We start from the raw sequence: 71,851 nt of genomic DNA, 5'->3' as shown, positions 1-71,851 counted from the left end.
AGCTGTAAGGTTGAAACGTAAGATAATTCGATTTGACCGTTCGGTTCGATTTGGCCGAGATAGCTGAGCTGCTGTCACCATCTGTGATTTGCAGAATGAATAAAACAGTGTTGGAGGGAGAGACAGACAGAGACAGAGAGACAGACAGACAGTTTCTGGACAACCTTGTTTGTCTCTTTCGTTCCCGATGCGTTCGCTGCTCTGACTTTCACCTCCTGTCCTTTGTTTTTAATTTAGATATCACAGACTCATTATCTCTTATCGTTCTTTTTCCTCAACACAATATTTAATTTTTCAGTGCGTCCATCACATGTGTTATTATTTCTCTCTTTTTCCATCCATATTTGGCCTTCTTAGCTCTCCCTCCTTCGTCTCTCTTCCTTCCCATGTGTCCCCTTTGCTTTATTTTCCACTTTCTTTCCCGCCCGTGTGTCACTTTATCAGCAGTCGTCATCATTGTCTCTATCACCTTTCCTTTGTGTCACTTTATTTCTGTTCTTTCTCTTATTTCCCAGATCAGAGGCCTGACCTGCAGTTTGTCAGAGCGTTTTCTGATCTGTTTCAGCATCATCATGACATCATCCGTCAGTGCAGTCGAGTCAGATTTCCTGTGTCTGCCGGACGGCTTCGTCATGCGAAGGTGGACGTGAGTCGCCAATCGTCACTGGCTATTTTCAGGGATTCAGGGTGCATTTCAGTGTTGCACAATGAAGTGAATGTATGGTGATTACTTTTAAAATAAAACAGAGCAGTATATTTTAACGCCATCTAAAAAAGGGACCGACAGGTGACCTCTGGGCCGTAAGACAAAACACGTCAGCGTTTTGGCCGCTGTGACGTCACTGCTGCTGTTCACCCAGCTGTCGTGTGTCATGATTAATGACTTGTATTGTCCCTGCAGCGCTGTTAGCTACCGAACCTGACGACCCTGAATATCCACACATGACTGCTAATGAAATGTGTGTGTGTGTGTGTGAGTGTGAGTGTGAGCGTAGATAGAGAAGTTCCTTTTTCTATAGGATGACATCAGTTTGTTTTGGATGCTGTTGTGTCTGTACACCCAGTGACCGTTGCTAAGGTCATCTACTGTGTGTGTGTGTGTGTGTGTGTGTGTGAAAGAGACAGGGAGATAATTGGAGAAGCATCAGGACACACATCAGTGTGTGTGTGAAGATACAGCACTGGACACATAAGTTTTTACAATTAGTTTTTGTGTTTTTGAGGCTTTCAGCTGATCCTCCAGCCTCTCTGATGTTCCTCATTCAAACCTGATTATGTAATGCATGTGAAGGTAACCAGAGCAGCTTTGTTCTGCAGTGGCCATGTTCAGACACTGAGACCAGCATAGGAGTTTCTGGGTCCTGTCTGTTGGTCTGCTGAGGGGCGATTTGGATCAACTTATCACATCACATATCACAATTGACTAATTGCTAACTCTGCTAACTGCTAACTCACTAAAACTTACATTTTTGATTGAACATGAAGGTTCCAATGTTTATTATTTTTCTATGGGTTCTGTGTGTGTGTGTGTGTGTGTGTGTGTGTGTGTGTGTGTGTGTGTGTTCACGGGATGTGGGTTGTCTTAGCAAAATGTCATAGTTGGGTGTCAGCGTGATAAAACATCTCTTAGCACAGCAATGAGACTTATAGCACATAGTCAACATCACTAATCCATCTCCTGTCTGTTTCACACACACACATGTACACACACACACACACACACACTGCCTCAGTTTGACATATGTTTTACTCGTTCACTCATTTTACACACAGAACACATTCGAGCACTTACTCGCACAGCGGCACAAGTGTATTCACACTCAGGCTGAAATTCACACACACACACGCACACACACACACACACACACACGCACACACACACACACACACAGCTGGCCCTTTTGTCACTTTAACGCAGCTTGTATTATGCAGAATGCACATTTAAACGCTCACATGTGCACACCCTCTTGCAGACCACAGAATGATAATTTGAAAAATACAAAACCAGAAAAATCTTCTCTGCAAGGGACTGATTTTTTCTGTCTTTAATCCTCCCTCCTTCATTTTTCTTCTCGTTGCCGTTTTCCCTGCAGTCGTAATTAAAAACACCTGGATTGACTTGTCTCTCCGTCTCTCTTCTTCCCGCCCTCGCTGCCATGTCGTCCCTTTGGTCCCTGCACGTCCTGCAGCCGCTCTCAGACCTCCGAACGACATCACTTCTTACTTTCTGAAATGGTGATCATAGGAAAAGAGGCTGTTGAGAAACCGATTGACTTCTCTTACCCATCATGCATCTGAAACCCTCTGCAAGCCACGAGGCAAAAGGCGTAATTAATTGTGTTGTGATTTTCAACCATAACCGTGCCGTGGTTCTCATTTGATTGCATTCCAAATTTACACAAACATTGCGGTCTGACATAAATTTATTTCAGATTGAGTTGCGGGTGATGTGATGATGAAAATGCTGTGGTTAAGTTTTGTGTTTTGACGCTTAATTATCGGTCAGTAATTTAACGAGTTAAAAATGCTCTTCAGAAATGGAACTTCAGTTCAGACTTTGTCACGGAAACAAACATCAGCGTTCCTTGAAGCCCCAGCTTGTACCTCATTGTGTCATTGCTTGTGTTCGGTAGCTGTAGTCTGAATCCACCAGGGGGTCTGGAGGATCAGGTCTACAGGCTGCCGTTGGCCGTTACTCGACAGGGAAACATTTTAACCCAAACCTAAAATCTGATTCCCATTCCGGGACCTCGTGGCTGAACAAATTCCCTTCTGGGTTGCGCAGTTCAAAACTGGACCACTTGTTCGACGTGGTGGATTGAACTAAACTCTCAAGAGCCTGACATTTACACACAGGCTGATGTTAATAATCAGTTACAGGATGTTCTTTGTGTCATGACTGCATGAATAAACTTTGGAGAGTCAGAATCTGAATTTGCATGGTGTTGGTGTGCGCTGACTCATATTTGTTTAACTGTTATATAACTTTGCATTGTGTTATTTAGCATCTGGTAACCTTTGGCTGTCCTTGTGAGTCAAGCGGGGATTCCAAGTCAGTGGAGGCAGAGATGGAAAGTGTGTTTTATATCACCGCTGCAACAGGAACCACCATGTTTACTTCAGGGTTCCCATTAAAACTCGACCTTTTCTGTACATGACAAAAGGTTTTCTCGGGACGCCCGAGCTCGCACGAAGCGTCCAGCGATTGGTTTCGCAATGTGTCGGAGAGCACAGGATGCTCCCATTCTCGCTGTGTGTTTTCCAGACGGTGACAAATGATTTGCTGGTTGAAATCATCAACATCATGGCATCTGGATGAAAGATGATTGGACGTAAGAGAAGGACGGAGGCAGCGAGAGGACGCGAGGTCCAGTCTCTGAAGGACGGCGACGTTTGACGACAAAACACGGAGACGAGGACGGGAAAAAGTGTCAAAGAAGCTTCTCCGTTCTGTAATTCTGTAAGCACATCAGTTTACAGTCCCATAATGGCTCATTTATGTTACCGTCGTCTTGATTTAACGCCGTGATGTGATCAAACTCTCTGACCTCCGAGTGAATCGCCTCTGTTTCTGTGTGTTTGTGCAGCAAGCAAATGAAGGCTCCTGTTTTCACTGTACCATGTCGCAACTGTTTTGCAACTGACCTCAGGCTTCGGCTGAGGAAAAGATGACCTCATGTATCGACCATGCACCCAGTAGTTCAGCGTTCGGTGCCGCCTTTCAACATGATTTAAGGTCGGTCAATTCGGAGTTCAAAGTGGTTTTGTTTGGTTTAATTACGTGAAACAAGATGAGCTTTTGATGCCCAGGGGATTTTGGGTCAAAAAATGCGGATGGAGTTCAAAGAGACGCGAGTGAAAAGTCGATGATGAGGATATAAATTAAAAGTTCATTAAGAGTGGTACACATGGGCACTTGATGGATTCATGGAGTCGTGTTTACTGTTTCTCTGTGCTCATGGAAGTCGGGTTTTTAGAGCTTTTGTTGGCTTCCTCGTTTACCCTTCTTTAATATTCCCTACATTTTACTGTTTTATTACCAACCTGTGGCGACCTCATTATTTTACTGTAGAGATTTTGGGCATTTTCCTGGTCCGTGCAGCCTTGTTGAACGCAGCTCCTGTATGACTGCGTTTGCCATACTTGACAGTGATTGGCTGAGTGGCAGAGCTCAGTGTTCAGGCTCTTTTAGGCCACCTGAAGTCAACTACTTTCCCTTTTGTGTCTCTGACAAAGCACAGCCATCAGCTGCCTGAGTCTGGTTGCTGGGTAAGTGATGAGTCATGAAACCAGGATGAATCTCTCATAATAGAGCTGACTGCTTTTTTAAAGTGGTACTTTAGTTGGAGCCCACCATTGTGGAGCTTTCCATGGGACCAGCCTGGGTTTGGTGCCATCCCGATCACAGAAGCTTTGTGCGCTGAAATGTCAAGCATGTTGTAAAAAGGTCTCTGGCAGCTGGAGCAGACTTGCAGCCTGCCCACACTGTTCCTTTGTGCCATTATAATCCAGTTTGGGCTCTCTGATCTCTCCTGGTCACTGATCCTTCCATCTTTCAGTAACACACTTAGGCATGCAAGCTAAAAGACAAAGTGTGTTGTAAAGGCAAGACATGAAAAGCTGCAATGCTTGATCTTAACTTTTAACTAGAAGGATCTAATTCTCAAAGCATGATGGGATGTTATTGTGCGCTGGACCCATCAGCCTGTTGTTGTTATTCACACGTCTGGCTGTGCTCAAGGACCTCATGGTTTTGTGCTGCCACTGACTGCTCACTCATCCTAGCTGGCCTATGAGGGCACCACAGGTGATGCTTCAGTCTGCTGAATCTGGTTTCTGCTGGGGACGCCATATGTGACAGTCACGCAGGTGTTGGCGGATCCTTTTGTTGGCGTTTTCACTTCAGAGTGGACTTCAAATGGAACCTGCATACTGTCTGCATTTCATGTCTACACACTGGACACACAGCCTGTCCTGCCCTTCCTGTCCCCCATCCACATCCCACCTGACACACTTGATGGAGATCTGCTGTCTACCGTGTGCGCTCTTCTAGTCACATTATGAACTTTATGAGCATTATGAGCTCAGTGTGTGTGTGTGTGTGTGTGAAGACAGAGACAGACTCACTGTCATCAGGTTCAAGTGAAGGTGAAAGAAGTTGTCAAGAGAAACTTTCACAAATCGATCACAGACCAAGTTTTCAAACCACCTTGCTGTGTGTCTATGCGGCGGGTGTAGGCTGAGCTGCAGCCATGACCAGTGGGAGGAGTAAAAACAGTCATCAATCAAAAACTCGTATCAGTTTACTGTGAACACAGCCAGACCCTTTCAGCGAGCTTCGTGGACTCGCCTCCAGCGGCAGAAGAGGCCTGCACCTCCCAGGTGGGATTCTGCCCTGAGAAATACATGCATGGCGAGCATGTACAGGAAGAGGGTCAGTCAGTCACGGCGTAGGGGAAGAGGATGGACAGACCTCATGGAGCGGACTGCTCAGTGGTTAGTGGCGAATGGTTTTCATCAACAGCTTCCCTCTTATCCCTTGCATCCTCTTGTAGCACTTAAGTTTTAAGCAAAGTTTAGTTACGTGCTGTGGTACAGTTCACACACTAAGAGCTGAAAATGGCAGTCAGTAAAGAGCTAGGAGTCTCTAAGCTTTCACACAGTTTTGCAAATTAAGAAGATTGCATGTTGTTGTGGAAAAATGTAGTTTTGTGTGGAACTGCTCGGCGGACTGGATCTCACACACTCGAAACACACTTGACTCCTGAAAACAGCACTCGGTCTGTTTGCTGTGTCTGCAGAGCACAGTGGAAGCATTGTTACTCTAAATGAATTTATCATTTTGTTTGGCTTTAAAGCCGTTAGCCAGCAGCGGGTCTGAGCTGGTTCCTTCTGATACTCGTTTACCTCTGAATGTGAGCATATGCAGTGTGTGTGTGTGTGTGTGTGTGTGTACATTTAACAGCAACCTGCTCTCTGTCTAAAGTGAACCAAGGATAAATATGTCTTTTTGCTGTATGTTTCACTGTTTCCATCACCTGCTTGACACAAATAAACAGGCCTCATGAGGTATTTCAAAATAGCTTGAGAGGAGGCCTGCCCCCCCCCACCCCCCCACCCCCACCCCGGCACCCTCCACCCCGGTCAAAATGGAAACTATACATGTTGGCGAAAGTTCCCGCTTTCATCTGAACATGAAAGCAGAGAAATGCGGGTTTTACACTTCAGGGAGGTTGTAGCAAACATATTTTACAGATCTTTCAGACATTTCCAAAGCCACATCTGATTTGTCTTGCAGTGGAGCATTTGGGTCGATCCTGCGAAGACCACAAATGGTTTTCTATCTCCATTAAGGGTGTAATTTCTTCTCCATTCTCCACACGGCTCTGAGCTAGATGTCCACCAGCTAGGACTCTTCATCACCAGGCGGACTGTTTGTTTAGGAAAGCACAGTGACCATTTTCAAGATGTTTGCTTTTGATTAATAGAAGAGTCTGTCCTCTAATTTAATCTTCTTCAAATCATTTTTCCATATAAATCAGACAGAGAATCGTTTGCGTCAATGAGGGCTGTTGTTTCGAAAATCAGTTTTTGTAATTGGAAGCATCGAAATCGTCATGGAAAGGTTTTGAAGGAAGAATAGTCCCAGTTTTTCTTTTTGATCACGTTTCCGTGTGTTTTGACTGAGTTCTCTGGTCACCAAACAGCTCATCTTCGATCGTTCTCTACGGGCGTATCTCCACTTCATTTTTGGTCTTCTCTCCTTCTTTCCACATAATTACTTCAGTTTTTTCTCAGACTTAAGGCCTCAAAACAAGCCACAAAAAGAGACAAAGTAAAATTCATTATTGTCATTATTATTATATCCAGAGCTGCCACCGAGGGCCCGGCTCTGCTCTGAGGTTTCTGCCTGCTCAAAGGCAGTTTTTCCTCGCCGCTGTGGCCGAGTGTTTGCTCATGGGGGTGGGGGTTTGGTCTCCATATGTGAAAGCGTGTGGTCTAGGCCATAGCTTTAGCTGTGATTTGGCAACATATAAATAAAACTAACTTGACTTTACTGGACATGTTAACTCTGTCGCTTTTGTCAATTTGGTTTTTGGTCAAACTCAGTGTCCACCAAAGCTAAAGCCTGGCCTGCAAGAGACTTGTGACAGTGTGTGTGTGTGTGTGTGTGTGTGTGTATGCTCATGTGCCTTTCTGCCTACATACACACGTGTGTTCACGTATGCGTCTTGTGTGTGTTTTCAGAGTAGTTAGAATAATTGGGAATGGGCTCAGTCTAGGAAAACAGAACGACTCCACTGTGTGTGTGTGTGTGTGTGGATTGGTTTTCCGGACGAGGAGCTGGAAGCCGTCAGGTGGAGGGGATCGAGTATCGGAATGCTGATTGGAGGATTGTGTGTGTTTGTGTGTGTGGAGACAGAGTATAATTAGCTTAATGGTCAAATGGCTCAGCTAAATCCTGTTAGTATCCTTGTGAAAATTCAGGGCACACAAACACACACTGATACAAGCTGGGATGGGGTCTACTGTGTAAATAGCAGCATACTCTTTCCATTGGAAGAAAGAGAAAGAAACAACATAATGAGAAAGAAGCCGGCGGCGTCAACATTCCCAGTGGACATTCAGTTTTCATTGTAATCACCATCATCCTCATCCATCCTCTTATTGATTGTGGGCTTGAGTTACCCGTTTGTTCGTTCAGCTGGTTCTCTCCTGTTCCACTGAAGTCCTGCTTTGTTCAGAAAGACGTGTGTCTGCAGTGTGTTGGCTCAGCACTTCAAGATCATAGTATGTTTCTTTTTCATTTTGTGTAAGCAAATGTGAGACGTTCATTGAAAGATTCGAGCTGCCGTCTTGAACCTCCTTTGCTTTCTGATGGTTTTATACTTCAGGGGGCGCTGAGAACTTCTGCAGAGGTCCTGTATGATCGAAGCACCAAAGAGGAGTCTCACTAGACGCCGCAGTAATGCTAGCAGCTCCGTGAGGCTGTAATTAAGAGCGATGGTCCTTTTAGCTAAATGCTAACATCTGTGCTCTTCTCTTTTGTTTATGACAGTCACCAACTTTCTTTGGGTAGAGCAACTGGAAGGTCAGTCCTCATGTAATCAGTGGGTGAATGATGAAATGATGGCACTCGATGAACAGTTGGGGGATCATCAAACCTCTTGTTATGGCTGTCCATCCTGGCGTGAGCCCTCGCTGGTGGTACGAGATAAAAACTCAAGGGGATCACGAAAGCCACCAGGATACGTCATCTGGGGATGAAAAATGTCTGTACCAAATGGTTTGGTAGACGTTGACATGTTTCCAGATCTCTGTTCTGTTCCAGTTTATCCCAGGCCTCTGCTCTCACAAAGGTGCCATGGGCCTCCTTGGACTTCAGACTTCCCCTGTGTCTCTCACACACAGCCCAGTTCTGAACACACCCCTCTCTCCTCTCGCATCTTGTAATAATTAGCGTAAATTAGAAACTTGCATCGACAGGGTTTGTTCTATCTCACAGCTTCCAACTTTCAGGCCAGACCCTCGCCGGCACTTTAATTTTCTCCGTCTCTGTCATTTTATTCTTCTATCATTTAATTAACTTTAATTTCCAGTGTGCTTTATTGGCACGGAGAACAATAGTACCCGGAGCAAACTCTGCTCAGTCTACAGATTGTAAACAGATTCAGCTGGAAGCCGTGACATTAACGACCAGCGATTCAGTAATGTCACATCCAGGGATGGCAGCATGTTTAGTTTTCAGTTGTGATCTATCTGTCTGTCTCAGGCTCTCAGATGGTTACTAACAGTAAACCATTAGTTTAGTGCTTCAGGCTGTTGCCACCTTATAACGTCTGCATGCACAAAATATCTGGAAGACGGACCTCAAAACGTCCAAAGCCACTTCCAACTCTACATGATCTTTCCCTCAGATGTCTTTCCACTGCTATTTTCTGCATAATTTCTCTTATCAAGCGACCTTGAAAACATTTTAGTGTGCTTGAGCTCGTATCTTGCTGAGGTGTCTCACGATTTGGCCGACCTGCCTCTACTGTTTACACATACAGATCTCCATGGATCCAGATCTCTAGCTTGTTGTTGTTGTTATAATAATCTGTGAAAAGTCAGTCTGGCTCTTCCACCGTGTAGTTACAAAACAAATGTGATGTATGTGTTTCTGTCTTATGCAACTTCTAGATTGTCGTTTGTCACGTTGGTTCACTCTCACGTTGGCTGGAGCCATAGCAACAGGTTGTGGGATAACAGACGTGTTGTAGAGCATCTCCAAATGGCTGACTGGTTCCACATTAAGGCACATCAGTCACAGGGATGTGCGACGGTTCAGAGGAAACTGGAAATGAGCCACTGAATGTGTTGGCGCCTGTTAAAAGCACCTCGTCTGAAGGCACCTCAAGAGTGACGGATCACGCTGGCGTTTGGTCTGTGGAACGCCGGAGCTCACCTCTGCAGAAACGTTTGGTCAGAAGCTGAGTTAGTCAACACCTGGAGCTGGTTTCAAAGAAAGATCTAATGCTCTGGCAGGCTTCAGATAGACAATCAAGTTCATCATTTGCACAAAGCTGTTTAGCTTTGACTGGTCTTTACATTAACATTAGATGAATTAGAGTGCGGGTGCTCGCCGGCGTGTCAAACCCTCATTTTGGTGGATGCCGGGCTGACAGAAAGTGATGCATCATGAAAACAGTTTGCTGTTCTGAGGTCGCCTTTAGGTCACCTTAATGCTGACTCTCCTCGTAGAATTTTGCATGTCATATTGTTTGAAGACACATCTGGACTGATGAGCATCTCACAAGGCTGCGGTCAGTGCAGCAACACTGATTTGGGCCTGGAAGCCAGAAGTCTGCTTTTCTACTGCGAAACATTAAGAGTTCCTGTACAGCGGAGCTCCTCTCCCTCCCTCTCTCTCTATCTGTCTTCCCATTCCATCTTTGATTGCATCTTTGATTATTGTGGAAAACTTCGAGAGGTCTCACACACACACACACACACACACACACACACACACACACACAGTCTCTGGGGAAGGGACCACAGTCTTGTTTGTCTCTATGCAGGCACGGGGAAGTGAACTGGAACGCACATTGTTTGCAAACCAGGCGCTCCCCACAAATATCTCCCCCTCAGAGCTCGATGGGAGGGAGAGGATGTGTTTTACGTGTGTGTGTGTGTGTGTGTGTGTGTGGAGAGGAGGTGGAGGGTAGTGGGAGGATTGCTTGGTTTTGGGCATGTTGGTGTGTTTGCCAGTTTGCCAGCAGCAGAAAGCAAAGCACAGCTGAGCCTGGGATCCCTCCTTATTGGTCTCTTCTTTCTTACGTCCTGTCTTTCTGTTTTTCCCTTCTTTCTTTCAGAACTCCTCCCGTCTCTTTCCATCTTTTTAAACATTTAACTCCGTTATTCGCTTTCTTTCTTGTTCCCGGTGTGTCAGGCCAAGCGCCAAAACGCTTGAGCACGTAATAGTTGAGTGCTTGAACTTTGGTGACAAACTGACACTTAAAATTTGCGACTCAGCTACGATGGCAGAGCTTCCTTTTTCGACATGTTGGTCGTCTGGGTTCCCTTGAAGGTCAGCTCATGGTTTGCTACTGGCTAATGGTGCAAAATCACATCTGCGGGTTCACCAATGTTGAACTCTGTTGGAGAATTGAATGATGGGAATGGTTCCATTGAAATGAACCGATTTCAGTCCAAAATTTTGTAAATTCTGGCAGGACCAAACCCAAAGTCAGGAAGTGTTTCCACATGAAGAGCAGCAGCTTGGTTCTTCATAAAACTTGTAAAACCTTCCTTTACATGCGGCTGATTAGGCATCTTCTCCTCTTCATTTCTTCCTGTGTTATCCTCTCTTCTCCCGCCTTTCTGTTCTTGTTCTACTACTGTAGAATTTTCCATGTATTTATCTATATGCGTGTGTGTGTGTGTGTTCATCATTCGCCAGCTTTCCAGCATCCCAAGCCCCCTCCAGTGTCTTGTGGCATCAAATGAATTTCAGCAGAGGTCTGGGACACAAACCAACAACCCAGTTACAACATTAAAGACCATCATACCCGCTCCTCTGCCTGCAGCCAACAATATGACAACAATGATATTTTACCCCATCGCTTTCTTCTCCAACAATACATGGAGACGAGCTGTGATGTTGGATTTTCAAGGGCAGGCAGGGATTCTTCTGGGAGTCGGCGACAGTAGGAATGAGATTTAAAAGGTTGTTGAAGCTTAGCTGTTACGTGGCATTTTGAGATGAATGCTGGGAAGAATCTGGATGCATCCTCCACTTCTTCCTTTTGTTATTAGTTATTTATTTACTTGCTCGCACCACTAAATGGTGATGTTGCAGTTGAGCAGGTGTGTGTGGTTTCAGGGTTCAGCTGTTAAGTTCACCTGACATTAAAAACTGAAACAAGCCTGAAGTGATGTTTAGTGTGTGTACAAAACCAAACGTTTACACTCAGACAGAGCTCACCTGTATGAAGAACAGCAGTCAGGTGTGTTCTCTCCTCTCCATGTCTGAGGTCGGCAAACGGCAGTGACGTTAAGTTGATGTGCTGGCTTGCAGCGAGTCTCTCTCTCTGTCTGTCTCTCTGTCTGCCTGTCTGTCTGTCTCTCTGTCTGCCTGTCTGTCTGCCTGGTTAAGCTGGCCAGTACTTGTCTCGGTCTGTCTGTGTCTTTCTTGCTTGCTTTCCAGCCGCTTTCAGGACTGCGTTCTGTGACTTTGTGCCTGGCAGACGTGAGAGTGAAATGCAGCTATCTGCTCCATACGACTGCAGCTTGGCTCTGACCAGCGCGGCGAAGGCCCAGTCGAGGAAGATCAGCGTGTTTGAGAACACCCCTGCTACGCTGTCAAATGGATTCAACCTAATGAGGTTTTTTTTTCCGTTTGAGTCTCAACGAAATGAAAAAACAGCCGCTCTGTGTTGTCAACACTGTATGGGAAAAGCCACACTGTAGTCGTACTGTATTAGCTAATGGAAGTGCGACAACATTAGCTAACTACTTCCTCTTCATTACCGGGCCAATACTGAATCGTAGCCAATACTGAGGTTACGACTCAAACTGTCTCTCCGTTCAGTTTATGTTGGCACAGACACAGTGAGAGGCACCGACGCAGTGCAATCATTTATGAGCATGTCGCTCGCTGACAGCCGTTCAGCACTGTCTTGGCAGCACTGAGATCTGCTTGAAACCTGTATTGATGAGAATCATCAGCTTCAGGCATCAAAGAGCCCAAAATGAATTAAAAAAAAAAAACACGCACTTGGCTTCTGTTAATTTACCTGGGCGGGCCGCCCACATATTAGCGCTGCATGGGAAATGCTGGTTTTCTAAATGAACTCTTCAAATGTCACCAAATGACGAGCTCACAGTTACAGGGCTGGGATCCGTTTTGTTTCAGGGTCACGTATAGTTGACGGAGGGAGTATTTTCTCTTCTTCTGTCTCACTTACACCGTCTGTCGGGCTGCCAACAGCCGTGGCAACAGTCAGCCCCAACAATTTCATGTCCAGTATTTCCTGCAAGACGTTTCAGCAGTCAACTGTTACAGCTGTGATGTGAAGTGCTTCTCAGTCAACCTGATATAAAGACAGGGATCATCGCTTTCCCACGTTAAAACTCACTTCTCCGTGTTTATGGCCTCCTCATGTCGTGTGAGTAATGACCTCAAAGCCAGTCAACGGTTATTGGCTTTATGGTCCAGGAGGGTTTCTCAGCAGCTCAGAAGTGTACCCCTGTGTGGTGCTGTTGAAGCAGGCCTGTATCGTTTGGCGACCTAATGAAATGAATTCTGGTCATTCACATGCAGTACGTTGATAGATTCCAGTGTATTACCTGGGAAAGAGCCGCCAGTAGTTTCCCATTTCCAATTTCCTACCACATCCCTTCAACATTATGTTCTTTTAACCATGACCGTGATCATTTCCTAACCTTAACAAAGTACAGTAGTTTTAAGCCACACTCTTATGGCTGGGGGAATGTCTGATGGTTTGCCATTTTCTTCCCACTTTGGCCCAGAGTGATGAACTTGTTGTCCTTCAGCACCACATTTTTGGATTGGCGTTAGATGAATTCTGACTTTCATACAAGTCCAGGTCGCACCGTGATTCTCTGGCTAGCTGCTAAGAGCACCGGGCTACGTGAGTCATTCAGCTCAGTGTTTGTGTTATTACATTCGCTGCCAGAAGGGGGAGACAGAAGTTCTGTATTGCAGGCTTAACCAAGTCGTTTTTGAGCCCAGGCTTAAGATCACTCAGGGTTGGTGTATCTCGGTGGCTGGGACTAATTCCTGACATCTGCCCCTCCCTACACAAAGACACACAAGTCAGGTGGACCAGAAGCGGACACGTTTCCCGGCCTCGTGCCCAGAGCATGCTGGGATGTGCCCTAGATGCCCACCAGCCCTTTAAAGCACATATGAAGTATGAGAAATGAACTCTTCACTTCTGCGTTTCTTTCTTTCTTTGTTTCTTTTTCCCGATCTTTCTTCTGCTAATGAACAACAGTGCTGCTCCTCTCCTCGTCACCCTCTCTGCATCTGTCTCTTTCTCCCCCTCCCGGTTCTCTATCTCTTTTTCCTCCCTCCCTCCGTGTCCTGTTCTCTTTTCCATAATAATTAGCTCCCCTCCAGCCCGGCTTCAAACCCTGTGGTCGGAAATCTGCATTCCGAGGATGGAGAGAGGCTGAGGAAGACGAGGGGAGAAGGAGAGAGAAAGATAGAGTTGGACAGAGAGGGAGGGCAGACGGCTGAAAGAAGCCATTGTTCCCTCATACAAACAGATAAGAACCCAAGCACTGGAGGGCAAGTGTAGTCAAAATAGTCAGAGTGTGTGTGTGTGTGATGGCACTGATAAAGAAATGGAGTTTTCCTCAACTATTTAGATGTTAATGGGCTGATAGGGGAGGTTAGCCGACAGAGCCAAGACACAAATCTGATGCACACCTCCTCCTGCTTTTCTTTCATTCATTTAAATCTCTCTCTCTCTCTTATCTATTCCTGCTTTGCTCTGTCTTTGATTATTCCTTCGTTCTCGTCTTCTATTCATTTCTGATTCTTTCGTCTCATCCTTTCATCCACTTCCTCTCCCTTCCAGTTCCTGAGACAGAAACGTACTCTCTGTCCTCTCACCTCCTCTCCTTCCCTTTCTTTTACCTTCTTCATCGTCTGCCGTCGCGTATGTTCTCATCTGCCGGGTGACATGTGACTGGCATGAGGTTCAGCTTTCCCTTATCAATCAGCTCTATTGATTATGGATGCGCTTGACTCCCCTGGTGATGAAAAAGCATTAGAGTGAAGAGATCAGGTTTCTTTTTTACTGGCATGTCAAGGTGTCAGCATTGATCCCAAGCCCCTGTTTAGCCACCAGGCATTCAGAAGATCCAGTTTTCTGGTTTGGTTCAGTTTTGCGTTGATCTGAATGTGCTGTTTTTGTAATAAATATCAGACGTGAGCCACTCAGTCATCATCTTCACATTGACGAGTTGCCGTCCTTCTTACAGCTGTTTAAGGGTTCTGTGTTCACTTAGGGATGCCTTCCAGGACTGGGACTGATCCTAGTCTCTCAAACCAAACTGCAGTTAAGTTTACACTGAAGGCGGTACCTCCAGCCAGTAAAGCCTGCTGGCTGTGGCGGCTGGTGAGAATCTGTTGAGGGATCGGATTCTCGTCACAGCCCTCGCAGCTCTCTCCACCGGCTGGTGAGGGCACCCACGCTGAGGTCGGGGGATTTGTCGTGGGACGGTTAGCAGACGGAAAATGTCTCTCTTAAAAGAAGCCAGAGCTTGGTGACGTGTTCATATTGTGATATTAGACTGTCATCTGGGGTTACTCCAGTTTTCAGCTTGCTCCAGTAGGAACCAGTATGTTATTGGAGCCTGACTGACACTCTTCATCAAGCTGTAGATCAGCTTTGTCCACGTTAATTATTACAGTAACTGTGTGGACACAGAGGGATTGAACCGCATTTATGTTACCTGGACATGAGTGCAAACACGTGTATTTTGTGAGGGATAACTGCGTCTCTTTGGTGCTGGAATATCAAACTTCTATCTGAAAGCACAGAGCGTCATCACATTAGTCATAATGAGGTGCTGACTGTTTCCGTCGTGTTTTCTCTGTATAAATCATGTTCTGTGGACACACTGAGGTTAAACTGATTTAACCGGAGGGAATCATGTCATGTTCTGAAGAACTGTTCCTTTCGCCAGAAAATAAATTCTTACTCAAAGTGACTCATTGTAAGTTTTGGCATGAAAGCAGTCGAACGGAGAGAATGAATACAGAAGTATCTGTAAATACGGGATACGCGGCCGTGTGGACATGTCGTGGACAGGCAGAAACTGGACACGGCGATCACTAGGGTGATGTCATGGACTTTCTGAACCTGATACCAACTTCATTACCACGTTCATCAATAATTCATGATCGACTTCTCTGGGGGCGAACCGACACACATTTGCTTTTTCGGCTCCAGCTTAAATTTATAAACTGTTATGAAAATCATACCTCCTCATTCTTATTTTGTGTTCCACCACAAACTGCATATTTGGTGATTTGGTGATTTTATTATTTTATGATGGTATAAATACTTTATGTTATGTTCTACTTAAGAATTTGTGCTGTGGTTTCTTCCTCGTACGCTCACATTACATGTTGGCAACTAGGTGGCGCTGTTCGCCACTGCGAGGCGCTCAGGGCCTGCCGTATATGTCAGCGGTGAGAGAACAGCAGTGTTGTAACAGTGAGATGACTGCTCACAGTTTGCCTTTCATGTCAGGTCATGTGTGTTTCACATCAAAGACGAGCTTTTCTTGGACTCCCTTCACACACAAACCCAACGCGTTTTTTCTACGTTGTTCACGCTTCTGTGCTGCATATGTTTTGGAGACTTCAGTGTGTGTGTGTGTGTGTGTGTGTTTGACTCCTGTATGGAAGCACCCGCCCCCTTTTCACGTGGCCGACTGAGGGTCGGGCCGTAGTTTTCGGGGTAAAGGTCTGAGAGTAGACCTGAGGCTCTGATGGTTAGGGGCTTCAGGCTGCATTAGGTCATTGCAGGTCCTCACTAGCATAGAAATGCAACCTCTGGTATGTGTCTTTATGTGTCTGTGCTTGTTCTGCTTGAACTCTGTTTGACTCGCGCACCTGCTCATGATTTCACCTGAAGTTCATGCCCCTCCGCACACACACACACACTCACTCACACACACCTGTGATAATCCCCACAGTTTATCAGTTTATTTCATCTTCCCATCATCACCTACGCCATCTGTCAGTTATTCGTTTCCTTGTTTCGATGTGTCATTAAACGTGGCTTCCTTTTTATTCCTCCTCCCTCCCGTGCTCACTCTGTCTTTTTCTCTTTCTCTTACTCTGTCATTTCATTTTGTTTATCTTTACTCTGCCAGTCACGTCATGAAACAGTTTGTTCTTCTTTCAATTCTCAACGAGACACACCTTTTTTCTCTCCCTTCTCCCTTTGGTTTCTTTCTCTACTGGGAAAGACGGATTAAAATAAACGAGGAAGTTTTGACAAAACACTATTTTAGGATGTGAGAGTCAAAGTGAAAGTAACTTTATAATACATGCTTGAATGACTTGGGGAAAATCCTGGTTTTGATAACTTTCTGCGACTCGAGCAGTATGGCTGTGGGAATTTGCTGATCGCTTGACTTTTCATGCAGCACAATCGTAAGGTCAAAACTAAAATAAATTCTGTGGTTTGTGACCAGATACCTTCAGAAGTAAAGATGCCTCGGCCGTACTTTGTGCTGTATAGCAAAGTTCAGCATGCTAACAAGTTTAACCAGGACGTAAAAGAGTTAAACACTGAAATTACAAACTTTTGCTCAGCAAACACTAAATATACCATAAAATCATACCTAAACATGTATTTCATGTGCTTGACAAACACTGCTAAAGGCTAAAATTGAGACAAATCTTATTATTCTGCTGTGACACTTTGTCAACCTTTACCTGCAGAGCAAATGGATTAAAGGATGAAATGACTCAGCAGGTGTTTGTCCAGAGAGTCTCCAGCTTTGATCAGCAGTGATGGAAACATGACCCTCACACATTTTTGGCCCTTTTCCGGCACGTTCGGGTTCCTGACGTTGGTGTCAATGGTTTTCCGTTGGTCTCCGTTTAGGCAGCACTCGGACATCGTTCAGTCAGGCTTTAATTGCCTGAATGTTTTAAAACCTCACGTGCAGATTACAGTTTCGTTTTTCCCTTTGGTTTGGATCTTTCTTTAAAGGTTTCTCTTGTGATTTCTTCTCATTCGACAGTCGTGAAGGAACTGCCCGTGTCCAGATTTTGTGCGTGAGAAGTGATGTGAAAATCAGCAGAAATGAAGTGCTTTGTTTCGTTTTCTGTGTATCCGGCTGCACACAGACTGCGGAGAGGATGGATGGATGGAGGGATGGGTGGATGGAGGGAGGGAGGGTGCAGCCTTCTCAGATGGGAATTTCTTCACTTTACATGAATCATATCGAAAGTCCTTGACCTGACAAATCCTGGAACGGTCTGTGTTGTTTTGAAGGGACTACTTCCATGTGTGCTCATTTCCTTTGATACTGATTGCAAAAGGAGTTTCAGCTCTGTTGGGAAAAGCGTTGGGTTGTCATTTATATTTTCTTTGGAAGTTCATCATCCCAAAGTGCAGCAGGTTGGGCAGATGTTTTTTTGCTTGCCGACGCTGTCTTCAGTTTTATAATGAAAATACGCACCAGGAGAAGTTCACACATGTTTGACAGGCCATCATGAAGGGAAACCCCGCATTACTGCAATGAGGAAAATCACACACCTCATGCATGCTGCAGTACCAGTTTACCGATAGACGTTTCTGCCCCCGTGAAATATTGACACACCTTAAGGTGAAGTCATATACAGACATGGACAGATCGGAGCAAATAAAGTTCACGTACACACACATCATTTTATTAATCCATGTGAGGCTGACACTTCCTGCTGCAGCCTCACATGCAGCTTCTGGACTCACTTCTGAAAAACCACCAGGTTCCCTTACTGGAAACTGTGTTGCATCGAGGTGGAAAAATGAAACTAAATAACGTCAAAAATCGTCTTCCCTCACTTAGTGTGTCACTTTTTAAACTTTTAACCTCACTTTTGCCCCACATACACAATTAAAACATCTGGCACCTTCTTAAACTGCTATGGAAGTCTTTCCTGTATGAAACTTTATTCAGTAAACCCTCTTTGTGTGTCCCTGTATGAATCGCCAGGAAACCTTTATCAAATCAGGAAATAAGTGTTAATGCAAGACACTCTGAATCATGGCAAGCTGTAAGACAGATTAAATGTCTTAAACAAGAGCAGAGTCTACACCCACGTCAGCCATGTTAGTGACTGCGTAAAGCTTTACTTTGAGCTACAGGGCGGCACTTTGTCCACAAGCTCTCTCTTCGTCTTGTGCAATCCTCTCTATTGTGGATTTAAAAAGTTAGAGAGACACGAGGCGTAGAAGTGTGTGATCATTACTCGGTTCCTCTTCTCTGATTTTTCTCTCTTTTTGCCTTCTCCACATCATCCTGTTAAGAGATGGACCATCACACTTCTGCTCCCACAGCAGTTTGAATCTGTTGACTCAGTCTGCGTGCTGATTGGTTATTATCTGTTCTCAGTGTTTGTCATGATCCCTCGCCTCTGCAGCTGTGCGGTTCAGCTGTGTGCTTCTGCATCCGGTCCTGTGGATAATAACTGTGCTTTTAATCCCTCAGAGGAGGTGAGAGTCACGGTCTGTCAGATTCTCCGCTTTCTCCATGCAGTTCTGCGTCTTCGTCTTTGTCTTCTCATGGACAGGGCAGCTCTGCTCAGAACTGTCAGTGTTCTTCCCCGTCCCTCCCAGAAGTCTGTCATCCCAAAAGTCCAGTCCCGTTCTAGACTTCCTCATTTGGCACTGTGGGCTGATAGACGTCATGGCTGCAGCGTCACCTAAAGCTTTGAAAACTCATAACAAATCAGTCGTATGTGCGATGACTTTGACAATTTTTACGGAAATGTAGGCCGAAGTGAGCACGACGTTCGTGTGTTTTAGTCCATCGCTCTTCTCATTTCTCTGCATTGGGCAAAGATTGCAAGTTCGAGAGCCAGATGATGCAGAAAGAAGAGAAAGATGTGATAACTTAATACGCCTTCCTCCTCTCCTTCTTTTTCCTCTTGGAGAAAGATGCCACTCAATCACAGAACTTCGATGTGTTCACCAAAACACGAGAACCATAAAACACACACACACACACACACACACACACACACACTTGGTTTTTTTTGAGTGCTTCATCTTGCAGTACTTAGTGCATGAAACAGTCTCTCCTGGAGACAAAACTACAAACAAACAGATCTGACCTTCTTGTTCTCCTCACAAGTTCTGTTTGTGTGTGTGCGTGCGCATTAACAAGTACAGTGTGTCCACATTGTTAAGCCAGTGTTTCTTTCGATCATTTTTTATACCTATTTATATTTATTTGTGGGAATTGGCGTGTGTTTATTTGTCCTTTTCCGTGTGTGTGTGTGTGTGTGTGTGTGTTGTCAACCCATGTCTTTGAAGAGTGTGTATTTTTTCCTTTTGTTCACATCACTGTCATAGCTTTCTCTGTCTCTGTTCCCGTCTTCCATCAAGCTGAAGGAGATCTCCCGCTCAACATCACAGCCTGTTTTCCTCCTGATGTTCACAAGCTGCTGTGATCAGCTGGCTGGGAGGTCAAAACAGATACGAAGGCCCTGAGACATCAGTCGGTGTGCCGATCAGACCACCACCTTCTGTCTCTTCCTTACATGAGTCCCATTGTCCCTCCTTCTGAAGAGCTCAATAACAAAATGGTTCAGGTTCAAGACATTACAAAACAGTTTTACCGTTCAGCTTCATTTATAGCTGAGGCCTACTTCCCAATGTCATTTTAATAGACAGAGCAATTTGGCAGATCCAAACGTCAGGAAAGATTAACGTGTAATCAAGCCTGTGGTCTTCTTTGATCCTGTTTTTGTAAATTGCTGTGGATCATGTCATTAGAGTCTAAGTGGCATTTTAGTCAGGCACGTACGTTTAGTCAGGAAATGATCGGTTATAACAAACAGTTGGACAGAAAAAGGAGGATATTGAGGTGTAAGGATGTAAGGATACATCCCTGCCAAAGCAGCTAGCAGTTTGCAAAAGGTCAGGCTGGAAATATCGCCTGTATGAAGGACGTCTAACATGTCGGACATCAGACGCTGGAGTGTGTGCTCCAGACCTGGAAGTGCAGATACTGGAGGACTTAATGTTTCAGCACTGACACCACCTCAGCAGTTGGGTGTGTTATCAAAACTGCAGCTGATGGCGAGTCTCTGCAGTTTACTGCTGTTCACAGTTTGATTCAAACCGACAGAAGGCACCTGGTTCCTGTTGTTTGTTTTGTTCCCCGTCCACAGGATTTCTGACCGTTCTGATTTACATGTTAGTGGATTCGGTGCTCCGAGCTCTTTCCTGCTGCCTGCCATCTGTTTGATTTGCTTCTTGGATGTGCTCGTGCACATCCTTTTGTTTTTGTTGGTATGTTTGTTTCATGTGGTTTTAAACACACACACACACACACACACACACACACACAAAGTTGTTTTCACACTTGAACTTTTCTGCAACTGGTTTGGTTATCTGGTTCTTAATTGTGTTGACTCCGTTAAGGTCCACAGGGGTAATGCTGCTGTTGGTGCTCTTTGAATCTTTTATTGTCAGCCTGTTTTATGTTTGTAGCCGAGTCGGTTCTATTTTCAAATGTTTTATAGATGAAAAACATGCAAATTGCAGTTATTTTCTATTTTTTTACCCATCTGGAATGCAAAATTCACTATTTTTTTTTACTTTATCGTTTATTACAGGAGTACATTTAACAGTCACGGTAACAAAAAAGGAATGGAAGAAAGTAGAACAAGACATTCATATTTAAACTAAATGAACATTGTTTTTTCCTGTAAAAAGAAATACAAATATTATGTACAGATTGACATAAGACAGACAGGTTCAGAGGGAGGGAAAGTGTAGTCGCATGGCACTTAAAAAATAGACATACCTCGCAAGTGCTTTCTGTTTTCCATAATTAATATCAAATAAAATGCAGTGATAATAAGTCTGAATAACAAAACAAATAATAATTATTACAGTAATCAAATCAACAATATTAACATTTTAATCACTGTTTACAATATAACTGAAATACATAACATTCTAAATACATCCAATATTTACCAAAGACCTTCTCATTTAGGCTAAAAACTCTAAATCTGTAATAGAATAAAAAATAGCATTTCAAATATCTTATAACAACAATATTAATCGTACAATAACAATAATATTAGGTTATTAGTAGATGTAAATAGCTGATTTTTCCCCATGGCTTGCTAAAGAAAGGAATATTGTACAAATTAATATACACTATAACCTATTAATGCTCTTTTTGCTTTCACAAAATGCAAATATTTTAATCAGCTAAAAGGTAAAGAAATAGCAAATCTCACCCGATACAAACTGTTGCAATCTAGAACTCTCAATTAGAAAATGTACACAAGAAAAGCAGCAAAAAAATTCTAGTTTTATATTAATATATATATAAAGGAAGAAATCAGTGGTGTGGTTGTTAGAAAGAGTGAACAATGTCTAGCACTGGCAGAATTCATCTGGAATGCTATTGGACAACAGGATCGTCCAGTAAGAGAAGCCCTCTGAGTGTGACCCTGCCCTCCCCTGAAATCTCATTGGTCCGTCTCTCTCAAGCTTCGGTTTGGAACGCCGTTCAAGGATTCAAGAGTTCTGCTGACGAGTCCCAGAGTTCTTTTGCAGAAACTTTCCATGCAGGGGAAATAAGGAAAAAAAACCCTCTTCCTCTACTCGGACTTATGGAACACACAAAGCTTTGAGAGTTCTGATTGTGCAATCACCTCATACAATAAATCTCTTTTAGCTAATAAAGTTGCTTACACCGTGGAATTTGTTTTGCATTCTTAGCGTTGGTTGGAGGAGCAGCAAGACAGAACGTCACCTTCTCCGCAGAACTCAAAATGGCTGCCCCAAGGAGACGGGAAAATAAAAACAGAATACAAATAAACAAACACAAAATGACAAAGCAGCACTCAAGCAGCATGTACGTAGGTCTTCCTCTCATCCTCGTTATCCCCCTCTCTTTTCTTGTCCTCCACATCAGGGAGTTCTTAATCATATCCTCGTGCGGGATAAAGTCACCGTCGGATAGAGTGCGATTTCAATGCAACTTGAAAGCGTAGTTTATGTATCAAAGCACAGGTTGAGAGAGTTTAAAAAGCAGACCTGGACCATATTACTGTTTGACCTTGATTCAGTAACTTTTATCTTGTTTGATGCCAGTAGGGGATTCCTGCTGTTTGATTCTGCTTGCACCACCAAGAATTGCATCCTTGGGGGGGGCTCACAAAATGGTTGCAGAAGGTAATACGTCGAGCGAGAGCAAGCGCCATTGAAAACCCCCGCCGATATCATTTTGTTTATGTGGGCAGAAAGCAAAGCAAAGAGTAACTGGTCCAGCTCTACAACAGTGAGTAAGTGACATTATTTATGTGCAGTCAGTCAGAGTTAAATGACAAAAAGCAAAACACTTAATCATTATTCACCACAATATCTACTCTGCACCTGAGTTCACACCGCCAAGATTACTGGGATACGCTATATATACTGCGTGTGGGCAACATTTTGAGTCTATGCAAGTGGGCAACCTGTGGGTAGCAGAAGAAGAGGCTGATGCAGGGTTTCCACTAGAGATAAAGACAGTAAGACACAGTAAGATAACACAGCCTACAGATCCTTTTTAGGGTTTGTGTTTCGGAACCTGATTCTTCTATAGTGTAATTTTTAATTGCACTCCTTTTATGCGCAAGCATCAAGATTACTAAAAGCCGCTCTTGCCCTTTATATCCTTTCAGTTGTTTTCTTTTTTTAATACTTCTGGCCACGTGAAGGCTGCTCTAATGTAGATCCGTGAATAGAAACAGTATGGGAACTGCTGTGCTAAAAATCAAGGAGGATCACGGCGTGTAGAGACAGGGAGAAAGGGGTCCATAAGAAACCTAGCAAATTGCCCATTTGCATCAATTCAAAATATTATGACTTGTTAAAATATACAGCCAGTATATGTGATTTGAATTAGCAGTATGAATTGAAGCCAGTCAAAGTATATACTGCATCATGATACAGTTGGCTTGAAGAAGTGCTGCAACACCAGTCTGACAAGTTTGGTAACATAGAGTATCTGAGCCACAACCTGCCGCCAAATGTGCTATGATCCTTTTGACTGCATCTGTAAGCTAGTAAACAACTTGAATTTTGATGTCAAACACGAAGCCACTACTTATTTCTGTCAATCTTTCCAATCTTTTGAGTTGAATCTGGGTGGCACCATGAATTCTGGCTCAAAATGGACCAAAGCTGACCATAAAATGTAGATCTTTTTTTTAGTCTATATATCAGTCTCTTTTACCCTGCTAGACAAATGAAATGGTTCACTGCATTTGATTAAGCACAAGCAAAATGCCAAAATATCATATTCGTTCATCCTATACCCTGTTTCATCCACTCGCCTACCTCCCTCAACCATCTTTACTTTTACGCTTCTAATTTCAACACTTCATTTCCCCAAAAGTACCACCATACTTCTCTTTCTCCAATTGTGCACCAACCACATTCTCTTTCTAATTATATTACATAGCTTTTTTGTACATACATTTGTTTGTATATTTCTTTAAAAAAATACACAGAATAGAGCATAATTAAGAACTTTTTGGCAGCTTCTTCCTTTCCCAGAGGAAAGTCCCGATCATCATCAGCTGTAACAAAAGACAAAGACTTCTGCATTTCTTTTAGTCTGAAAGGACCTCCAGCTCGGCAGAGCAAAGGTGGAGAAGAAAAAATAACTCTTAAATTCTTTCTTTCCTTCCATCAATCTTCTACCCAAAGACCTCTTCGATCACTCACCCCCCTGCTCCCCCTCATCAACTCTCTGCCCTTCAAACAGTCGCTCCCAGCAGCTCTTCCGACTTGGCCATGATTTCGTTTTGGTTGGAGTCCAAGCCATAGAACTTGACCTTCAGCCCATCAACCGGGTGGACCACGGGTACCGTGATCACACGGGGGAACTGTCGAGTGGCCAGCTCGAAACGGCTGGTGCTGGCCAACTCGATCGCCAGGATGCGAAGGAAGAGGGTGGCAAGCTGCTTGCCCAGGCAGGACCGGACACCCCCGCCGAAGGGCAGGTAGTGGAAGCGTCCTTCTTTGTCTTCCCCCCTCTCCTGACTGAAGCGGTCAGGATCGAAGGCATCCACATCCTTGAAGACGGCTGAAGTGTCGTGGGTGTCCCGAATGCTGTACATCACGCTCCAACCCTTTGGAATCTGGACTCCCTGGAGTCAGAAAGAGATAGAAATGAAGCAAGTGAGCAGCTTCGTAAGGGTGCAGTCATGGCCGCATGTAGGTTTCCTTGACGTGATATTGCTGGAAGGGTTCTCGGACTACGGCAAGAAATTTTGGTCAGATGGATATTAAAGACATTAAATCTGTGGCTACGGTATTGAGACTACTCACATCAAGTTCGAAGGTCTGCATGGCAGTTCGGTAAGCCCCTGACACGGGCGTAAAGAGTCTCAGCACCTCTTTGATGACACAGTCCAGGTACTTGAGGCTCACAATGGTGTCCAGCCTGAGTTCTCCCTCGGGGCACAGGCAGCCATTGTGGAGGAGACCCCTGGCTCTCAGCTCCTCCCTCAGGCGCTCCAGGACGGGAGGGTGGCGGAGGAGCTGCATGATGAGTGAGGTGCTGGCGCTGGCCGTGGTAGCGAAGGCGGCAAAGATCAGCTCAATGGTTGACTCCTGTGGGATGATCGGCGAGATGGCATGAGCACTAACTTAGTGCAGGGCAGTACTCTGGGCGTATGAGTTAATTTGTCTTTACTTTGTGGGCAAGCCAGCTGCCCACCTTCTGATGGGCTAATTGCTTGTTGCTTGAATAAAAGGTCTGGAGAGTGGAAATGTAGATGGCAGCCAAGTGCCCAACCACAGACATAATTAACCTTGTGTAAATCGTAGTGTCAATACGAAATACGGAATTTCTGATTTAAGAAAACAGTTGTCGGGCATTTTGATTTATTCTTTTCATAATGTGAAATCTTTTTGTTAATAACTGCTCAGCCAAGTTGTCAGCAACTGCAACCTCACTTTGGGCACAAGTCCACTACCCACCACACCTCAAGCTTGCCATTTGTTTCGTAATGACGCAGCACCAAAAGCCAGTACATAATAAAGGCATGTTGTTTTTAATTTCTGAAAAGTAGTGTGTTTGGAAATGTGAAGTTTGTATCCATGTTATTGGAGATAACGACGACGTTTAGTGCCTGTTAGCGCATTGTTAAGGCAGTGGAAAAAATAAACACTGAGGCTGGGCAGCACAACTGTCATTATGAACCTCTCATCTGCTGTCATGTGTGTCAAAACACACATCTCTGGCTCGCCGTACACGAGTGTGTGTGTGTGTTATATATGCATGCGTCAGAAAACTGCAGGAGAGTGCTTCAGCCTGGGCCTCTGCAACAGGGGCTCCCCAGTTCACTTTGAGTGTGTATTTATATATGTGTGTGTGAGAGAGCATGTGCATACAGGAGGCCTCTTTCAGACCCCTAGCAGGGGGAGTGTTGACTTATTTTTGGCCCTGGACTTAACCCAGAAACCACAGAGAGCGAGGCAGGGAGAGTTTAGTTTCCACAGAATTCCTCTGAATTACTTTAATAAGTAAACAGAGGGTGTGTCCGTCCACGAGTGTGTGTATGTGTTACTGTCTGCCTGACGGGCATCAGCTTAGCATCCCTGCAGTCATATTTTACATAGAGATGTGTATCATAAGTCGCTTTAATTGCTTATGATTCCAAGATGATTTGTTAGACAAATTATGATAATGGTTGATTTGTGTGTGTGTGTGTTCGGTCAGCCAAGTCAGGTTCCCCTCGGCAGCACTTTACTAGGTAAACAGTGAGTGTGTGAGCGTGCGTCTGCGGAGGCGGTGTGTTACCTTCAGTTCCTGCATGGTGAGCTCGGTGCCGTTCTCTTTGGCGCTCTCCATCAGGACGTCCAGCGCGTCGCTGTAATCCTTCCCCTGTGAACACAACGGCTTCTCCCTGATGGCCTTCTCTATGCTTTCCTGCAGGGAGTCTCGTGCACGGATGCCCTGCAGACACGTTCAAAGGATGTTCATGTCTTATTTACATATCCACACATTTCCTTGTGCAAGCTATTTATCAGACATGCATAAGATGTACTGGATACCAAAGTTAGACAGTGCTGACGTGTGAAAGAACTCCTGCTTTTCTTAAGTTTCTACATTTATACTCATACTGGACAGGATGTTGTCATAGTTTGCAGCTGTAATCAAGTTGAAAACATCAACACATACCTTCCTGTAGCCGCTGAACGGCAGGTCTATGGGCAGGCTGAATAGGTTGTCAACGAAGTCTTGGAAGGTCGAGAACAGATGCCTCATCTCCTCCTCTGACACCCTGAATCCGAGCAGCACCCTCACTGCCATCGTGAACGACAGCCGCTGGCTCTCCCTGTGGACAGACGACCAGTCGGGACCTCAGTTGCGTTCAGTATTAACACGCGTCGTGCATTTAAATGCGATACTTGGCTAATGAAACCTCACTTTTATTTACACCTTTTCTCAATAAGCGATCCTGCACTAGGACCCCCACTGTACCTGTAGACGTTGATGGGCTCAGGGTTGGAGCTCCATACCCGTAGGCTCTCCTGGATGACCTGCTGGATTTTCGGGAGGTAGGACTCCAGGGCCTCATGGCTGAACACTTTGGCAAACACCTGGGGAGACACAGTGAGGTGTAAATATTATGATTTGGCACACAGAAAGTATAGAGAAATTCATTTGAACCGTAGCAAGTTCAAGCAGAGGACAAAAGCGCTGATTGGTCAAAAAGATGAGTTCAAGTCCCTCTGAGAGTGAGCACAAACACAAGCAGAATATCTTGAGCAAACATCTGAGTGTGGCAAAGCCTGACCAACAGGAATATTATTCAGATATTATTCTGCTGTGATATTTACAGTTATTAACTCCTCAAAGGAGGTTTTTCCAGTGCCATTGGACCCATAATTGTTGTGGGCAACAAAAGCAGATACTTCAACCAAAATTAGTTGACACGTGCTCATTTCATGGACAAGCAGGCCTCTAAAATGTTGTGGGATTTTGTCCATGGATGGCACTACAGCCGTATTAAAAGTGTCTTTGACTCGGTGGTTGTGAGTCTGACTCACTTGACATTTTGCACAGTTGATTCTTGTACAACTTCCATAATATTATCCTTTGTTCAATCAGTCCTGTCATACATCTCTAGAACATTTCTGATCCATTAATCCCCTTCTTCTCTCTCTTGAATTATGCCCCTACAAGACTTTCCAACGTGTGTTCGGTCTTGTTCACTTTCTGCGATGCCCGTTCCTTATTCGTCCTCCGATTCTCTCCCCCCGCCGCCTCTTTACAGAGACTTATACATTGTGGAGGTTTTTCCCTGTAGTCAGCAGAACCCGCGTGACAGGCAGAAAAAGCGAGAGAGAGGACGGAGGAGGAGAGTTAAGTCTTTCCTGGCTGCTTGTAGTATTTCTTCGTATGAATCAGTCACCAGTCGTCAGTGTTGTTTGGACAAATAACATTCCATCTGATTTAACCTCCAAAACTGCCCCTAAAACAGTCCTGGAGATGATTTAGATGGGAGAACATTGGAGAGGAGAGGAGAGAAGTGAGCGGACTGGATTAGAAAAGGGCTTTTATATTAATATGAATCAGTCACTAACACTCAGCTTTGTTTGGATAAATAACTCGTGCACTTAACCTTTCGCGCTAAACGTAGAGGAGAACAGAGGAGAGTGATTAATGCCGCTGCTGGCTGGGGAGGAAAAACTCTCCCAAATGTCAACTTTTCAGCGATGAGCACTTGAGCTTCAATCGCTGACTTTGAATACAGAAGTTAAAAAACTGGATTTTATCCCATCAGCAGTCGCGGGAAGCCAATGCAGCGCGTTGTCACGACCAGCCGCTGGTGCACATGTTTCGCATTTTCTGCCCAGTGAAATGAAACTTAAACATTTGAACAAGCAGATTTCATGTGAGGCGCGACTGCGTCTGTCTAATGATGATTGGCTGGTCAGTCAGGCCCTCAGCTCACTGTGAGAGCCTTGTGATCGTTTTGGAAATGCTGGTTAAGATGTGGGTTGAGCATTTTGCATGTAGATTTGATGCATTTTTCTGTTGTTTTGTTCCTGAGCTCCTTCTTCACTTTCTAACCTGCCCAAACTTGCATGTTGTCTGTGGTTTTCTCAATTTATTTTATTGCTGTGGGTTATTTTTTATGACTTTTCTTCTACCGTTTATAACCCAGCAGATAAACTAAACTGCACTTAACACACTGTTGACTTTACTTATAGTAACTCTGACGGGATGTTGCCAGATGACGTTTCCTTCATCACTTCTCTTTAAAGTGGCATTTGTCCAGCATCAACATTTGGGAAACCAGTACATTATAGCGTGTTTTCATTTATAGCTCTTTAAGCGCAGCATGCACACAGAAAGCGACTTTGTTGTGCATTTGGAATATTTGTTCCATATGTTTACACGCTGAAGTAACACGGCGATAAAGACAAAGTGTTGCTGCTTCTTTTCACTGAGACACGCTGGAGGTCGAGGAGGAAGAAAGGAGCTTCCAGCGGGACTTGAGTCCAGGCCCGTGAGGCTACATGTGGTTCCTGAGGTCCGTGCTTCAGCCACCAAACCGTCACTTGGGCACTCTTATTTCGTCCTCTGCCTCATTTTCTTCTCTGTTGCCCTCTTCCCTGTCTCTCATCATCCCTCTAAGCCCTGCTTCCCCCCCGTCTCCCTCAGAATGAATGAACAATAGTCCACTGAGCTGGTGCTGTGTGCATGTGTGAATTACATGTCTGCACTGTATGGGTATATACATATATAAATACTGTGTGTGTGTTAGGGAGTGGTTAGTGCAGATCACAAGACGTTAGCAGCGCTACATTTCCTCTGCTGCCGCGCCCTGGGGCCGCTGGTCACAGATCAGCTTACGTGACCTGCTCTAGAACCCTGACCACAGGGGATTACACACACTATCTGACCTCAAAGCAGTCTGAGGAACAGCACAGGGCTCTCACGGCCCCTCTTTTCTTAACAAAGCAGTCGGTGTAGTTAGTTTGGAGGTCTACGGGGTCGCTGTTGTTTTAGGCGGATGAGGATCAGGGTTTCTGTGGAGACTGGAATCTGGATGAAACGTGATGGGGTGACGCTCGTGAATGTCTTTGGGCTTGTTGCACGTTGTCTGCTTTTCTTTGTTCTTTATGCGTGCATTTATGTCCAATAATGTCGTTTCATGACTGCTTACTTAGTCCGTCAGACATTCATTTATTTAGTCAATTACTCACGTGATTAAGTGGACAGTTTTTCACTCATTTGTTAAGTGAGCGGTGTTTTAATGTCTGCTGGAGAGTCAGTCAGTCAGTGTTGTCATTCATTCATTTCACGTGTTTTTCATTCAGAAATTGGAAGGAAATTGGTTGGTTAATTTGCCATTGATGATTTAATTGGTTTCTGCTCAATCAGCTGCACACTTCAGTGGTTTCTACGTCTTTGAATCCATGACTAAACTACTCATCCGTGACTCAGACAGCAGTTTGCCGCTTTGTTGATCAACGCTCAGCACAAGCTCCGAAGAAAAAGGTGATCAGGTGAAATATTTGTTAGGCCAAAGGAGGTTGTGTAACGCTGTGAATTTAGCTCTTTAACCATCTGCATGGGATTATGCATAATTGGTCAATTTGGTTGAGTCCTCTTCCTACGCCCGCACACACACACACACACACACACACACACACACACACACACACACAGCAGGGTTGAGCTACTGTAGGACCAGTGAGTCAGGCTGTTATTGTGTGTGTGCAGGCAGACAGGAGGCCAAGACTGAAAGGTAACTACAGGTCAGACACACACACACACACACACACACACACACAGTGTGGTATCTCCCTCCTCGGCGTTGCTGCCAGTCAAACACAGTTTTTTATGCAGCGTCACTCTGGGCCTGTCCAAGTTCCACACAGGACGGGGGTGGTGGTGTTCAGCACAACAGTCATTTTGCTGCACCACAAAAACGTGACTGTCTTCTGTAGCCTGCAGCGCAAAGACACAGGCTTAAAGACACACACGCTGTCGCGCACACACACACACTTCCAGACTCTTGCACACACACACTGATATAGTCTCTCACACACACACACAGACACGGTCGTCCTAATAACGTCCATATGTCTTAAATTATGTGAAAGTGCTGCGAGCTGCTGGTTCCACAGACATGTAAAGACCCCTTTATTCTTCTCTCTGCCCTCCTTTTCCCTCCCTCCCTCCCTCCCTCTCACTCTCTCTCTCTCTCTCTCTTTACTCCCACCTCTTCCCGTCTCTCCCTGCCCCTTCATCCATCTTTTTTATTTTTTTTTTTAGATACTTCTTATTCCTTCTCTGTTTTCCTCTTAGTCAAACAAGCAATCCATACGTCTTGCCCCGCTTCTATCATCACGTTGAGTCAGAGAAGGTTTGCTGTGTTGCTGTAAATGTCAGAGCAGCCAGCTAACGCTAAGCTAACGTCACGCAGGAGGCTGAACATCCATTTCTTTGCTTTAAAGTATTTGAATATTCCTGTCTTATTTAATATTTTGTGTATTAGAGGGAAATTTTGTGCTTTTTACTCCACTAAATGTCCCTACAGTGAAAGAAATAAAATCTCATAAATTTTTTATAGATTAAATGACCCGGTGGTGTTTTAGTGTATTATAATCTGCCCCATGTTGAACATAACATTCAAGAGCCTTCACTCTGCATAATGAGTACATTTTCATATATCTTATCTTTTTACTTAAGTACAATTTAAAATACCTGACTTTTTAAGTACAGAATTGCAGTGCTCCCTCCACCACTGCAGTGTTTTAACATTCTTTTACTGAATTACTTTACTGATTCTGTACCTAACTTTTCCTCCTACCACTGTGGACTCTGTGGATTTTGATAATTCACCATCTTAAATAACTCCTAAAACCCATCATACGTGTACCTTTTCTTTATTTTAGACCTTAGAGGCGTGCAGGACTGAGTATAGCAAAGAGAGGACAGACAGAACTGACCTCAGCTCAGTTATAATTGGCAGTGCCCTCTACTGGTGATGAGCGGAAGCGCAGGAAACACCCTCACCACCACACACAGAGAGACAAGAGGGCCGCATGCAGAGCAGCACACCGACACAAGACAAAAAGGAAAGTTGCTTTGCACTGAAAGCATCCAGGAAAGAAAACAAGTAAAAGGTGACAGTTCAGTCTCTTTTATTCCTGTCCGGTCCCTCTGTTTTCCCTGCTTGTGCTTCTCCCTTTTCCCTAAATTTAGGGATGGAGGGATGGTTCCAAAGACAAGAAAAACAAGGGGAAGGAAAATGTGGAGAGAGAAGGAAAGAGAGAGGTGGAATTTAAATAGTGGAGGAACAGAAAATAGGAGTGAGAGGTATGTCAGGAGGGTGAAAATAAAGAGCTGGCTGCCACGGTCAACATCGCTGTGTATTTGCATGTGTGTGTACGTGCCTGACTTGGATTCATCCAGTGTTATTTCAGTATGCAGGGACGTTTTTCCGCTGCACGTCAGGTATGGCTTGCGGAGGCCATCTCAGCATGTTTACTGCAGCTCAGCGAGCATGTAGTTTGTCAGGTGATGTTCACAGGCAGGCCAAAGAAAGGGTCTAGAGGTCTCATGTACCCTTTCAGATCCCTCATTGAATCTATTCTCAAACTTCAAGCCAAGTGGTTCCCACACTGCTTCCACCTTGAGCCCATTGGAACAAACCCAGCCTTGATATGGTAATGAGAGCGATAAAGTGTGTCTGTTTGCTGCTGAAATGCATATGTTTGATGTTGCTTTCAGACAGCGACGGTGTGCAAGTCCTGGCTGGCCCCGTTTGGCCCTGATCGGCCTGTAGTGGAAAACCAGGCCGCTGTGGCTCTTTGAGGGAGTTAGTTTCCTAGCTTAACACGGGGTTATATGGAAACTGGCTGGCTCTGTTGATCCACCAAAGGCTAATGTGCTGTGTGAAGATTGTTTTTCCGTACGAAAACCACAAGGAGGGCCGACCGACACACACACACACACACACACACGCACACACGAGCAGTTCTGGTCCAGTAGGTCAGACAGTAAGCCAGTCGCTCATTCTTTCTCTCAGTCGATGTTGTTTCACTTCTGTCTGTTGACTTAGTTTTATTACCCAGAAAACAGGAGGGAGTGCTGCCAACCCACACACACACACACACACAAGCCTTGAAAACTGCCCAGCTGACCTTTCTGCCCTCCTTGCTGTTCCCTCTCTCTGTTTCTGTCTGTCTGTCTGTTGACCCTCCTGTGATAAAAGTGACTTGATGACTGCCAGGACAAACCTGGAGCCAAATGCTTTGCTGTAGGTGGGCGGGCTCACGCCTACCTTCTGTTCATGTTCTCTAACGTTCTTTCTTCTTCTTCTGTTTCTTATTTAACAGTACAGGACGTATGTACTGGCTGTAAAGGCCGTGTTTTTGAATGGAAAGAGCCGGCGTAAGTGGAAAAGCTTACGTTTTTAACTGCTTACAGGTTGAAATATGTTTATGCAAATTCAACCTTTAGACATTCATTTATACAAAAACATCAGATTTCATAACTCTTTCAGTCTGAATATTAGACTGTACAGAGACTGGTGCATTATGGGTTGTCTGTAGCCTTAATGTTGCTCTGCTAGCGAGCGGATTCAGGTCTCTTTGTAGCATCTGTTGGGTCAGTTTGACCTGCAGGAGTTTCCGATGTGTGTTGTGGCTGCCGCAGGCAAGCAAATTCATTAGGGAAGCTGGACTGGAAACAAAATCATCCGTCAACCAGCCAGGAATTAATGCTGTCACAGATGATGAGGAGCTCAAGAAGACAAATGCTGTCTGCAGGAGGAAGTAATTCAGGAGAAAAGGCTTCAAGGAACCTTTGGGGACAAAACTAGCGTCCTGCGTCTTCAGGATGTCTTTTCGCAGAAGCAGGTGCTGGAGATGTTTCATCACTTGGTCCCTGCAGGGGAAACCTCCTACTGTTTGTCCTTTGCCTCCTCATGAAGGTCAAAGGTCAGAAGGGCAGCAGATTGAGATTGCTAGTCTTGCTCAGTGGCACTTCAGCAAAACCTGCCACTGTAAGCAACATTACTGACCCCGTCTGTGTGTCTGGCTGTTTGGGTTGAGAGCGGGGAATGTTCAGGTGTGTGTGCACATACGCTTTTGTGTGTGTGTGTGTGTGTGTTGGGCCCCCACAGAAAGCCCCTCTTTGTGCTGTGTTGGAGGCAGCCTTCCTAATCAGGGGTCATTACATGAGGTTAGTGCTGGGGTCTCCGGGGAGAGGAGAGGGGATCAGAGCCCAGATTAGACCCAGCCGACCCCTTGCTGTCCCCGGGCACCACGGTAACGAAACCTGACCCCACCTGCAAACCCTTCCACATAACATAAAAAAAATATCTCCCTTCTTCTTCTTCTTTTCTCCTCCACGGAGGATCCAGACAGAGAAAACTAGAGACTGATTTACAGGAAAGCACAGCAGATTCAGCTTCTTCTAATTCTGCTCCTCTGTGTGTGTGCGTGTGCCTATGTGTGTGTTTATGTGTATGTGTGCGTGAGGGAAGGTATGCGCCTCAGGGATAACGGGATAATAGGAGGGAAAGGTAAGTGGCTGATTACCTGAAATGGTCCTGGCACAGAAAGGGAGAGAAGAGGAGGAAGTAAAGAGAGATGGAATGTGAAAACAAAACAGACTGAGAAAAAGAGGAAGAGAGAGGAGAGAAATTAGCAGAATTAAGCAGAGAGCATGAGAATAAAAAGACAAACAGGTAGTGGAAGGTGGGTGGGTGTAGATGGGTGGAGGAGGCTGATGCAGGGCTCGTTCTCACGCTTCAGCAGCCAGGACGCTGCTGATAAGACGGAGAGGAGGAGGGGATAGCTTTACACTGATACTGTGTGTGTGTGTGTGTGTGTGTGTGTGTCCTACCTGCCTCTTTGTGCAGCAGATGACTCCAGTGCTTTTGGAAAGTGTGTGTTGTCTCTGATACTCTGGTATCGATGTGTGTGCTGTGACAGTCTGTACTGCATGTAGTGCACATATTTAATGTTTTTCTGTCCATCTGTGTGTTTCTGTGTTTCTGCATCCGTCTGATCTGCTGGAATCTGCAGCACTTCTGCTGAAATGTTCCAAAATGGTGTTTGTGTGCAGTCTGGTGCAGATAACAGCTGTGATCGGTGCAGCGTTCGGCATCTGGTACGCAGTGTGAGGAGGCGAAAGGAGCAACCCGGCTGCCAGAATGAATGCTGGCGCTGCAGGTTTCTGCAAACCACAGGTGTGACTGAAATGTTTCTGACGGTGCTGTGCTGAAGGTGTGGTTATGTTCAGGTACAAAACCCACTTGAGTTATGTGAAGGTCGTGTTGTACCTTAACACACCTGGTATTGCTACCAAAGAGACAGCTGCAAAATGTCCCAGTGGTTGATAACGTTATCGGTTTATGTCAGCTGAAGTGGTCTCTCACATGGAGTCCAACACCACCGTCTCCTCCCGTCACCGTTTGAATCGCTTTCGCATGTGTGTTGGTCGTGTGTGTGTCCTGACCTTCCTCCTCTTGCGGTGGATGTCTCCGATGCTGTTGGCCAGCGAGTTGGGTCCCAGCAGCGTGGCGGTGCTCTGAGGCCAGTCCACCGTCACCAGCGTGTGCTCGCCCATCAGCACCTTGCGCACGTTCTCGGCGCCCGTCACCCGGATCACAGGGCGGCCCAGCAGGTGTGTCTTGAAGACGTTGCCGTACTTCTGCCTCCGTGATGCGTGGAAGCCCGAACCCTAGACAGACAGACAGACAAACAGAGGAGGGTGAGGAGGATGAAGATCGGTCTGAAAAGCTCGATGGAGTCAAACAAGGACACTGTGACTGACTCGCTAAGAGTTGATTTCAGCTTTTCAGATCTCAGTTTTTTGTTTGTTTGTTTTTTTAGCCCAGCAAACATCAGCGAAACTCTGAAACCTGAAGGAAGCGGGAGAAAAGGCGGTTTCACAGGACGCTCGGGGCAGAGACACCCTGTTGAGGAAATGAGGTGAATTTTACTGAAATTTGGAATTTCCCTTTACCAGCAGAAGGTGTGAAGGAGACATCCTTCTGAGGAAATCCCCAAACACTCCACCCTGTTAAACCGAAAACTGCTTTTCCTGTACCTTCAGTTGATGGAGATCCCCCCCGTCTTCTGCCTCAGACTTTATGATTTCTCTTCTTCATGCTCGCTTTGACTTTGGGAAAAAGAAAACCAGGTTGATAATGAGCCCTCTAAGTGGTTTTCGTCCGGCCGAGGTTGAAAAGCTGATGTTTTGACCATATGATGTCACATCACAAGGATACGGTTGCGACGGATATCGTCGCCTTTCCCCTCGTCCTCGCCGCCGTCAGCATTAACTCGCAGCCCAAAGATGCAGACAGACAGAAAAGCGTATGACTCTAAGCTCTGCCGCGACTCTTACAACTGATTTTTACGCTTGCTATTAATTTGAAACAGCCTTTTAGGACCCGACCTTCGCTGCAGCTTTGATGTTCACCTCTAAAAGCTCTGACTAAGTACTTTTTCTCTCTGCGGTTTGGGGCCCAAACAGACCATTTCGCCTGAGCCCCCACATGCTAAAAGTTACTGATGTTTCCATCGTCTTGGCTCCCGGAGCAAAAGTAAGCGGCAGATGTTTAGGAAGCCTGTATACTCCAGGTTAATTCAATGAAAACTGATTTAGGGTGCCTTTAGGACGTGATCTGAGTTCAGCTTTAACATTGGCTGGTGAATAGTTGAGGTTAAAGGTTCTCAAAACATTTTCATCTCAGGCTTTCAGTACAGTAAATGAAATTTCTCATCCAGGAGGTCCAGAGCGAAGGAATTGGGAGAACTGGAGCACATCAGCACCACAGCAGAGAGCTTCCATACTCGCTGCAGATGATACAGAAAACGGCCACCAGAAGAGGCCACACAGCCCACGGCCGGGCCCCCGCCCCTCAGTTTGAGCCGTCCGGCTGTCAGCGGAACCCCAGAGAACCGGAGCTGGAGTCAGTTAGCGAGCTGACCTGGGTTCAGCTTTGACGCTGACCTCGAAACGGTCGGGGTCACGGCAGAGCGAGAGGGAGCCGACCCCAGAACTGTAAATGGGCTGTTTGGGTGAAAAGAATATATATCAGCCCGCGGGCAGATAGACACGTCATTCACACACTTCCACACACACACACGTACAGTGAAAACACACATGCATGTATACACACACGCACACACACTGCAAACAAACATGCAGAGGCCTGACTGCAAATTGCTGTGACAACACTAACTGGTTTGACCCCAGTTTACTCCTGGGGAAAGAGATATGTATGACTGTGAGACACACACACACACACACACACACACACACACACACACACGGGTAACGTATGTAAACATACGCGGCCCAGAAGCAGCAGCACTACGAGCTGCTGTGAAACACTCAGGTTCCACATTCAGATCACAGAGTCTCTCATTTCTGCAGAAGAGCAGACGTTTCTTTCTTTTCCCCTTTAGCTCTGATGTGAATTCACACCAAGAGCTTCAGTTAGCGTTCACACTGCAAGAGAAGCCACAGGATGTGTGTGTGTGTGTGTGTGTGTGTGTGTGTGTGTGTGTGTGTCAGAGTCCCTGAGTGTACGAAGCATACGTTCATCTGTGTGTGTTTGTGTGCGTTCAGGGACTAATTTTAGCAGGTTGTGTGTTTCCTGTTTGAGACACACCTCTCACTGCAGTGTGTGTGTGTGTGTGTGTGTGTGTGAGAAGCAGCTAATTTATCCTCTCAGTGACTCTGGTTTACGGTGTAATTTGTGGCTCAGAGTCCTGCAGCGAAGCCTTAATACATTTAATACAATCAAATCAGAAACCGCTTCAGTAGCCAAGAACTGTTAACATGGAGGAAACTCAAAACTACCTGCTAAGTTGCTGCGAGTCTCAGAGTGAAACGCAAGAACAGAAACTGTAGCTTTTGGCGCTCGAACGATTGGCCGTTCACGTTTGGTCACGACTGTTCATCTTTTATCATTTTCGCCTTCACTTCTGATCGTTTTCTTTTAGTTTGTGTGTATTTCTGCCATATTCGTGTTCTACTCAAGAATTAGGAATCGCGAATGGCGCACAATGCCAACGGCCTTGATGTGGAGGGCGTGGCGGACGTGGAGGACATGGAGGATGTGGAGGGCGTGGAGGGCGTGGAGGACGTGGAGGCACACAGCTGACTTCCATGCAGATGAACATTTGTCTTTTTATGAACCGTGACCACGATGTTTACCCGACTTTAATTGTACCGCCGTTGCTATGGAATTGAGAATTTTAGAGACGCCGGTGCTGACTGCGATCCTTCCCACATCGACCTGCTTCCTGTTTGTCGGCGTGTCTTGTTCTTCGGTTCTTGCACTCAGACAAATCGCTTTGCGCCTGCACGTTTCAACAGACGGACGCGACTGCACTGCGTTTCTCTCTCTGTCGCTGAGGGTGAAGCGAACGTTTGCTCATGCGGCGTCAGAATACCCGTCACGCGGCTTCAGCGTTTCGGCTCATCCCTCTTTCTCCCCGGCTCGCGACGCACCTCACATGTCAGCGTTTCCCTGCGTGAACTCGGCCTAAATTGAGCACAGATGCTTCAGCTTCTTTGCAGCTCTGCTAGCCGTTTCATGTTGCTTTGAAAACTCTGATTGCCAGACTGCTTTTATAGATGAAAAGTGCTGCTAATTAGCATTCGGCCCGACACGCCCCGCCTCTGTGGCTGTGTGTATGTGTGTGTGTGTGTGTCGCTGCACTTAAGCTGCTTCAGATGTTAAGTTTATCCACACAGTGTGCATGCGTTTTGGAGGTTTGCTCTTTTCTCGGCCAGTTTCACGAGAAGCTTTCCTCAGTACGCGTCTTTCCTCCCGGCTGCGCTGCATGCCGGTCGACTTCCTGCTGCGTTTCCTGGTGTGACTGGTTTTGGAATTCACTTGGATGTGCAAAGTGACAACTAGAAAGCGACTTCTCTTTGATTTCGAGGGGCTGATGTCAGTACTGGAACATTTTCCTGCTTTATTTTTGATAAGTGTAGCCTGTCTGGTCGATTTCTTTACTCTCCTAATGTGTTTTTAAAGGAATATTCAGTCTTTTATCTCCCTTTGCAGATTTCGGTTTCTTTTTCTCTCTCTGTTCGGGTACAAACTGTTGACCCGAACTGTTTTCACAGCTCCTGTACACTTCCTCTTTCTACTGTGGCATGCACACACACACACACACACACACACACACACACCAGGTCGCCGGCTGGCCTCTGGCCCTCAGGGTGTGTGTGTGTGTGTAAGAGTGGGGTTGTTTTCCAAGCTACATTTTGCTGCCACATGGATGTAGAGTGGTTTAGTATGTCTGCCTGGCAGGCCTGCACACACACACACACACACACACACACACACACACACACACACACACACACACACAGCCCAGTTCGAAGGGAGTTCCTCAGGCAGCCAGACAAGGCTCCCTTTCACACTCCAAGATACAGCATCAGATTGGGCCGATTGTGTACTTTTTGTGGTGTGTGTGCAAGTGTGTGTGAGTGCAGCTATGTGCATTATGTGTGTGTATCTCTTCATACGTTTTCTCTTTCCATTTCTCCATATTTTGACTTCACACACACACACACACACACACACACACACACACACACACACACATTTTGGCTGCATACTGGAGGTTTTCATCTGTCTTGTTCACCACAAGAAAACGAAAAAAAAAATGTGTGTAAAACAAGAAAAGTTACATTAAAGTAATGAGTGTGTGTGAGTGTGTGAGTGTGTGTGCCAGGGGTGTGGTCTGGATGACATTTAGCATAAAAGGTGAGAAGTGTACACCCCCCTCTCCCTCCCAAATCTGGCAAAACACACACACAGAGCAAGCATGGAAAAGTTGTGATGTAATGACGCCACACTTCTCTTGCAGAGGAACACGTACATAACCGCACACAGGATCACGACACACACACACACACACACACACACAGCGAGAGTCGCAGACTTTGCCGCGGCGACGCAGGCGTCACAGCCTCACACTGATTGCGCAGGCTGAACACACACTTTCCCCCCCAAACGTCAGCGACGCGAAGGACCCTTCACTGTAAACACTCGCTCAGTTTCGCAAAAAAACCCAGAAACCAAAATTGCTACCACAACATTACGGCTGATTTTACCGCCGAGGTCACAGGCAACAAACTCTGATGTGAGCTGAAAACCATAAAGAGGTTTCTCTTAATGATGGCGGGCATAAAGTTTTAAAGCTTTTTTTTCTTTCCTCCCTCTTGTGGATGTGTTGCCTAGCGACTGCGAGAGGGACAAGCCGGCTGTGGAGGCGCACATCATGATGTGTGGAAGTCAGGAGGAACGCGCTCGCTCGGCGAACAACAAAGGCAGACATCAGGGAGTTTATGGCGAATTTTTCTGGCTGTTTTCGCGTTCAGCTGCTTCGCTCGTTGTTTGTGAAGGTGGTGTGAATCGCTTCGACGTACTGCGTAGCTGGACTTCACTGCAACAAATGACTGCGATGCCTCACGAAACGGTTGGAGGTTTTTACGACGGCCGAACGCGATGCTGACGCCATCAAAACAGGATGCAGAACATTTAGTGGGCGTAAACATGGTCCACAAAACAAAACAAAACAAAAAAGATTTGTCACATAAACACGCACTTTAATCACGCTGTGTTATTTAACTCTGTGTCACATGATTTCTGTACGTTCACGAGTTGTCAGAGGTCATTTTGTGGGATAATCGTGACAGTTGCTGCTTTCGTTAAGTGTCTTTCAGATATTTTGTTAAAGTAAAGTTTTGTGACCGTTATGTTATCAAGTTTTATTTATTAAAGTTGGGTAATTTGCAGCTTGACAGTCCAACTACAGCCTCCGTTTAACTGATGGCTCACAGATTTTTGACTCGCACGTTTTATAGCAATTTTAACTGAAATCTGGGATCTCAAGGTGGCACGACTTTTTACTTTGAATCTCCTCTACTCAGCAAGATATGCAATAAAGGTTCAGTTTGCTCTTTTCTCTGCTGCGACCAAACACAAAGCAGCGTGCAAATCTAAACTCAGACGTGTCCCGTCCTCCTACTTTCTGTCCGTCTCGCACAAAACCCCCATTCACTTTGAGGTAAAACTAAAAGCGGCGCTGGTGCACATCAGGTTCAAGCAAACGGCAGGTACAAACTGCAGCCCGAGCTGTCAGAGGCTGCACAGAGCGGCAGGTCCAGATGAAGGTCAGAGTCAGCGTTAAAGCTTAAACACAGCAGCGAAGGTCAGGAATAGTGTTCAGTAACAAAGTCAGGGAATAGCCCTGAAGTGTGTGTGTGTGTGTGTGTGTGTGTGTGTGTACAGTCTGGACAGGGTCGTTCTTGTAACCAGCGATGTCAGCTTCTACAGAGTCCCTTTTATATTTTTTGAACAGAGATTTATCAGATATTTTACAAGAACCTCAATAAAGGATGGGGGAGGGGTGTGTGTGTGTGTGTGTGTGTGTGTGTGTGTGTGTTTGATGAGGATTTTCCACACACGCCATCCAAATGCACACACAAAAACCTTTCATTGCAAACATACGCTCAAAGTTTCTGATAAACGCCACCGCGATCACAGAAAATGAAATCTCCCCGTCTCTGTTGTTCTCTCTCTCTGCAAACACACACTCCTCTCTCTCTCTCACACACACACACACACACACACACACTCTGTCCGAGCAGGGCTAGCTAGCGCGCCGGCCGTGCTAAAAATACCCCCGTCTGTTCTGTTGGGGTTGGCCTGGGGGCGAACCGGGGCCCGGGCTTATAAATGTCCTCTTTGTAGCGCAGTGGAAATGTCCAACAAATGACTCTTTTATTAGGGCAAGACAAAAAAACACAGCTAATTATGTTTACTCAGATCAACGCCGCGGCTCAACCAGCACACACACACACACACACTCCGGCTAGCTCGGTGTGTGTGTGCAGAGAAGGTGTACATTTGCAGCAGTTATTAAACAGAAACATTAGAGTGGCTGCTGAGGGGGAGCAGAGAGGCTGATGGGAAAACAGTAGCAGGAAATGAGCGACAGCACGCCTGAACGCAGCAAAGCGGGAGGCAGAGAGTCGCTCACCGCCACAAGTTTGAGAGCAAAGAGAGAAGAAGACGTCGAGTGCGTTTGAAGTCAGTTTGTTTCGGTGCCGCTGATGAAATCACTTTGCGTTGTTCTTCCCGCCTGCTCAGCCTGACTCTCACCTTCTGCTTTGTGTGGATTTCATTGTTTCATTGACTTAACTTGCAAATTGTCCTTCAGTTTAGCCTGCATGTTAGAAAACCTAATGTCTTCATGTTTTTACTACCCTGCACGGGTCGCATCCATGCTGACCTCCGTATCTGCTGGAAGCGAGCTGACTGCTGATTGGTTATTTCCTCTCTCTGCAGGCCCCGACGGCACAACTGAAGCCGTTGGTTCGAGTGCAGCTTCTCACAAGGCCGCGAAGTGAAAGAGGAAACTGCTTCATCGGAAAAGTCAAAGCTTTGGCTGCTCTACTTGACTACTATTTTTTGTGGAGTGGAGGGGAAATGCAGCGCACAAACATCAAGACCAAAATTTGCCCAGAAGGTGAATCTCTAACGTAAAGGTTAAAAATGAAAAGCGAGAGAGCGGCAGCAGCAGGACGGGAGGGAGAGGAAACGAGGTCAAAGGCTGTGAGGGAATTCCTTCTTTCTTTTCAGCTGCCAATCATTCAGCCTGTGCCAGATACACCAAGGAACCAGTGTGTGTGTGTGTGTGTGTGTGTGTTTGAATGGTGTGATCGGTCCTCGACTCGACAATGAACCCTGTCCCTTTGCGGTCACGCCACCACATCAGAGCGACGGAGAGCGAAGACGAAAGGGAGGGAATAAGAAAGTAGGATGAGAGAAAGGAAAGGAAAGAAGGAAGGAAAGAGAAGACGGGGAGGAAGAGGGATGAAGAATGGAGGTGGGGGAGTGAGAAAGAGCGGAAAGTGCAAAAGAGGGCGAGCGCCAAAAGCCGAGCGAGAGAAAGCGAGCGCAGAGCGTGGCAGAGGAGGCGGAGAGATGGGAAGGGTGCTCGCCTCAAAAAGGACGGATTAACGAGAAAGGGCTTCGGATGGTTCAGCCAAAAAACCAGGAGAATGGAGATGGAGAGCGAGAGAGAGAGCAGGAGGGAGAGAGGGAGAGAGGGTTGGCCCCTGACCCGGGGACATTATAGGAAGGGAGATTACGGTTGTTCAAAACTCTCTAAGCACTCACCCCGGGACCCCAGCTAATACCCTGACACACACAGCTACAAGTGAATGCAGACCCGCCGAGTGCAGCTCAGCAAATACACGCAGAGTTCTGCCGAGGCTCCCTGGTTTTCTTACTGTCTCCTACTGACAAGTACTCCGCCGCTGAAAATAGTCCCCTGCTAAAGCCCCTTTTTGTTCCAAAACTACAGATCCCAGCTGTTTTGGGCGATTTTGGCAGGTTGTTGGTCCTGGCCTTTTCATGGGATTTGGTGACAATATGCAAAGTTCAAATGCAATCACACACACACACACACACACTCTCACTCTCATTGAGAAAGACAGCTTAACATTGTGCTCTGTACGCGGCCCAGGACACCAGCGCTGGAGGAGGGAGCGGCGTGTTCTCGGGGTGAAAGAAGGGGCACGGGAGAGCGCTGCCAGCACCTCCTGCTAGTCTGAACAAGAGGAGGAGGAAGAGGAGGAGGAAGGCACGGATGGATGGATGGATGGAGAAGGGAGAATAAGAATAAACTGGAATATAAAAACTTGTACCAGAACAAGTAAACATTTTTGGTTTATGCGACGAAGCTGCAGCCGTCGACGTCGTTTCTGAGCGGAGGACAACAGTCAGTTAGAAAGTACAGAAGAGGCGAAGAGCGAACAGAAGCAGAGCAACAGAAGCCGTGGCTGTCAAGGAACGACGAGGCGGGAAACGCGGTCGCCTTCAAAGGTCTTTAAAAAGTCTTCTTATGAACAAGAACAACAGAAACACAGCGAGAACCTTGTTAGCGATCAGTGAATTAAAACACACCGAAACACCGGACAAAATAAAGAGCGGAGTGCAAAGACGATGGAGAGGAGCCGCGTGAGACGAAGAGCAGTCGGAGGTTCAGGAGTCCTGCCTTGAATGTTAACACCGTTTCAGCACACACATAAAGGGCTGCCCGCCCAGTGAACTATGTATCACCCAGCAAACACCCGCAAAGACGCAGAAGAAGAAGAAGAAGAAGAACGGGGAGAAAGAGTTAATCATGTGGTGTTGTAATGTGATCCGGCTGAGCTCACACACGTCTCTGCGCTGGGCCAGTGTGTGTGTGTGTCTGTCAAGGTGTGTGTGTGTTATATCTACATACTCTATATGTGCTCATACACTCATAGTATTTCCATTTGGCGTCTGTGTGTGTGAGTGTGACCGCAGCTATGCAGCACACAGTGTGTTGGACCGCAGTAATGGAACCTTAGTGTAGATGAAGCCACCAGGCCACACAATCCCCACTCTGTCTGAACTGGTTAAAGGCACAATCCGCCTAAAAACAAAGATCCCACATGTGCTGCGAACCAGAACGGCTCCGAGGCGATCGGCCGGCTTCAAGTGGAAAAAGACCCTGCACGTCGCGAGGATGGATTTCAACCAGCACTTGGACACGACGAGCGTTTTTAAAGATCCTCTGCATGAGAAGCAGAAGCGACTTTTCACTTTGACTGCCTCTGGTGTGAGCTGGTTAACTGGTTGAGCTGGTAAACCAGGACAGAAGCTGGTAACCGCTGCAACATGTGCGACTCCCAGTACATTTTGTGTAAGATGTTAAAAATCTTTTTCTTGTTTTCTTACGCTTCCTCAAACATCAGAGGAGATAAGCAGTGTTTTCACTTTGGGACCAAGCTGGGGACGGCAGGACAGGTGTAGAAGAAGAAGAAGAAGAAGAGGAAGAAGAAGAGGAAAAGAGAGGGAGAGAGAGCTGTCATCACCATGTGACATGAGAGAGTGTTTGGTCTGCAGGACTGTTATTACTCTGCCCACCGTCATTTACACTTCATCACTGCAAAACAGACAGACAAGAAGACAGGCTGGCAGACCGTGTGTGTGTGTGTGTGTGTGTGTGTGTGTGTGTGTGTGTAAAGGGAGAAAACAATGACTGATAAATCTGCTGTGTGTTTGTGTGTGTGTGTGGCTCATTCACACACCTAAATCGCACACAAACACACAGTACAGTCCGAGTCTCTATGCCATGTGTTCATTTCCTCTGGTCTGACCCAGATTCAGTCCTGCCTGTCTGCACCGCATTGGGGAGTGTGTGTGTGTGTGTGTGTGTGTGTGTGTGAGGTATCAGAACCAGACCAGCAGAAGTTGTATCCAGAATAGCAGAAAGGTTTCCCCTCGCTGACTGAGATCAGCGCCTCTGGACGTCTGAGCTTGTCTGTAGAAGCTGATTTCATCGCTGCAGCGACCCCCCGGTGGGCAAACAAGTGAAGTTTGAAGAACTTCATTAGCAGGAACTCTTTGCACATTTGTGTTAATGGTTTGACCTTCTGCAGATAAACCGCAAGCTTGTTTTTAATTTCACATCTAAACCATCAGTTAATTCAAAACCACATCTGAGAACTTTGCACTTTAGTGACCCCAAGTGGCAGCAGGAGGTAACTGCTTTCATTTTCCAAATTGACAGAGCTCAGATTTAAATCACGTTATGTTATTTCAGAGGCTTGTGCATTTGACTCAAACTTTTGCTTTCAATCTGAACTTTCATTTGTAACTTTCTCCTGGTGAAGAAGTTTGGGTTTTAGGTTTCCGACAGACCTTAAGCGTTTATCTTGTATGAGGCGATGTTTATTTCTACCTGTGGACTGAAGCGGTTTTGTAAAATAAGAGCTGAACACAGTTTCATACAAGACGTGAGAACACCTTGGTGTTCACAGGTAAAGAACTGAATGGATTCACGTGTGTGTCCATGAATCAATGAGGGAACATGTGGACGTTCATGCACCTGTATGGAAAGCGTGTTGGCTTATCTGCTTGCGTAGGTGCATCAAATTTACATGCTTAACTAATGTGTGTTTATATTGATGTATGCATGAGTCTGCACCGTGTAGGTAGTGTTTCAGTGTGTGTGTGTGTGTGTGTGTGTGTGTTGCTCTGTAGCAACGCTCCTGCTTGGCTCCGTCCCTTCAGAAAGCTCCAGCAGCTCCTAATGAGAGCAGACAGCTCTTTGGCAGAGTGACCGTAAACCTAACTGCAGGTCGCTTTAAAATGAACTCGTTACTACAGTGTGCTGCTGCTGCTGCTGCTGCTGCTACACGTGTGTGTGTGTGTGTGGAGTTAAAAATACACTGTGTGTATATAAAGCCACTTAAACAGAGAGAGCGTTTATGGAGGCGTCCTGGGAAACAAGGACAGGGACTCGAAGTGAATGTGAATAAAGGAAAACTCTTTCAGGATGCAGAAACAGTGCGCTTATGCACATGTTATGATGTATTCCTGCATAACTGCTTCCCATTCTCACACACACACACACACACACACACACACACTGCAGCTCAGGAATCGTCTGTGGTTCAGTACGTTTCAGCGGTGGGATACGATCACCAACCCTCATCAAAGCAGCCGTAAAGATCCGCCGGACCACAACTCCGGCGTCCCGGCTCGCTCTCAGTGCTCCTGCAGTGTCGCTCCCAGAGGAGGAGCTCTAAAGTCCCCACACAGACAAAGTTACAGACCCAGCTGGTGCTCACACCGGAGCTTTTGGCTGCTGTAAAGACAGATATTTCCCTCAGGGGTTGGTGGAGACCAAAACCAGAGCTGAAAGAGAAGGAGCTCGTTCACAGTTTGTTTTCTCAGTGTTGCCAAATAATTCAGAATCTCAACAATTAGAAGAGAACCTCTAAAAATGACAAAGCAGATTTCCAGAGGAGCAACAATAGTATTCGTCTTTTGACTTCAGGAAACTACAGACGTTTTGTTAACTTCAGAATGACATCAGCGGGCCGACGAACGAGATGTCAGATTCTTTTCAAGACTTTTCGTGCTGCCATCTGATTTGAGCTACTTTGAACAAATGATGACAGTGAACAAAAGGTTCTTTTTCAGGCCGTGAAAGTGTTTTATCTGTTGACAGAAAGCTGCTGTGTCGCGACACAAAGGCGACGTGTCGTAAGCAGCTTCCTTCATCTGCTCTGACACTCAGACCCAACGTCTGTCTCCTGATTTCTTAATTTCTTGACTTTGATTCAGGCCTCGGCGCTCTCAGAGGTCCTCATCAGCAGAGCAGACGACCCGTCCCCTGTGACACGCCGTCTCCGTGAGCAGTCAGGCAGCAGACCAGAAGCTGAGACACAAAGCAGCGTCCCATCAGGTGTCTGTCGGGCTGACTTTCCCACAGAGCTGATGATCATTAGGCTGCAGCAGAGCATCTCTTTCTCTGTCCCACACACACACACACACTCAGCTTAACAACATTTCTGAGGCATTTCACTGACTGCACTGGGATCAGGTCCCAGTCTGTGACCAGGACTGTCCTCGGTCTGCAGATACTTCCTGGTTTTGCTCTGCTTGTGGGGACAGTTGGTCCTCATAAGTACAGGCACACTCTCCCTTTCATTCCTCTGTCTGACTGACGTGCCCCCCTCCACCCCACCCTCCCACCATAAACTTGGCCGAGGTCCCCGGTTGCATTCCGGGAACGCGTCTCGCTCGGTGTCAGATGTAACGGAGAGGAGCACCGCGAGTTCAAGCCCCGCACGCGGCTGACGTGCCTCCGCTCGTCCGACTCCTGCTTTTCTCCCCCTCTCTCTCCCTCTCTCCCGACCCTTTGTGTCGGGGTGCTCCTGGGAGCCATCATTTCACGCTGCTGGGTAGCGAGACTCGCGTGCAGCCGGTGGGGTCAAGCCGAAAGTTTAAGCACACATCCCCAGTTTCCTCTGCGCACGAAGGATGTCGGCACCAGCGCGCTGATTGGAAGATCAGTTCGTCAGGTTTTGGAGCAAACTGTTAGAGCAGTGAAGGTGTTAGATCAGCATCCCTCACTGAGAGCTTTACGACCCGCACGTGCACGTCACAGGAGCTTCCTGTTTCTGCAGGCTCGCTGACAGTCAGCGTGTAGCAGCAGGAGTCCGTGTTGCTCACTGGTTTCTGAAACACTCAAGCGCGCTGGAAACTTCTGTTGTCGGATGCAGCCGCGATTAGCCCGCATCTGGATCCACCACCCAGCAGGAGGAGGAGGAGGAGGAGGTGGAGGAGTGCACTCTACCCTCACCTTCAGCCTTCAGCCTTTTACCCACAGAACTGCGTCTGCGTTCCGCCTCTAAACTGACCCAAACAATCAACACATTCTCGTCGTTTTTGCATAATAAACGTCGAACTTTAATTACAAATCTCACACAAGTGACAAGAGCTCGATTTGTGTTCTGACTTTGCCTTCTGCTCAGAGACAAGCGTAACTGCCATCATATCAGATGAGACCGATAACCAATCAGCCTGACTGCGGCGCGACCCCGCCGCGCACGGGAAGTCGCGCCGCGGCAGGCTGGCTGGCCCGACACCCTCCCGCCTGATGTGATCGCCTGCTGGAGCCACAGCTGAATGGCAGACAGATTGCAGGGCTATAAACTAATCAAAGCTGAAGTGAAAGTCTTTGATTGTGGGGCGCGTGTGGCTGCCGGCGGCTGCGCGCTGACTGGAGCCGCTCAGTGTGCATCACAGGCGCAGGATGAGAAGGAAGCAGCTCACATGTGCCTCGAGACACACGTTTTACAGGAAAACAGACCTTACTGTGGCTGAGATGAGACGTCATGAGCCGGTCTCAGACTACACGTCCTGGGACGTTGAGCCAAACTCATAAAAGTTGTGAAAACTAACACGGACTTTGGTGAAAAAGTCGTTTTTCTTGTGGCTCGCGCTGATGGATGTTTGATTTGTGAGCATCACGCAGTGGCGCGTGTGGCAAAACCTGTGCAAAAGTGCCTGAAACGCTTTGCGGTCGTCTAACTGCGCTGGTGCAGGCTAACTCACCGCTGAGCTGCTGTTGACATCCATCAGACGGGCGCACACAGTAAAACCAGCAAATAAGTGCGATGGATGAACGTAAAAAGTCTAAAAGAATCGCATAAAGACACAGATAAGACTGATTTCATCATACGTGGTTAAGGTCCCACTCTGTCCCCGCGCAGACACCGGGACCCGCGCTCACCCAGACCCCGTGTCGCGCTCCGACAAGCCCCCCTCCCCGCCCCGAGGGCGCGCTTACCTGCAGGAGCCAGTGGCAGGTTTCGCCGATGAAGGGGAAGCCCATGGATCCTTTGGGCATGGGGAGCTTGCAGTTTTTATCCCGCGTGGCCGTCCATCTGAGCTGCCACAGCTGCTGGGAGACGGCGAGGAGCAGGGCCATGGACACCAGGCAGGCGGCCAGAGTGGCCAGAGCCGAGACGAGGTCGAAACTGTCGAACAGCATGATGATGGAGAGCCCGGCGGTCTCTCTGGAGCTCTGGACGACGTTCAAAAACGAGGACGAGAACTTTCTCTAAACTTGCTATTCGTGACAAAAAATGCTCAGATGTGGAGGATGTCAGAGTCAAAGTTTCTCACATGAACGCCCCGTCACGCACTCCGACGCGCCCTGTGAGTGACAGCGAGCGGCTCGTGTTTGCAGAATGAATGAAGGGCTGTGGAGTGCGGTGGTTTCTTTCACTTTGAATGAATCTCTGTCTTCAAACAGTCACACAGTAAAGCAAAGTGCAAACCAAAGCGGAGGAGATGCTACAGGTGAGCTGCGCTGCCCGGCTCCGCGTGTCTTCAGCGTCACACCTCAGCTCGTGATGTGAAAAAGCAAAACCATCAAAAGTCACTTTGTGTTAATGATGTGAGCACTCGGGACAACAATCAGACAAGACTGGGGACTGTCCTGGTGTTTGAAATCTCATTTTTGGTCACGTTTGTGGGTATTTTTTTTCTTTTTAAAGTCTGAAACTTGAAGGGAAGCAAAAAATCTCAAGGTGACACGTTTATGTCAAAAGCTGGGACACGTGGAAAAAGTGAAGCCGAGCCCGGGAGCTAACAGGGGCTTCACTTCTTCAAACTTCTCGAGAGATGGAAAGACTTGGTTTGGAGGGAAAAATGAAGGAAAACTCTTCCAGGAATCGCGTCTCTCTCTCCTCTCAACTTCCCATCAAAAAGCGTTAAAAAAGAATAAAATAAATAAGAAGAAGCCTCTTTCTAAAAGTTTAAATGTCCCTCTGGAGCAAACGAAGACAAAGTGTAGACTTTAAAGATCCGTGAGCGTGCAGGACTGAAAAGGTGCGCAGAGATGCTCAGGAGCCACCGTCCTCCTTCTCCTTCTCTCACTTTCTGTCGTCCACTCTCTTCTCTGTGTACCTTTCTGTTCCTCAGAGCGCTGCTCTCTCTCTCTCTCTCTCTCTCTCTCTCTCTCTCTCTCTCTCTCTTCCCGCTGGCTGCCTATACAAGTCACCCTCAGTGTGTGTGTGTGTGTGTGTGTACGTACGTGTACATGGACGCGTGCGTAAAGAGTGTGTGTGCGTCAAGCCAGAGGCACCAATGAGTGTTTATATAGCGCGGAGGCAACTGGAAGGCGAATAGGCGGCCAAGGGCTCCCGTCGCCCCCCTCCAACCCCACCCCACCTCACTCCAGCGTCGGCTAGAGAGGGAGAGAGACTCCCCTCCCCTTCCCCCCTCCTCCTCCTCCTTTGCCTCCTCCTCCCCCTCTTCTGCCTCCCTCCATCCCTCCCCTCCACTCCACCTCTTTCAGCTCCTGGAGGACCCCTTCCCCTCCTCCTCCTCCTCCTCCTCCTCGCTTTTCCCCTCTCCTCCCTCCCCTCCCTCCCCTCCCTTCTCTCCTCTCTCAGAAGGAGGGGTGATGTAAAGTGAGCGGCGAGCGGCGCAAGAGGAGAGGAGGCTTGGAGCGTGCTGGAGCTGGCGGCGCGCCAGTGAGGGAGGCAGAGAGAAGCGGGGCGCGCAGTTCCGTTCATGTCCTGTGCCTCCGTGCAGGACGTGCGCCCTCTGAAAGTGATCACCTGCGCACACGTCACGACGATGTGCCCCCGTTTTCACAGAGCAGCAGCGACGTGAGACTCCGAATCACTGACGGATTTCGCTGTAGTTGGTTAGTTTCGTTGCAAACTTTCCACGGATATAAGACGCGCCTTTACGCACGGAGTTTGGTGCGTATTTCCAGCTTATACTCCGCTCCTTCAGGTCGATCTCTTCGTGTTTGCTGCCGTCCTTGTTCCCGGTGCATCATGGGACACGAACCGCGGACCTCGGACCGAAAATGACATCATTTGGTTCCTAAATTACTGCCGTCCCAACGAGTGGAAATGTTGGTCCCACAGTGAAAAGCTGATTCATAACTCTGCAGTGGTCATTTCATTTACAGATTATCACTTTATTCTCCTGTACTGTCACACGTACTGACGCAGCATTGCTCAGGGGCACTTCGGCAGAGTTCTCATGCACTTTCTTTCTTTCGCTCTTTTCAGTGTCTTTTATTATCTCTGTTGTTCTTTCATTTTCCACCTTTTTTATTCTCTTTCCTTTTTTCCTGACTCCTTCAGCAGAAGCTTCTGTCTGTCCCTCATCTCCCGCTTCTCTCCTCTGATGACCTGTGAGCTGAGCTGACTGACGGTCAGAGGTTTGACTCCAGCTGCCGTCCCCGGGGCCACGTGTCCCCGTCCTCGCCTTCTCCTTCCTAAAGCCTTAGAAAACAGTCAGATCAATCAGCTGTGGGCTCCGGGGGGGAAGTCTGGGCTGTTCTCGGCTCGCTGCAGCGCCACCTCCATTCCAAAGAAAATGACTGGCTTCAATTAGGTCCTCTGACTGTGATCAGGAGCGTTGTGGGCCGTTATATAACAGAGAGGTGGACTGGAGACCCTGACCCCGACCGCAGCACACACAAGGTCATCAAGGAAGTCACACATTTAAGGTTCTGCACTTTGTTTCTCAGTTTGTCCTCTTTTTTATCATTCTTCAGTTCATCTTTCACCTCAGCTGCTCTTCTTCTCTTGTCTGAATGTCTGCCACTTCCCCGTCTCCTCTCCTGGCCCTCTCCACCCCATCCCTCCTTTCTTCCTCTCTTTCCCCCAGTATAGTCCCTCGTTCAGCACAGAGTAAGGAACAAGTCTCAGAGGGATTTCAGATTTCAGCCCCTCTTGGATTTTTCACTGAAGAACTCCTGGTCTTTCCTTCTCTTCTTTTCAGCGCCTTGCACTCGTTGTGTGATGACGGCTCAATGCTGCCGCCTAGTGGAGGAGAATCACATGGCCGCCGGCCAGGAAGAGAGAAGGGAGACTGATTGGCAGGACAGAAAGACTTCCAGCTCGCTGGTGAACACATCACGCTGGTGTCTCCTAAGTCGTCTGCTGACTTGAGAGAAACCTGTGAAGATGAGATGAGTCGGCCTTTCTGTGGCTTCTTAGCAGTGATTATTTGTGATTTTCTAAGGCTTGATGGTGGCTCAGCACTTTGTCTGGTTTTAATTGTTGACCTTGTTTGTGGGAGGGTGAAATAGTGTAGAAAGGTGAACAAAAGGCTTGAAGCAGCTTTCGCTCTCCTGGCTTTTAGCGTGATGAACAGAAAGCACCAAATGCTCTTGTGACAGCACATGGAAGAGGAGGAAATGCTCCATGAGGTCCATCTAAAGGCTGCCCCTCAGCAGGCTGTGCTGCAGGAGCTTCAAAGCTACTGAAGATAATAATAAGAATAATAATAATAATCCAAGACGCTCCACACGGGTGAAAGATGCACATGCTTTCTGTATGTGACCCATGGATTACCGTAAGGAAAAGACTGCATGCACCCTCTTTTTGGAAACAAGGCTCTCACATTAGGCAGAAGGTTACTGAAACATCCAGGGATGTTACACGTTCTGCGTTTCCACGCGCATTTGTAAAGTTCAGGTGGGGTTTCATACGTCAGGTTTGATGTTTATCACGTATTTGATTGCATTTGTTTGCCTCCCGCCGTCCCAGTGTTTCCACTCTCAGGCTTTCACAGTAGAAGCCCAAAAGTTTAGTTTTAGTTCATTAGTTTGTTTAACAGTGCAGCTGTTGAGCCACAGTTAGCTGCAGAGCTCATTTCCATGTGCAGTCCCTGGACAGGGAGACGTTCAAAAACACAACGCAGGACGTGCAGTTCAACGCGTCGACATACCAAACGAGATGCGGTGGGGCTGTCAGCACCATGGAGAGCATCACAGCAGAGCAGATAGACACACTGAGTTATTTATATCTTAGCCTAACTAAACAGACAGAAGGAGAAGATAAGGAAGTTCATATTTGAGCTCAGGAGTTTCTTAGAGGAAATAGAAAAAGTCTGGCCTGTTTTCTTGGCAACTTTTCCGTCATAGTTTCTGCAGTTTTATTTTTCAAAACATTTTCAGAGGAATGTTTTGTACAAGTTTAGGTTTTGCTAAGCGTTGTTTCAGCCTCCCAGCACACGCTCGACCACATGCTGTCCGCGGTCATGTTGGATTGGATGTTTGTTACGGTCATAACTGATAACTGATCCTATGGGAGCGTGCATTATAACACTAATACCCGAGCAGAAATTCTTAACTGTCATAATGCATATGACAGTGATATAATAGACGCCGCTGGCAGGGTTACAGAAACCATAATCACAGAGGAAAATTCCCCCTGAAACACAAGAAACATTTCACTGCTGCAGCTGGTCGCAGTCGAGCTGCTTTTGACTACTTTATATACTGTTCAGGAGTTTAGTTCAGCGGCTCCCAAATTTGGGATTGGGCCTCCTCAAAGGGATCAGGGAAGAACTGAAAACAAAGTTCTGCTGCTCACTTTTGCATTTGCATTTGCATCTCAACAGCTCTGCAGGGGTTAATGAGCTCCTTTAGGGTGTGGACTCCGAGGTTCTGGACTTTGTTGGGATGTCTTGGCTGACGCGCATCTTAAATGTACCATGGAGGACAGGGACTGCGAAGTGCCAGTGTTGGTGTCCTTTCTTATTGAGGGAGACAGGAGGATCATCATCAGGGTGTCTCACTGCACTGACCGGTTGTCCAGCCTCACATCTGGAAGGAGAAACGTGGATCCTGTGCTTTGAGGAGCGGCTCAGGTGGTCGGGGTCTACGTGTTTTGTGGACTTGGAGGCGCTCGGCGTGAGCCATCCCGTTCGTTCACAGCTGCAGTGAGGGCTGCGTCCCTTTTCTCAGCGTGTAGTCGGACACGTTTTCACAGGGGCTTCCCCACTCCGCCGATGGAGCCGAGCGTCCAGCGTGGGGACGTCAGGATTGAAGCTCCGTCAAGCCGAATCAGCTGAATGAAAGGAGCTCGAACCTTCTTGTGTGAGAGTTGATGATGTGGACAAAAGCGGCTGTGATTCAAAGCTGACTCACGGACAGATTGTGTCGAGGTAATGACTCTTTCCTTTTGCAGAGTTCAGCCGAGGTTCAGACCAGCTCTGATTCAAACGGCTCGAGTGTGTTCGCAAACACACAAACAAGCCTCCTGAAAATCCTCTCGGTGACCTCATCCCTTCCGGTGCGAGCTCGCGGTCTCTTGTGTAATGTGTCAGACTTTCAGTGTTTCCCGTTGCAGGAAGATTTGATGGTGCTTAGCACATTAAGGCTGTTATGTGAGTAACTCAGTTAATTGCTGCTGCGTTTCTTTGTATAAGCAAAGACGCCTTATCTTTACATTCCACGGCGATGTCCGTTTAAGCTTTTAACACGTTACCTAAACACACGCAGACACGCACTCACCTCAGTTAGGAGACTGTGTGTGTGTGTGTGTGTGTCAGTGTGTGTGAGACAGAGTGCGAGTGTATGATGATGTGTGTGAGTTTTGCTAGTGAATGTATTTTCAATTTCCTCTGACCCTGGGACGACCTTTCACAGCTGAGGTGTTTAGCTTAGGCTTTAGAGGGCTTAGTGGGACACACACACACGCGCACACACACACACACACGCACACACACACACGCAGAGGAAAGGCATATGGAAGTAAGAAGGAAAAAGGGAAAGATGGTGGTGGTTTTATTCTGTCTTAAAAATGACAAAAATATACACAACAGGTGTGTTTAAATGTTGTGTGTTTGCAAAGTTACAGAAGAAGAAACGTCTTTGCACACCTGTATGCACTGCAGACACGTAGAAGGAGCAAAAACCCCACTTTTAATATTCGACAAATGATCTGACGTAGGAAGTCTCAGCGCAGTCTGATGGATGCTGAGGCCTTTCGGCGGCGAACGTCAGCAACGTTACCCGACGTTACCACGAGGACGTTTTCCTCTCGCTTTAGGCCAACCTCCTCCAGACGCCGTCTTCCTTTCCGCCCAGCCGGCAAACTCCCAGAAAGACAGCCGACGCGTCCGTGCCCAACATGTCCGTCAGGAAGTTACGCTTTTACGGCGTACAAGCCAAAGGGGATCTTCTCCTGAACCAAACCACAGTGCGACCACTTCACAGCAGTGACCAGGTGGGGATGAAAGTCCGCTACGCCTGTCGCTGGTGCTCAGCGCTCGTTCGGAAGAGTTTGATCCGATAAAGATGTCAGAATCCAAACCGCAGGACTCTGAGGAAACCCGAAACGTTTTTACTTATTTAGATTCTTTGAGCCTCTTGATGTCTGATCGCTGACACGGGATTCAGTAAATCGATGAAACACCAAAGGAAGTTACGCAACAGATCTATTTAGAGCCTAACAGGAAAAACAAGTCACAACACAAACACGTTTTATGTAAGATTCAGTTCAGACAATAAAAACAATAAATAGCTTTTAAAATACAGTCAAGATGTGATCCATAAAACCCAAACCTGACTAAATGAAGGCAGAGCCCGAGTCACAAACAAGACAGTCAGTGATGACCTCATTACCACACACACGCACACACACACACACACACACACACAGTGGCACCCTGGTGACCCCGTAGCCTGGGTTATATCAGTGCACTCACTGTCGTATGAGGTCGCCAGGCTGTGACATCATCACACACTGCTGACTGACTCACTGCGCACACACACACACACAGATTTACAGTAAGATTTACTGTAACACACTGGTTTAGAGGCAGCAGTCACATAACACCCAAAAACTAATTTATATTCTGCCGAACACAAGACATTCACCTCGTCAGACTGCTGTCTGCTGTTAATCTGTGGGTGGAGGAGGGGTGGAGGAAGCGGGGCGGGGGGAGTTATGGGAAGTCACAGCGAGTGCATTCGGTCAGCGCTGGAGGCCTGCTCTGCTGTCTGTTGATGGAGCACAAGCGATTTACCAATTAGGACAAATTTGGGCAAGTTTGTCTTTGGGTGGAGATTTAGTGGATGCACCACCCTAACATGTTGGATGACTTTTCAACCTCTTCAGCAGCGGCTGAAAAGCATTCACATCCACTGTGTTACTTTTAAAAGTTATTCACTGTAAAGTAAAAGGTCCTCACTCTGATCTGCATTCGTGATCCCACGAGACTCCTGCTCCCACTGCTTACCTGTCGCTGCTCACCTGCCAGACTGCACCTTTAAGTGCCAAAGTGCCGCCGGCTTTGGGTTGTGATGTCGTGCTGTAATATCTCGCCCTCATGGCGGATGGTATCCGAGGTTAAAAGAGGTGAAACAGGCAGGTGAACGATGGTGAGAGCGACTGTGGAAAAAGACGATCATCGGCGATCCTTTTATTGCATTAATCTGAAACGGGCTCGCTGAATCTCTCGATGTGGGATCACAGGCTGCACCAATTAGCTTTGCACATTTTATCGTCGTGTGTGCGCTTAGGTAAGCTCCATTAACCAAACAAAAGCCGCGTGGAGAGCAGCTGCAGGCCCAGGGTGATGAATAAACAATAAAAACCGGCCTGGCGGAGCGCAGGAGGATGACAACAAAGAGCCGAAAAGCCACCACGAGGGGACGTTAACGCGGCGAACGGCGTCCTCGTGCTCATTAACACCTCGAGAACGTCACATTAATCAAGGTTACGGCTGCTCCAGCGCCTGTGGCGGCACATCCAGACCTAAAAGTTCACAGGGGTCAGTACTCTGAGAGCGAAACTGAACGTTTTGGCGAGGAGTTTAGCAGGAAGAGCAGAGAACCGTCTGTGCTGCGTTTACTGCCCACAGGACACGGGGTCACTGACTAAGTGTGGTTAGACAAAACAGGATTTCATGCAGATTCCTTGAACTAATTAAGTACAAAGTCGCTGTCTCCCGTCCTCGCCAAATTTTCTGGATCGGGGCTTGTGGGAAGACTTCTGAGCAAAACTCGGATGTGGGTTTTTCATGCTGCTCCACAAGGTTGGTGTGCGACAACTTAATTAGGGCTTCATTTGATCAGAACTGTGTGTTTCCAGCTGCGGCTGCATGTTTGCAGAGGGGAAGACGGAGGAGGCGGTTCGGTCTGTGACGGGAGGAAAAAGGTGGACGGTGAGGTCGCGGGTTTGAAACCTTCGGTCTGGGGTTGACGTCCCTTCCCTGAACAGGAAGTGTCCATCCTGACTCATCGCGGCCTCAGGACGTTTGTTCTTCTGTCACCTGCCTTTACCTGCCTTCAGCCTGCAAAAGCGGATCAGAGTTTAATGTTGTGTAATTAATCTTTAAAATTTGTGTACGTGGACATGAATTTTCCACCTCTAACTCATGAAAAATGGACGCACGACCTGACTGGGCGCCGCGATGCTGCGTTGATAGCTGAGGTTCGGTCAAAACCGAGTCGGTTAGCGTCAGGGCTAGATCATGGTTTCTGTCGTTTCTTAATGTTAGGCTTTTTTATTCTACTGACACTTCAAAATAACCCTCACATGTGTCAGTCGTTACCAGAATTTGTATCTGTGTTAGAATGGGCGGGGCTTACCCTGGAACTGGGCGGGGCCAGCTGAAAGGTGGGTGATGTGGGTTCACCAGACGTCGTTTTGTTTCTTATTGATCAGAAAACGACCTCAGAGGTGAGCTTCAGATGGATGAGTTGATTATCGGGGGAAGAGAAGCTGCCCAGTGAGGATTCGTCTTCTTCTACAGGTTCTACTCAGATTATACTTGTGTGAAGTACTTTATCTGTACTGGAATACTCACTCAGCCCAGCTTCATATTGTGTAGCTTATCAGTGGAAAGTTTTGGTTTTAAATACACAACATCACCACATTTGTGTCCTGGCGGCGTGTGTGAGCTCCTTGTCGGTCTCTCAGCGTCCATCTCTGTCTGTCTCTGATGCGCTACGTCTGACCGCAGGCGGGCATTTTACCGGATGGCACCAAACGCCTCATGACGCCGCCGCTCCCCACGTCTGCGAGTCCTCGCCGTGTCCGACCTCCTGCTGACACTCACACTGTTGGTTGCCAACGAGGCCGCACACACATCCCAAAGCTATTAGACTGCACTGCACAGGGGGCCAAGAGTGTGTGTGTGTGTGTGTGTGTTGAGCAATTTATTTCCCACAAACAACATGAGTTACACACACACACACACACACACACACACACACACACACACTGTAGTTAATCAGACGTTTATAGACAACACATGCAGCATCCGTTTCTCATGATAGCACAACACAGTTCATCAGGTCAACGTGACATGTGAGTCACAGAGTGTGTGTGCGTGTGTGTGTGTGTGTGTGTCGTCAAGTGAGTGTTAATTCAAACGCTCCTTCAGCGGTTGGTCTGCTGCGAGTGTGTGTTTGTGTTAAATCATGTTTTACGAGTGTTTGTATCTGACTCCAGCAGCCGTTTCTGTTGTACGTCGCTGAAGAGGCAAGTAAAGACATCTGGGCTCGATGACTCAGTGTGTGTGTGTGTGTGTGTGTGTGTGTGTGTGTGTGCGCGTGTGTCTTCCTGTGTTCAGGACTTTTTCTCCTTTTCGTGTTTACGCCTCGAAATTAGGTTGTTGTGTTATCGTGAGTGGTGGGAAAAGTTCAAACTTACTCAATGACCTGAAAAGCACCGAGCTGCTGTGAGCGAGGAAACCACAGACGCTCTGAAGATGGGACATTTTGTGTCTTTTTGTCTCAAATGTGCTCACAACAGCGAAGCGACAGAACATCCACAGCCGAGCCGCCGAATCTGTTGGTTTTCAAAGGCCAGCCGTCGTTCGCACTGTGCTGTCACAGGCCGCAGAGGAGAGGGAGACACACCTGTGATGACGACAGGTCAAGTCCGGGCGACCTTCCTCAGCAGAAGGTCGAGGAAGAGGATGAGACGGAGAAACGCAACACATTTGATTCACCACGAGGACTACAAACCGCAAATTAGCAACGCAGTCAATTATGTGCGTTCACTAACGCCGCTGGTTTCCCAGAAATCATAACCGTAATCAGTTAGTCAGTTTCCCAGCTGGGCGACTCTCTCTCTCTCTCTCTCTCTCACACACACACACACACACACACACACACACACTCACACACACATATTTCCGAAAATTTCCCCAGAGAGGTCTGTATCGAATCAGATCTAAAACGGCAATTACAGTAATGCCGGCCGACACGTTAATGTTTTTGTACGCACTGTGAATACCAGGGAAAAATCCAGCGCACACACACACACACACACACACACACACACACACACACACACACACACACACACACACACACAGGTCATAACAATCCCTAAAACACAGAGCTATCAGGTCTCTGCAAGGCCTTAATAATGAACTTCATTATAATTCAGCTTTCTTCATATGTGGTCAGGAACATAAAGGAATGAAAAGGCAGCCAAATCCACGCACACACGCACGTTTACACACATGTCCACACATGTCCACACATACACGCACACACGGGCAGCCAAATCCACGCACACACAGCCATTTACACACATGTCCACACATACACGCACACACGGGCAGCCAAATCCACGCACACACAGCCATTTACACACATGTCCACACATACACGCACACACGGGCAGCCAAATCCACGCACACACAGCCATTTACACACATGTCCACACATGTCCACACATACACGCACACACGGGCAGCCAAATCCACGCACACACAGCCATTTACACACATGTCCACACATGTCCACACATACACGCACACACGGGCAGCCAAATCCACGCACACACGCGAGTTTACACACATGTCCACACATGTCCACACATACACGCACACACGGGCAGCCAAATCCACGCACACACAGCCATTTACACACATGTCCACACATACACGCACACACGGGCAGCCAAATCCACGCACACACAGCCATTTACACACATGTCCACACATGTCCACACATACACGCACACACGGGCAGCCAAATCCACGCACACACGCGAGTTTACACACATGTCCACACAAATGCATGTGCACACACACACACACACACAGATGGACGGCTCAAATTATCCAATGAGAGAAACCCTTGATGTGTGTATGTGTGCTCCTGTAGCTCAGTTGGTGGAGCTGCAGTGTGTGTGCTGAGGCTGTCGGTCGTCTCCGGAGGCCGCGGGTTCGATTCCCGCCTGTGGATCGTCCCCTCTCTCTCTCTCTCTCTCTCTCTCTCTCTCTCTCTCGTGCACACGCAGGCCTCTGATGAAGATGGATGAGACAGCACACACACTTCTCTTTGCCTTCTGGTTATTGATGAGCCTGAGAGGTCAAAGGTTAGAGAAACACCGACTGTGTGTGTGGATTTCACTTTCTCTCAGCGCAGTCGTGTTGTTTGGGATTAGAACAAAAACATATTTTACTTTTGTTTTAAACAACATGTGTGGACATGTGTGTAAATGGCTGTGTGTGCGTGGATTTGGCTGCCCGTGTGTGCGTGTATGTGTGGACATGTGTGGACATGTGTGTAAACTCGCGTGTGTGCGTGGATTTGGCTGCCCGTGTGTGCGTGTATGTGTGGACATGTGTGGACATGTGTGTAAACGTGCGTGTGTGCGTGGATTTGGCTGCCCGTGTGTGCGTGTATGTGTGGACATGTGTGGACATGTGTGTAAATGGCTGTGTGTGCGTGGATTTGGCTGCCCGTGTGTGCGTGTATGTGTGGACATGTGTGTAAATGGCTGTGTGTGCGTGGATTTGGCTGCCCGTGTGTGCGTGTATGTGTGGACATGTGTGGACATGTGTGTAAATGGCTGTGTGTGCGTGGATTTGGCTGCCCGTGTGTGCGTGTATGTGTGGACATGTGTGGACATGTGTGTAAATGGCTGTGTGTGCGTGGATTTGGCTGCCCGTGTGTGTGTGTATGTGTGGACATGTGTGGACATGTGTGTAAACGTGCGTGTGTGCGTGGATTTGGCTGCCCGTGTGTGCGTGTATGTGTGTACATGTGTGTAAACGCGTGTGTGTGCGTTTATTTGTGTTGGGGTGTGTGAGTTGGGGTGTGTGTGCGTGTGGAGGTTTAACACACTGGTATCTGATGGACTGATTATTTAAGCGAGTATCTGACACACAGGATCCAGACGATATGCAAAGCAGGCCCAAACCAGGAAGTGACGGTCCAGTCGACATCTTGGCCGCCATGTGCGGGTCCAGATAACAGGAAGTTGGCGTCGCCCTCTCCGCCTGTTGTCACCACTCAGATCCTTTAGTGCAGTAAAAGCTGTGAAAATACTCCACTGAAGTACTGCACCTCACTGGGTCTTTGTGATCCACGTCAAAGTGTGCGTTTGCTCTCGTCGTCTGGGTGGTTGATTGATTGATTGATTGACTGATTGATTGACTGATTGATGAGGATGTGTTTGCATGTGAGGTGCATTCAAGCGTCTCATCGGGCCGCTGAAGACAGAGCGGCGGCGTTTTGACGCCCTGTGAGAGACGCGGCGCTCGGTGGAACCGGTTGTGTAGTTACACAGTTACTACATTTTAATTTCACTGATCTTTCTGAGGAGGAAAATCAAAACCGACAGCACATTTCACAGACGACGGCGAGAATAAAACCAAAGTCGTCATGACGACAGACTATTAAACTGTTAAAAACGATACGCGCACGTTCAGCTGGCGCTTGGAAATCAGCGTGGCTGTAAAGTAACATTCAAAGAGACACACAAACAGAAATACTCGGTCAGAATAAATAAGTTTACTGCAGTTTATCGTCTCTGCTGAGATTAACCAGGATGCAAAAGAGGAAAGGAAACGAGGAAGGACATGAGGCTCCTTCCTCCAGCTTCACTTCCTCCCTCCTTCCACCTGCTCGTCCATAACGTTTGGGTAAAGTTATTCTAGTGCGTTACACAACCACTTCCTGTTTCTATTCTTAGCGGTTCGTCTCTTCCGTGTGTGCTAGAACACACTATCACACCTGAGCATCTCACACACTCTCTCACACACACACACACACACACACACACACACTACAAAAAAAGACATTCAGATGAACAGATAGTTTGTGTGTCGGTGAGTGTGTGAGAGAAACACTGATGGTAGATGAGATACGCTGGCGGCTGCTGTGTGTGTGTGTGTGTGTGTGTGTGTGTGTGGTCCAAAACTGTGGCATCGATGACCTCTCATAACCCCAGGATGACCTTGGATGACCTTTCCCCTCCGCAGGTCACAGCGAGAGCAGCAGGGGGGAACAAAACCAGACACAAAACAAAACTCGTGTGATTTTTCATTTGCCTTTGAAGATGTTCAAAACGTTCGAGTGCTGAGACGTCAAACGCTGGGACCGTGTGTGTGCGTGTCCTGCGGTCCTCAGCAGCAGTTCTGAAGGGGATTTAAACCCAGAACCACACGTTTGTCCAGGCCCTCGATGTGCTTGGCTCTTCTTACAAAGACAAAAGACAGCAGAGGAAACGAGAAGATTGTTTTATTGGAGTCTGGACGCTCTCGTGTGCGTCCGAAAGAAAGATCTGCTTCTTCTCACACACGCCAGACCACAGCAGCAGCAACGATGAGCCACACACACACACACACACACATCTTGCAATACTCAAAGCTTTGAACCGATTGGACAAACGTGCTCATTTGCACACTTGAAGCGCAAAGCGAGAGCGACGCCTTGAACTGCGATCTCCCGCTCAGCCGCCAAACCCCCGACTCATTTCTCTCCACTTCATCCCTCAGAGCTGATGTTTCAGGCCATTAATCAGCAGGAGAAGCTGACAGCCGGGCTGAGAAGCAGCTTTTCCTCCGCGGTCCCTCTGCGGCGTTTTAGTCGTGCTTTCAAAAGGTAGAATAAGTTCAGGGCAGGTGAGTTATGGAGGAAGATCTGTGACTCTTCCTCCATAATGTGAGATGGAGGCCTCGGTACTTTGGGAGAAATCAGGTGAATAACGAGGCCTGATCCATCGTCAGTGACATACTGATGCGTAAACGTCGGTTTGTCAGCACAACAGTGAAAGCAATGTGGGAAAAAGCGCAGAGGAAACAAATGTGCTTGATGGACCGCGAGTCCACTGAAGACGTGAAAACGTCTCATTCACGGGGAGACAAATTTGTCCCCCGACATCCAGACGCACAAGAGTGAACGCTGTGGGGATTTTCCTGAACATCTCAAAACACAAGACACAAACAAGGAGACCACAAACTCCACGAAACCTGCAGCTCTGACTGCCGTGAAGGCGGGCGGCGGGCGTCGGGCAGCGGGTCGGGAAGGCAGGCGGCGGAGGGAGGACTTCTAGAAATTATCGGCTCACGAGTGTTTGAGGAAAACCTTCGAAAGTGCAAACATAAGACAGAAGCAAACAGTTCAGAAAGCTGAGAAAGGACCAGCAAAGAAAGAGAAAACGGAAGGAGGGAGGGAGGGAGGGGGGAGGTTTGTGAGGCATCCTGAAGCTCTGAGCGCTCCATTGGTCCTCTATAGGCCGCTGGGAACACACACACACACACACACACACAGTCGGCCGAGGAAACCTGGAGCATGCAGAGAGTTTGTGTTGCTTTGGATTCAAGTCGCTACCCTCCACTGAACAAGAACACACACACACACACACACACACACACACACACACACACACAGAGTCCTCGTTAATCACATACCTCGCGGCGGACGCCCCTGCTGTCTGCGAGGTCAGAGGTCACCAAGATGAGAGTCAGGCAGTGTGTGTGTGTGTGTGTGTGTGTGTGTGTGTGTGTGTGTGAGAGAAAGTGTTTCGTTGTGACTGTGTTACCGTCTGCTGTCTGTCCACAGGTGGTCAAGTCTCTCGTCTCCAGGGGCTGAAGGTAAGTACTTTGACTGGGGCACTTCAGCGTAGCTTAGCTTAGCTTAGCTTAGCATAGCATGAAGACTGGAAACAGCCAGCCTGGCGTCTGTCCACAAAAATGTCAAACTATGTCTTTAAGTAATGAAAACTTTGTTGAAACTTAATTACATTTCATATTAAACAGTATTTGGTCAACCTTAACCTTCTAACCTTGATGTTAAGATGAGACAAAATATTTTAGTAATTAATAATTAGTCAGCTTACAACTTAATGCTAACGCTAACCTCCACCAGCCAAGAAGACCAGATTGAGTCTATGAACACTTTGGTTAGCGACAGAAGGACAAGAACACAAAATCGTCTCAACAGTTTTCCGTTTATTCCATGTTTGTCTGTTGGCATTTGTTGCAGGTTTATTAGTATTTTTTTTTACTTTTCATTCATTAGTGGTTTAATACAACAGCGTGTGCAGTGCTTCCATCTCAGCCAAGATTCCTGCCTGTAAAGTAGAAAAGCGGCAGCGACGGCGGCTTCGAGTCCGGTCCACGCCGGAGACTAAACGAGCGCGAGGACGTCTGAGTTAGACCAATCAGGAAACTCGTTTCTACACACTGAAAATGGATCAGTTATTTTAAATTTCCCCGCTTCTCAACACTCAGTAATGAGATCGAAGTCTGCATTCTGGCCTTAACTTTTACACGGAAGCTTTTTAAAGCGTCATGCGTTTTTACGCCGTTTTGTAAATCACGACGCCATTTTGACGCTGAAAGTGAACATCACTACTGCGTCGCCTCCTGCAGACGGCAGCTGGAGGACTTTGAGTCGTCACACCACAGTGTCGCTGCTGTACTGGAACATACAACAAAAATACAGCAAAGGCACATTCAGTAACAACAGCCCGATTCCCTTAGCAACACCGAGAAACGAAACACACACACACACACACTCATCGCTCCAACTTTGTAGAACAGACAGGAAGTGGAAAGTTTAAATTCCCTTGTGACACACACGGAATCCCTTTTAATTCACACACACACACACACACACACAGCCATTATTGCACCCAGGTTCAAGGAGAAAGCAACACAAAGAGTAAAGAGATCAATATTTGTTCCAAAAATAATCTAGTGTGAATGTAATTATGTGCTGTGCTTTAACTAAACAGTCCTTTATGTGTGTGTGTGTGTACAAGTAGCAATACTACACACACACACACACACAGCTTGGCATATGTTTATGGAAGACATTAAAGTGTGTGTGCTTGGCATTAGTACAATGGTTTCTATACACATTAGTTCCATTTCTGTTCAACCAGGCAAAACAAAAACACTACATGCTTTATAGCGGTTGCCAGATTGGGGCGTTATCCCCCTCTTTAAGACCCAGTTATCTCTACATGACGAGTAGAAAATGCTCAGGCAACATCCCCGCCATTCAGATGTGATCAAGTTTGACTGAAAGAGGAGGACTGGGTTGCCAAGTTTGGACAACAACCCCCCTCCGCATTTTTTTTTTTTTTTTTTTTTTAAATCCAAAACACTCATTGTGCTTTCAAGCGTCAGGACCAGGGTTTAAAGTTGCCAGATCCAAGCAGTGTCACCCATTCAAGTGTTTGCAGGTTGTGTATTGGGAGGGGAAAAGAGTTGCCATGTTGTGAGAATATCCCCCTTTATTACACAGCAAGGGATGGAGTAACATTCTGTCTATTCGCCACAAATACCTTTTTCTTTTCCCTCCCAGCTCTGATGTTGATTTCAGTGCTTCTCTGGCCACAATATTAAAAAACCCCACAACCTAAAATGATACTCGGCCACGGAAGACGCCCCTCGCTGATGTACATTCAGTATGTCCCGTCACGGTGCCGCAGTGACGGGGAGCCATGTGGAAGACATTAAAGGCCGACTGCGACAGAGGAGAAGAAAGGGGGCGAGGACAGATTCCCGCACATGGTCCCTGAAGGCATCTACTGTTCCATCTACTTCCAGCTAAAACTAACGAGCTCCCACCCTGCAGACCTACAAGCAGGCCGTCCAAAGCCTGACGCAACTCGTAGAGCTGCTCACTTTGTTTTTGTTTTGTTTTGTTTTGGCTCGTTTTGCTCCTTGATAACTACACCTTTTAGATTTTACACACGCCACCATCGCATTTTTGTCTTTTTAGTTTCAGATTTCTCATCGTGCACAGGTATGGGATTGCTGCCATTCTTTTTCTTTTTAGTCCACACCGACTTTTTTAAAAAAAAAAACACAGCTCGGTAACCTCCTAAAACAATATTAAACAGTGCATTTGTTGGGGACTATTTTCAGAGGCGGATTAATACTCATTTGAGGCCTTAGTCTATTCAAAGCAGCTGGACAAGGTATGCGATTCAAAATGAACTAGCAGAAAAGGCCGTCCACACCAAGAACGGCAACTCGTTCTGTAAACCGCGTCAGCAGCTTACTGCTGGCTCTGGAAATTCTTCAAAGATCAATTACGAAAGTTGTCGTCCTTTGCTGAAAAATTTTATTCATACTTTCGGACTCTGATTGGCTGTCAGTGTTTCTGTTGTTCGCCACTGTCGTCGTCTTGACCGTGCTCTTTCAAAAAAAAAACTACATGTTTATGGTTGCTGGTGTGGACGGCCATTTATGCTCTAGCGTCAGCTGGTGGGAAGATAACGGAGAGCTTCTTTTCTAACCACTCGGTTTAGAGTCAGGCAGCGAGTTTGTAAAGAGACGTCAGGAATAACCAACAAGCTTTACCAGAGTTTCTGATGTCCTTGTCTTCAGTCATGAAGTAACCAATAGGAGGGCTTAGTTGATTCCTGATCAGCTGCACAGATGAGAGCCGTCGTAAACACTTTTTGTAGCCCCAGCAGACGTTTATCATTTTGGATGCAGCAGCTTAAATTTGCCAGTGAGACTGAACCGTGTGGGCTTGTTATCCAACGAGCTGCTGCAGGTGCAGCTGTGGTTGTTCAGGAAGATGACCAGTAGGATCTGGGGTTCTAGTTGTCGGGGGTCGGGTGAAGCGAAGGTGCTTAGATCAGCCAGAGGTCGCGGGATCTGAGAAGTTTCCTCCTCATCAGGCCAGACGGTTCAGATCAGCCAAGTGGACGGCGGCTTCGGGCCTGCCGTCCAATCAGGTGGCTCGCTCTAGTTGTGGTGCTGTGCGATGAGGTTTCGTAGCTGTTTGATAACCGTGTCGATGAGTTTCTGTCTGTCTCGGTCCGTCTTCCTGAACTGGGCGAAGACGTTGTTCTTCCTGCTTGTCTCCCTCATCCTGGAGAGAAATTAGAAGGTACAGAAAAGCTTAAATCGGGATGAAAATGAGGAAGAAAGTGACGGCAGGAGCCAACTGAGGTTCGTGGTCAGTTTTAGTATTTCACATTCTGAGTGTCTGAATGTTGTAAGTAACTCAATATGCAGTAGTTCAGCTGATACATTCAGGAAAACACACACACATGCACAAATGTTTGAGCATGCTCAGTACAGACACGCACATCCCTGCTAGAGTCAGAGAGAAAAAGACGTTTTGGCTTTAAAGTTTGGTATGTGTGTGCTCAGTGTCACATGAGACTGTGTGTGTGTGTGTGTGTGTGTGTGTGTGTGTGTGTTTCGTCGCAGAACGCTGGACTGTTATGGACCTCCGGGAAGTTCAGGGCCCCAGCAGACCAGGCAGGCCCCAGCAGGGCGCTTCCTCCCGGGCCACAGAGGGACCACCGGGCCTGGCCTCTGACTAATGAAGGTCGACCGGACTGTTATGAACAATGGACGACGGCATCACACGACTCTGTGAGAGCTTTCACAGGAGAGGTGTGTGTGTGTGTGTGTGTGTGTGTGTGTGTGTGTGTGTGTTTATCTCAGCTCAGGCTCTGCACTGATAAACTGATGGTACGCAGATACGCGATGTGGGTGTTGTTCAACGGTCACGGAGACAAACATCAGTGTTGTTACGAAACAAGTTTGTTTTTTGTTTTGTGTGTGTGTGTGTGTGTTGAGGATGTGTGTATGTTTAACCACGTAAATCCCTGAAGTGTTTTTACACACACACCCTTACTTTATATACTTGTATGTACACGCTTTAGTGGTTGTAAGAGCAGTCTGTATACATGCCAGAATCCAACATCACTCCCACACATCACAGACAATACTCACGGCTTAATTAACCTGCCAAAACACGACACAGAGGACAGACAGAAAGGAGCAGTTGAGATGCAAGTAATGATGAGTTTGAGTAGCAGCAAATCTCCTGCTTTACTTCCATTAAAGGCACAACCGAACTTTCTTTCTAATAATGAGATGGTGTGAAGCTGGAGTCAGGAGGGCGTTAGCTTAGCCCAGCATAAACACTGGAGATGGAGAGGAAGCAGGCAGCTCGTCAAAGTTCTGCAAAACCCTTCTGACTGACCGGCACCGTAGCTCACGTCCTTCATGATAATACTGGTTTAATTTATAGTACGTTAAACAAAATCACATGATTGATGTATGACGTGATGCAGTCGGCTAACAGCTCCGTGGTGGAGTTCTGAAAAGTGGTTTGAATGCCAAACAAACTACTCTAAGACGTGCAAGAAGACTGTAACGACCAAGCAGAGAAGAACAGCTAACAAAGTTATTTTTCAGTCTTTGTCAAGTACATCGTAGAAATACTGTGAAATGATGTTATTTCCCACATTGGCCACATTGTTTGGTTGATTTGCACCCAAACAGAAATGTAAAAATGTGCAGCGCTGGTCACTGGCTGCAGTCAGGGAGAACAGAGTTCAACAGAGCTGTTTCCTCCTGTTCGTAGTCTTTATGCTAAGCTAAGCTAACCACATCCTGGCTCTCGCTTCACGCAGAGACACGAGAGCAACGTCAATGTCTTCATCGAACTCTCGGAAAGAAAGCTGATCATCCGCATATTTCCTAAAAATGCTGAACTGTGCCTTTAATGAACAGCACAGTGTGCATTGAAAGGTGTCACTTCAGTGTAAGTGTCCTGCCTTACCCTAAATGGATCGACATATTATATATTTGCACAGTTTATTGTTTACATTGTGACGGACTTAAAGAAGGGAATGAGGAATCCAGAACAGGAGTGAAGAGTGGATAGTGTGTGGATGGATGGATGGATGGATGGATGGATGAAGGACTCACTTCTCCAGCAGGGCCAGTGCCGTGTGTGGGTTGACTCTCAGGTATTTGCAGGTGGGTTTGCCGTAGTCAGCCAGGTAGGTCGACCAATCCCACTGGGTGAACAGGTCCAGTAACTAGACAAAACACAGACGGGGAGATTAACGGAAATCCGGTGACTCACAGAAACACCCTCAGTTTTTGCAAATTCAGTTATCCGTTAAGCGGTGAGAAGGTAAACACCAACAACATCCAGCAGACGGTCACGCTAACACATGTTGAGCAAGATGTGGCCAGCAGTTTATGGCAGGAAATCTTCTGATAATGATTATGATGGCTCAGTATTTAAGTATTTAATTTTAATAAAACTATGGATCTTTTTCCCCTCGTTCGGTTTTCTAACTGTTTATAATTTAGTTTTCATATTCTTTGTGTGTCTTTATAACATCATGTAACTTTAAAACACTAACATATATGAAGATGGACAACATGTCTCCAAACATTCCCGACACGCGTGCTGCCATCTTGTTTCAGTGACATCATTTGGAGCCAAACTCTGTGCAGTAGTGATCGGGCCATGCAAACCACTGATTGTACATAAACATGGACAACACGAGAGCCATCCAAAAGTGAAGCCATAACATCTGGATCGCCCCCTAGTGGCCGGCCGCAGTACCCCCCCGCCCCATTTCAGCAGATGATAAGTTTGGTTTCACTTAGTTAGTTATTAAAAGGGGGTCAGGTGAGTGCTGCTCCTGGTTGGCTCAGACAGGTATATGGGCAGGAACTCAATGCCACGGCTCCACCTCCCCATCACTACAGCACAGACTCTGGCTCCAAATGACATCAGCAGAACAAGATGGCAATGCTCACATCTGGGATGTTTTGGCTTCACTTTTGTGGAAAGACGCGTCGGCCATCTTTATATATGTCAGTGGTTTGCACGCAAATAAAACAAAGTCTTACCTGCATTTACAAGGGCTTGTCAGCTAATTTAAACATTTTGTTTACAAATGTTTGTTTTCAACACCTTTCAACAGGTGATTCACTGATTGATCTACCAGCAATATTCACTCAAAAAGACCCAACAGAAGAGAGACAGAGGAGAGCAGAGGGTTGAAGGAAGGAAGGAAGGAAGGAAGGAAGGATGGAGAAAAGGTGCCTTGGACTGAAGAAGAGGGGGGGGGGTGAAATCTTCCTCTGAGTGACCCACAATGCAACTGTTGCATAACCTGCTGACGCCCTGCTGAACTCCTAACACACACAGAAACAGGCCTAGGCAGGCGAAGCTGTAAGCCTGCAGACATACACACACTCCGTCTGCAACACACACACACACACATTTTTTTATATATATATATACACACACATACATATGAGCTGGGAGCCCCAGTGAACTCTGGGTAACACCAAACACACACACAGACCCAGAGCCCAGAGAGAGAAACCATATGTGAGCGAGGGATGAGAGAAGAGGAGGAGAGGGAGGGATGGAGAGCAAAACCACATGTGGGGGAGAAAATGAGAGAGCGAAGAGACGGAAAGACACACGGACGGAGAGAAAGAGAGGGAGAGAAGGGGTAAAGGGAGGGCAGATGAAGATGGATAGATAAGCGAGCGTCGGGCGATGGAGGTGCGCCGTCAGGCAAACAGGAAGGAGTGAAAGGAGGACAGAAGTGGTGGGTGACGTGCTTTAGAAGTCTGGAGATGAATGAAGGAATGAGGGGATTCTGGAGGGTGAAGGAGGGGTTTCTCGTGGCTTTTGAACAAATTCAGCCTCCAGCTTTGTCGCTGCTGGATCGTTCATGTGCTCAGGCAGCAGTGTGACGCGTACTTTTTGTCCTGCAGCAGCAGATTTGAGGTGATTTGCGCTGAGATCACATGATCACATCATGGGCGAATACAGTCTTTACTTCTTCTCGTTCTCTGTTCGCATACGAACATTTTCGTTGTTGACGTCCGCTGCTGACCTGCAGTGTTATCCGATTTGAACTAACGCTGAACGAAGGGCGTCAAGCCCATCTGCACTGATGTGATGAGTAAGGAGGTCATGGCTTCTACCTGAACTCACCTCAGCGGAGCTACTCATGAAAACAGGAAGTGTCCCAGATACTTTCTGCATTAATCGCCGACTTATTAAAACTGATGTTTCCTCTGAATGTGCTTTTAGACGGAGACTACAAGACGAATGGCCGATGTGGACTTCCTGATCTTTTCCTCCCTCCTTCCTCCCACACTTCCTCCTCCTCCCCCCCCCCCCCCTCTCGTCCTTTCACTTCTGTATTCGTCTCTCACTTGTCCCCGAGTTCACCCTCGCACGGCCGAGGTTTGACCTGCTAATCTCCCCGCATAAACAAGCACAAACACACACACAGAGGCGCTGCGTGAAAAGAGGCTGCATGTGCACACGTAAACAGGTACACACACACACACACACACACACACACACACAAGCACAAATATCATCCGGCTGTGAGGTTATGTGAGCAAATCTGTCAGTTAATTAGGTACAGACACATGAGAGTGAGTCTGTGTTTGTGTGTGCTAATATAGCAAACACACACACAAGCTGATGTTTGATGGTGTTTGTCAAAATGTCTCCATCTGTTTCTGTACATGCACCTCGCCGCTCGCGTGTGTGTGTGTGTGTGTGTGTGTGGTAAACACAAAGCGAAGTCGTGCCAGATAAAGGTCAATACTGTAGCTGTCTGCTTAGAGGAAGGAACCCTGAAAAGCGCACACACACACAGAGAGATAAGATGGCGACTGAGCTTCATGAGATTTTCATATTATCTGAGAGCCGATCGCTGTCTGGAATCACGCTCAGCACATCTCTGTCTTTCTCACTGGAGATAACAGAAAACAAACACGCCGAAAACGATTCTCACTCGCGCCAACAATGAGAGAGCAGAAGAGATGGAAACAGGAGGCCGCGAAGGAGAGGAGGAGGAGGAGGAGGAGGAGGAGGAGGAGGAGGAGGAAGAACAAAGGGAGGGGAGGAAACTGGAGAAGGAGGAGAGTGAAAGAAGAGGAGAGAGAAGACAGAAGACAAGAGGGGTGGAAGGACATGAAAGGGAAGAGAGAAGAGGAAAAGATGGAAATACTGAGGATGAGGAAGAAGAGAGAACAAGGTGAGGTGAAGGAGCAGAGGAAATATGGAGGACGGAGAAAACTACAAGGAAAGAAGATGAGAGGAGGGAAGGAAAGGAAAGGAGGGGGCAAGAAGGAGGAGAGGTGAAGAGGAGAAAAGAAAAGAGGAGAGAGTTAAGAAGAAGGAATTGGTAGGGGGAGACATGATGGGAGGTGAGGAGGAGAGACAGGCAGGAAGGAGGGATGAAAGGAGAAGAAAAAAAGAAACAGACTGGAGAAAGGAGAAAAGGAGAACCATGAGAAGATGAGAGAAGAGCAGAAGGAGAAGTGGAAGAGAAGATGAAGATGAGAATGATGAGGGGAGGAGGAGGAGAGAGAGATGTGAGGACAAGAGAAGAT

General features: G+C 46.9%; 2 protein-coding genes across 2 annotated transcripts in view; both read right to left on the bottom strand.

The window, feature by feature from the left end:
- Nucleotides 1-20,847: 20,847 nt before the first annotated feature.
- Nucleotides 20,848-49,797, bottom strand: LOC124054718 (cytochrome P450 26B1). The gene is made up of 7 exons (XM_046381052.1): nucleotides 48,462-49,797; nucleotides 34,759-34,983; nucleotides 26,752-26,870; nucleotides 26,449-26,605; nucleotides 26,068-26,223; nucleotides 24,591-24,875; nucleotides 20,848-24,409 (listed from the first exon to the last, which is right to left on the bottom strand). The coding sequence occupies exons 1-7, from the start codon at nucleotides 48,663-48,665 to the stop codon at nucleotides 24,017-24,019; spliced, it is 1,539 nt and encodes a 512-aa protein (XP_046237008.1). The 5' UTR covers nucleotides 48,666-49,797; the 3' UTR covers nucleotides 20,848-24,016.
- Nucleotides 49,798-63,620: 13,823 nt separating this feature from the next.
- Nucleotides 63,621-71,851, bottom strand: part of exoc6b (exocyst complex component 6B) — a 65,724-nt gene continuing 57,493 nt past the window's right edge. Inside the window, exons 21-22 of the mRNA XM_046381022.1 lie at nucleotides 68,387-68,499; nucleotides 63,621-66,527 (exon numbers count right to left, since the gene is read on the bottom strand). Coding sequence (XP_046236978.1) covers nucleotides 66,401-66,527; nucleotides 68,387-68,499 — 240 coding nt within the window. The 3' untranslated portion in view covers nucleotides 63,621-66,400. The remainder of the gene's footprint in view (nucleotides 66,528-68,386; nucleotides 68,500-71,851) is intronic.

Source organism: Scatophagus argus, chromosome 23, assembly GCF_020382885.2.
Source record: "Scatophagus argus isolate fScaArg1 chromosome 23, fScaArg1.pri, whole genome shotgun sequence".
Taxonomy (NCBI): domain Eukaryota; kingdom Metazoa; phylum Chordata; class Actinopteri; family Scatophagidae; genus Scatophagus; species Scatophagus argus.
This window is presented reverse-complemented; position numbering and strand designations above follow the sequence as displayed.

Coding starts and splice junctions, on each gene's coding strand:
- LOC124054718 (XM_046381052.1), bottom strand. CDS start 48,665: ATGCTGTTCGACAGTTTCGACCTCGTCTCGGCTCTGGCCACTCTGGCC. Junction 26,224..26,448: donor CGTTCAGCGGCTACAGGAAG/GTATGTGTTGAT, acceptor ACGTGTCTGCAG/GGCATCCGTGCACGAGACTC. Junction 24,410..24,590: donor TGCAGACCTTCGAACTTGAT/GTGAGTAGTCTC, acceptor TTCTGACTCCAG/GGAGTCCAGATTCCAAAGGG.